Source organism: Colobus angolensis, unplaced genomic scaffold (assembly GCF_000951035.1).
Source record: "Colobus angolensis palliatus isolate OR3802 unplaced genomic scaffold, Cang.pa_1.0 Scaffold80, whole genome shotgun sequence".
Classification (NCBI taxonomy): Eukaryota; Metazoa; Chordata; class Mammalia; order Primates; family Cercopithecidae; genus Colobus; species Colobus angolensis.
Genome location: NW_012121821.1, coordinates 8,256,061 through 8,326,499, shown reverse-complemented (window position 1 = coordinate 8,326,499; position 70,439 = coordinate 8,256,061). Strand labels below are relative to the sequence as shown.

General features: G+C 37.8%; 1 protein-coding gene across 1 annotated transcript; it reads right to left on the bottom strand.

Annotated features, from left to right (window-relative positions):
* Nucleotides 1-23,768: 23,768 nt before the first annotated feature.
* On the bottom strand, nt 23,769-54,317 carry RAB21 (RAB21, member RAS oncogene family). The gene is made up of 7 exons (XM_011929342.1): nt 53,889-54,317; nt 39,384-39,443; nt 38,544-38,651; nt 35,251-35,314; nt 27,543-27,597; nt 26,974-27,062; nt 23,769-24,120 (listed from the first exon to the last, which is right to left on the bottom strand). Exons 1-7 carry the CDS (start codon nt 54,039-54,041, stop codon nt 23,978-23,980), a joined length of 672 nt encoding a protein of 223 aa, XP_011784732.1. The 5' UTR covers nt 54,042-54,317; the 3' UTR covers nt 23,769-23,977.
* Between the last annotated feature and the right edge of the window lie 16,122 nt (nt 54,318-70,439).

The following is a 70,439-nucleotide window of genomic DNA, read 5'->3' as shown; positions in this document are numbered from 1 at the left end:
TGTGTCTTTGTAGCAGCATGATTTATAATCCTTTGGGTATATACCCAGTAGTGGGATGGCTGGGTCATATGGTACATCTAGTTCTAGATCCTTAAGCCTAACCATTACTTTACTTAAAACTAGGAAAGGAAAAAATGCTGCCAATTAATAACTTAATGCCTTAATGATAATTATGCATGATGAATAAATCAGTTACACGACCCTTACGTTATTTTGACATTTCCCTCATCTACTCCAGGGAATTTGTTAATTTCTCCCACTTTTAGTTGTATGACTTGGCATGTGATAGGCAATTGTGCATATATTTCAGCACACAGCTTCATCCACTTGTGGGTATCTTGATCTCTGAGATCTCTGTAAAGTCCCTAGTTGTTGCTTTGTGGAAAAATATGGAATTATGATTGATCCTCTAAGTAAATATTCAATGATATTGATTTGTTTGAGCCTTTCTAAATAGCAAATGAATTTTAGTTTCACTGATAAATCATACTGTACTTTTAAAAAGCTACTTAGTGGCAATTAATATCAACACGTGTAATATCAATAATATACACAATTCAGTTGAAATGATGACAATATAGCAACTATGATCAATTTATAAATAGTCAATGAAATTACATCACTATCTCAATGATTAGATTATAAATCACCATCATTCGTAAGATGCCTCCTAACTGCTAAGAACATAAGTATGTCTTTGAATTGATGAAATAAGGTTTATTTTCAGAACTAACATTCAGTTGCTCAGGCCAAAAACCTTGTAGTCATCCTAAATTTCTGTTTCTCTCATGTTCTAATCAGAAAATCTCATCTCTACTACCAAATATATTCGGAATCACCACTTCTATCACCACCATCCTAATCCAAGGCACCATGATCTCTCACCTGTACTATAGCTGTTGCTGCTTTGTTTTCAGGTTTGCCTACCTAAAGTCTGTTTTCCACATATGGCCAGAGTGGTCCTTTAAGATGTTTGACAAATATTGTAATTCCTTTGCTCAAAAATCTCCAAAGACTTCCCATTGCACTTAAATAAAGCCCTAAATTCTTACTATGGCCTTAAATGATCTCTCTCTCCAAATTCATCTCCTATCACTCTTCCTCTCGTTTTCTAGTTGAGAACCACATTGTGCCTCAAATATGTCAAGTATGGTCCCAACTCTTGCCTTGAAACTTGCTGTTCCTTCTGCCTATAAGCTTCTTCCCTCAGATAGAATAGCTAATTCTCTTACTGTATTCAGGGGAAACTTTACCACTTGGAATTGCCTTTAATCTGGTTGATTTTTCTTCCTACCATTTATCTGACATATTGTATTTCTATTTGCTTACAGTTTGTCACTTCAATAAAATTAAAGACTACATATGGACAGAGGTTTTGTCTGTTTGTTTTCTGTAATTGCTGTGTCCCCAGCATCTAAATCAGTGCCTGGCAGACAGTAGTAAGCACAATAAATGATTTGAATGAATGGATATACAGTTGAAATACACATAACCAACAAAGAATTTGTACCTAGAATGTATAACAGACTGTCACTAATTAAAAAGATAAACAATTTAACAGAAAAAATGGAAAAAATATAAATAAGCAATTCACAGGAGATCCAAATGGCCAATACATGTATAAAAATATGTTCATACTCATTAGTAACTAGGCAAAAAAAACCCCCAAAATTAGATGTCATTTGCATCCATCAAATAGGCAAAATTTTTTAATCCGACTAAAGCAATGATGTAGAGAAGTGAATTGTACTTCTGATTGAAGTGTTAGCCGTGGAAGAGATCCGAGAGACCTCCAGTTACTGGTGCCATATACCTACCGGTCCATAGCAACTTCGGTCCTTCCCTCCTCAGAAGAAAGAATTCAACTGAAGGACATAAAGCAGAAAAAGAGACCCAGGCAAGTTTCAGAGCAGGAGTGGAAGTTTATTTTAAAAGGCTTTAGAACAGGAAAGAAAGGAAAATTTTCTTGGAAGAGACCCACGCGGGTGCCTGAAGGTTCAAGAGAGAGGAGAAGACGCAGGAAAAAAGGGCCTTTAACTTTGACCCTAGGACTTTCTAGGCTTGCCTCTTTCCCAAAATTCTTCCCCTCCGGTGGGCTTCCCACATGCAGTACTTTCCTTACCCTTTGGAATTGAGCATGCTGCAATGTGTTTAGGGAGTTATACGCATGCCCATCTGAGGCTTTTTTCCTTTTTCAGGTGGCAGGTGTCCCTGGAACGTCATACTTTACGATTTTGTCTCTTAACTCTCATGCCCAAGAAGCTGTTTCTTCCTGGGACCTGCATTCAATTAACAATTTTAATGTTAACAGGTGTGGACCATCAGAGGATTGTCTCTCCCTGGCTGCCGAATTATCATTTTTAGAGAGGCAATATGATAATTGCCAAACCATCACCCAGCATTTCTAGTGAGTGGGGGGCGAGCCCTCTCCTGCTCTGCTCATGCCTATCTATAGCAGAAGTATACATTGGTATAACAATTTTGAGGATCCAATTGGCAACACCAAGTAAAACAGAGGATGTGCATACTCTACAACCCAGAATTACCACTTCTAAGTATATTCCCTAGTGAATCTTCTATATGCATGAAGAGCAATGTACAAGAATATCCACTGAAGCATTACTGGTAATAGTAAAATCTTATAAACAATCTGAATGACCATCAAGCAAAGAATGGAACTAAATAAGCTGCAGAATATTACATGGCTGTCAAATGAATGAACTAGAGCAATTTGTATGAGTATGAATAGATTTCAAAAATAGTTAATTTTAAAAATAGTTTTGTAATATTTTGTTTTAAAATGTTTTCAGAAAATCCATGGCTTATGTTTATGCATTGCTCAAAAATTGAAATCTTTTTGTATCTTTTTCATTTTTAAATGAATTCTCTTTACTGTCTTATCATTGCCTTCTCTTTTCATTTGTTAAGAAATAATTCTATTGCCATTATAATAGGAAGAAAGAACAATACTTGTTTCCTGGCTTGTTACAAGATTGTATTTCCATTCACAAATTCGTCATGGTATATTAAAACACAAATGAGGTAGCTATAATCAATGGCAGTAGAACTCTAAAATACAATTACAGTGTTTCACAATTTGACTGGAAATGACAGATTGTAATTTGGATTACAGCGTATTACAATTCATGCTAAATTGCCAGCAGCAAATACATTTAACCCTCCTTCACACTTGTAATCAGTCAAGCATGAGATAAAGCATATCAGGGAACATAAATCATTACAAAATAAAACGTACAGGCACTTGCAGAAGAAATAATGCAACATCCATTTCTGTTAAAGTCAACTTGTGTTTAATGCTTTTGTTTTGGAATTTAAAAGACAGTTCTTGTATAAACCATTTCATCATATTTGCTCACCAAAACCAGTTAATTTGAAGGAAAAAAAAATACTTCCAGTATATCCCATGAAAATAGCCTTACTCTTTACAAAGAATTGGATTATAACATGTTCTTTTTATATGAAGAGTTTTTGCAATTGAAATGTATTCTTCATAAAGAGAATATTAACAAAACAAGGTGCCTGTGACCAAAATTATATAACCTTTGATTAACCATACTTATCTTCAAATGGGTCAAATGTGGCTAAGTTGTTTGCATGCCTGAGGTAGTGCCAGTAGAATATACTTATCCTGAGGCTATATTGAATCACAGAATATTGGAAATTTCCCTTAGGAATAATAATGCTATACCATGAAACTCATATACTCTCTTTCTAAGATATTAAGTTTTGCTTTATGAATTTTAAATTGCATTCCAAGAACAAATTTTTCTTTGTATTGAATTGTGCCTGTTATAAAGGTTATCATTCTACACGCAATTATCCAGAATTGCTCAATATCCAAGCTCAGAATAAGGATTAAGTTAGCCTCTTTGTGGTGAAAAATGAACGACAGGATACCGTTTAATAAGAAGAATTAATCTACAGTGGTACCACAATCTCCTAATAGAATTCATGCCCCTCTTTCCAATTTACTCTCAAAAAGTAATTTAAGGGTTGAAAGAACTTGTTGATAATTAACCTTTTAGAAAGCTTCAAGGAAGAATTTTTTTTTTACTTTTTTAGTTGTTATTAGTGTCCCATAAACTAACCATTAAGTACTTGGTCTCGCTCTTATGTCCCCTCAAGTGTCTGGATCCAATTACTGGTCACGACTACAAAATAACAATAACAGGGACTGTCTATGGTCCTGTATTACTAAAGAGGACCTTAAGCAATTGTTGGGGACAGTCTGCCTCTCACTGCATTTGCTTTCATTTTCCCTTGTAGCCCGTCCTGTTCCTCAAGGATTACCTATTCCAGTGGTTCTCAACCCTGGTTGCACATTAAAATCATCTAAAGAGTTAAATATATGTATATTGTGTGTATATATATATGTCCATGCTCAGCCCCTAGCCCTAAATAATATTGGGGGAATGCAGTCCTGATATCAGTATAGAAACTCCCCTAAATGATTCTAATATGCACTCAGTGTTGAGAACTATGCCTTCTGTTCTTTCTTTGTACTTCTTTCTTCCCCTGTCTTTAATTTAAACCTATAATTTCAAACTTACTTTAGCATAGAATTATTTCAAAGAAATCTCAATAAATAACAGAATTTAAAGGGATAAACAGTTTATTTAGGCAACTTAAATCACCATTGTTTGCAAAATCCTAATATCACCTCTTTGGAGATCTACAAAGTAGAGTAGAATTTAAAAACGACTTTCTCAGGCCTTTGAGTATCATCCAGAAGCATTTACAAAAATGCTGGTACCAAGTGAAGTAACTCAGGAGTGAAAAGCCAAATACTGTATGTTCTCATTTATAAGTGTGAGCTAAACTATGAGGATGCAAACACATACACAGTGATATGATAGACTTTGAGGACTCCAGGTGGGAGGTTGGAAGAGGGGTGAGGGATAAAGACTACATATTGAGTACAGTGTACACTGCTCAGGTGACAGGTGCACTAAAATCTCAGAATTCACCACAAAGAACTTATCCCTGTATCCAAAAACCACCTGTACCCCAAAGACTATTGAAATAAAAAATATTGGTACCATAATGACTCCCCATGCACTCATCACAGTCACATTCACCTGTAGCCAGGCACTGAGCCAACAGGACTAATAAAGAGATAAGAACAATGGTTCCAGTCTTCAAAGGAGTTCCTGCTCTAATTTAGAAGACAAGAAAACAGATCATCACAATTCAATATTTATTCAGCAAATATTTTGTGACAGTCTAGGACGTGCCAGACATTATTCTAGATGCTTAGGACATAGCAGTGAACAACGTGGACAAAATCACTGTCCTTCTGAAACAGAAGAGTTCCCTGGCCCCCTTCACAGGATGTGCGACAGGGATGTGTGGCTTGTCCTGCTCAAACCCCTTGCAAGAAGGGGGAGCATGTAGATGAGCAGATGCAGGAGCCAATGCGAGTGCTTTTGGCCCCATGGTAGCATCTAGGGGTGAGTGCCCGCAATTCCCGAAGCCTCAGTGGGCATGTTAAGGTGCTCTTTTAGCTCTGCTCTCCACAGACAGCTTAAGTGTTAACCAGCTCAGTGCCCTCTTGATACATGGGTTCTTGTCCAGCATCCAGGAAGAATCAGGTCATACAGACAAATGGAAGGATGGTAAATGCAGGGGATTTTATTGCTGGATGGTGGCTCTCAGCAGGATAAATGGGGAGCTGGAAAGGCAATGGAGTGGGAAGATGATCTTCCCCTAGAGTTTGAGCATCCGGTCACCAATCTCTCCAACCATCCCCAGCCAAACTCCTCTCAATGTTCAGACACTCCTTCTTATCTCTCCTTCTTTGCTGCACTGTTCTTCTAACTCCTCTGTTCTTCTGCTCACGGAGCCTGGGGTTTAGGGTTTATTTGGATACAGGAGAGGGGGTTGTGGCAGACCAAAAGGAAATATTTGGGCCTGAAAACAGAAATCCCTGTTTCCATTCAGGGTCATGGGTTTCCAGACTTGAGGGTGGGGTCTTTGCCCCCTTCTACCCAGTATCTCCCTGACTCCTGTACATATCACTTCCTGATTTTATCTTCCAACCAGGGAAGACAGACATAAAAGAATGACTAAAAAGTACACTATGTTACAGGGAATAGGAAGTGTTGAAGAAATTATAATTTTAAGAAGGGTGAACAGGAAGTTATGGGGTTCAATGGGATGACACAAGAGTTATGTAGAACGTTGTAATCGACCTAGGTTAAAGCAATTTGGTAGAGTTATGGGATCAAGTCAAAAATTGTGATAGGTTGAGAAGAGAACAGGAGAACATGGAAACAACAGTGTGAACTTTTGCAGGAAAGAAAAAGAGAGGTTCACAAGGATGAATTTTGTGGGAGGAACTTGATCATGTTTATAATTCTATAAAAAGGGCCAGTAAAGAGACTGTTTGTTCAATATACTGTGCGGAAAATGGGATAATCTATAAAAAGACCACCAGGTAGAAAGGGGTGGGATACATGTAGTGGAGAGTGTTAGCCCTAGAGGGAAATAATGATATAAGCAAGATCTTCTGCTAATAGCAATAATTGCTAATATTTATTTAAAAATTTACCATGTGTCAGAGTATTCTAAGCACTTTATGTGTAATAACTCATTTATTATTCTCAGAAATCTTATGAGGTACATTATTATCCCCATTTTATAAGTGAAGAAACAGACACAGCAAGTTAATTGTTCACATCACACAGAAAAATACCATATTTCAGACTCAGGCATCTGGCCTCTAAGTCCGCAGTCTCAATCCCCACTGTATATTGATAAGAGAGAAAGGTGAGGAAGAGGGAGCTCAAAGAGTTTAAAGAATACATTGAATTTTACATAGATGAAGGTAAGAATAGACAAAGGGTTAGGGATTTTCAGAGAATGTCAGACTGAATATACAGCCAGAATTTTGGAACAAAAAGGAACATAAATGTTGCTCATTTTCCTGAGGCCCAGAAATGCCCACTAGACTAAAAGCTCTATTAGAACAGGGATCATGACCATTTGGTTTACCACTGTAACACATGCAGCACCTAGCACTCGTCCTGATGAATAACAGGCACTTATTAAATATCTGTTGGCCAAATCAAGAAAGTTGAAGGTAAATATGTGCCTGAGGTATTGGGTTGAACCATATGAAATTGCCATTTAGGTTAGTCTTGATTCTCCTGCAAGGCACCCACTCATCTTTCCTTTTTATTTCCCTTACCAAGCCCAGTGCCCCAGCCAAATTAATTTGCTAGTTAAAATTTGCTGTTTCCCATTTCTATGTCTTTGCATATATCCTCCTCTTAAAATATTACTCCTCTTAAAATGTTACCCTTGATCCATGTCTCTCTTCTTTCAGAGTCCATTGCAAGTACCAAATATTATTAAATGATTAAATTTATCTTTGTTAATTTATTACTTTATTTCCTTTGTCCCATTTTTCTTTTCTTTGCAAAAATACTCAGTTTTTCAGTATACGCTGTTTACACCTAATCTTTCTTTAAGTTTTACTTTTATTTATTTATTTTTGTGGAATAGGCAATAGGCATGGCTTCTACTTAAAAAAAATACAAACAGGGCCAGGCATGGTGGCTCATGCCTGTAATCCCAGTACTTTGGGATCAAGGTGGGCGATCATGAGGTCAGGAGTTCGAGACCAGCCTGACCAACATGGTGAAACTCCATCTCTACTAATAAATACAAAAATTAGCCATGCATGGTGGTGGGTGCCTGTAATCTCAGCTACTCAGGAGACTGAGGCAAGAGTATCATTTGAATCTGGGAGTTCAAGTGAGTTGCAGTGAACCGAGATTGCATCACTGCACTCCAGCCTGGGCAACAGAGTGAGACTCCATCTCAAAAAAAAAAAAAAAAGAAAAAAATACAAACAGGTATCCAGTTGTCAACAGAAGTTTGCTTCCCATCATACCTGGCATTTTTATTATTTTATAAAAATTAACAAGCTGAGTCTAAAATTCATAGGAAAATGCAAAGAACCTACAATAATAATAAAAAAAATTTAGAAAAGAACAAAGGTGGAGGGTTAACACAATTTGATGTTAAGACTATAAAAAGCTACAAGAATCAGCACAGTGTGGTATTGGCATCAAAACAGACAAATCATTGGAACAGAATAGTGTTCAAAATATAATCACTCAAAGATAAACAAATCATTGTTTTTAAAGGTGTAAAAGCAGGCCTGGCACAGTGGTTCACACCCATAATACCACTGCTTTGGAAGGTTGAGGCAGGTGCACCACTTGAACCCAGGAGTTTGAGACCAGTCTGGACAACCTAGAGAGACCTTGTCTCTACAAAAAAATAAAAAAATTAGCCAGGCCTGGTGGTGCAGGCCTGTAGTCCCAGCTACTCAGGAGGCTGAGGAGGCAGGATCGCTTGAATCCGGGAGGCAGAGGTAGGCTGCAGTGAGCCAAGATCCCACGATTGCATTCCAACCTGGGCGACAGAGCAAGCCTCTGTCTCAAAAAAAAAAAAAAAAAAAAAAAAAAAAAAAAAAAAAAAAAAACAAGTGCAAAGCAACACAGTGGAGAAAGGATAGTTTTTTCAACAAATAGTGCTGGAACAAAAAAAATGCACTGCAATTCTTACCTTGTACCATATACAAAAAGTAATTCCAAATGAATCATAAACCTAAACCTAAAACCTAAAACAATAAAACTTTTAGAATACATAGGAGAAAATCTTTGTGACCATGAGCTAAGCAGAAATTTCTTAGAAACACTACCAAAACACAATTCAGAAAGAAAAAGATTTATTTGGACTTCAACTAAATTAAAAACTTTTGTTCTTCAAAAGACACTTGAGAGCCAGTTGCTGTGGCTCACACCTGTAATCCCAACACTTTAGGAGGCCAAGGTGGGTGGATTATTTGAGCCTGGGAGTTCAAGACCAGCCTGGCCAATATGGTGAAACCCCATCTTTAGTAAAAATACATAAATTAGTTGGGCGTAGTGGCAGGTGCCTGTAATCCCAGCTACTCAGGAGGCTGAGGCAGGAGAATCCCTTGAAGCCAGGAGGCGGAAGTTCCAGTGAGCCGAGATAGTGGCCACTGCACTCCATGGGCAAAACTCTGTCTCACAAAATGAAAGAAAGACACGAAGAGAGTAAAAAGACAAGTCGGACAAGAAAGAACTATTTGCAAATCGTATATGTGATAAAGGATTTATACCTAAAATATACAAAGAACTCTCAAAACTAAATTTTAAAAAGCCTTAAAAATGCACAAATATTTGAACAGACATGTCACTGAGAAGATATATACAAGTCAAAGAAGCACATTAAAAAAATGCTTAATGTAATATATCGTTACGAAAATGCAAATTAAAACCACAATGATAAACGCACCTATTAGAATGATTGTAATTGAAAATATTGATCAAGTGCTGATGAGAATGTGGAGGAACTGAAACACTCATATACTGCTGGTGGAAATGTAAAATGGTACAACTAGTTTGGAAAACAGTCTGGCTGTTTGTCAAAAAGTTAAACATATACCTACCAAATAATCCAGCCATTCGCCTGATTAATAAAGAGAAATAAAAGCATCTGTCTTATAAAGATGTGGGCACACAAAAGTTTACAGTAGCTTTAATTGTAATAGCCCCAAATGGGAAACAATACAAATGTCTATCAACAAGTGAATAAACACACAAAATGTAGTTAATGTATACAAAGGCATATTACTTGCCAGTGAAAAGGAATGAACTATCGATACAAACAACATGGGTGAAACTTAATGTAGTCATGCAGAATGAAAGATGTCAGACTCAAAAGTATATATATGATTTTATTTATACAAAATTATAGAAAATTCAAACTAATCTATAGTTTAAAGAAAGCAGGAATGGGAGGGAGAAAGTATTACAAGAAAGTGTAAGGAAATTTTGTGGGATGATAGATGTGTTAATTATCTTCACTGGGAAGGTGGTTTCACAGATCAAACTTGTACATCTTATGTGCAATTAATTTTTTTTTTTGACACAGAGTCTCACTCTGTTGCTCAGGCTGGAGTACAGGGGCACGATCTCAGCTTGCTGCAACCTCTGCCTCCCGGGTTCAAGCAATTCTCCTGCCTCAGCCTCCCAAGTAGTTGGGATTACAGTTGCTTGCCACCATGCCTGGCTAATTTTTGTATTTTTAGTAGAGATGGGATCTCACCATGTTTGCCAGGCTGGTCTTGAACTCCTGACCTCAAATGATTCGCCCATCTTGGCCTCCCAAAGTGCAGGGATTACAGGTGTGAACCACTGTGCCCAGCCTGTGCAGTTAATTTTATCTTTACTATACTTCAATTAATTTTTGTCTACTATACTTATTAAATTTTAAAATATACAGTATACAGACTGTTCTGCCCTTTTTTTAAAACTTAATATTCCTGTTGATGGTTTCTTTTAAATATACAAAGCTTTCTCATTCTCTTTTTTATAGCTACCTAAAATTCTATTACATACAGGCATAATAATTGATTTTACTATTCCCCTACTGATGTCAACTTACAAACAATACTGCACTGAAAAATGTTGTACAAACTCATTTCCTTCATACATAAGCATATTTACAGGATATATTCCAAGAAGTGAAACTGCTAAGTCAAAAGAAAAGACAATTTTGATTGCTGTTGCCAAATTGCCCTCCAGATTAGTGAGTTTTCAATGCAGGAAACAGAGGCCATTATAGATATTTTAAACAGGAAGGCACTTTTTAAATGGAATTTGGTGCTTATAAAGTTACTGGAAGGGTTGAAGGAGCAGGGTTTAAGAATCTAAGTTGAGCCTATGGGAATGAATCCCACAGTGACACAAACATGATTCACTGGGGGAACTACAACCTCTGGGGTCACCATGAGCCCTGCTGGGAGCCAGAGGCCAGCCACTACAACCTCTCACTCCTGGGAAGCTGGAGAAAGAAGATGTTAACACCACAATCTAGGGGTTAGAATGTCAGATTAAGAAGCTGCTGCCAGGCCGGGCGCGGGGGCTCACGCCTGTAATCCCAGCACTTTGGGAGGCCGAGACGGGCAGATCATGAGGTCAGGAGATCGAGACCATCCTGGCTAACACGGTGAAACCCCGTCTCTACTACAAATATACAAAAAACTAGCCGGGCGAGGTGGCGGACGCCTGTGGTCCCAGCTACTCGGGAGGCTGAGGCAGGAGAATGGTGTAAACCCGGGAGGCGGAGCTTGCAGTGAGCTGAGATCCAGCCACTGCACTCCAGCCTGGGCGACAGAGCGAGACTGCGTCCCCCCCCCCCAAAAAAAAAATGAAGCTGCTGCCACCACCACAGCCTCTCCATAGTCAGGAAGCTGAACGATAGACACTTGGTCACTGCTGCGTGGAAACTTTTTTCACTATCTGTAACATTCAAGAACTTCAAAACTTGGTCTCTGCCTCACTTTTGCCTTTCAAATCATGAGGAGAGAGTATATAGCTGGGAAAACTTAATTACCATTCAGACTGCCCCCCATCTGCATAAAATCTTCGGGGTAACAGTTTAATAATTTCTCAGCCTCTACAACTTGAAGAGTACATTGGGTAAATAAATCCAGAATTCACTGTCATCCTTAGTGGTTGTTCCAGTTTACCCCTCTATCAGCAAAAATACTTGTTCCCTCCATTCTTACCAATAATATCTAGAATATTACAATGTTTTATAAAACTAAAAAATCTTTCTTAATAGGTTAAAAAGCTGGTATCTCATTATAGTTTTATACTTCTCTTAACAGTAAAGTTGAACTTTTTTTCTGGCTTGAATCATTTTATACTTTTCTGTGAAAACTGTTTACAATTTTGCACCTTTTTCTTTTTGGATTGTCAGACTTTTTCATTTCTAGGTGTTCTTTATAAATTAAACAATGTATGATATGATTTGAAAATATTTTCCAAATTTGTCATTTTTCTTTAGACTATGCTTATGGTGGTTTTTTGCCGTGAGGATTTTATATAGTGACATAATTTATTTTTATATGTTGGGCATGGTGCCTCACACCTATAATCCCAGCACTTTGGCAGGCTGAGGTGGGCAGATCACTTGAGGTCAGGAGTTCGAGACCAGTCTGGCCAACATTGTGAAACCCTGTCTCTACTAAAAATACAAAAATTAGCCAGGTGTGGTGGTGTGCACCTGTAGTCCCAGCTATTTGGGAGGCTAAGGTAGGAATAATTGCTTGAACCTGGGAGGCAGAGGTTGCAGTGAGCCGAGATCGTGCCACTGCCCTCCAGTCTGGGCAATAGAGTGAGACTTCATCTCAATAATAATAATAATAATAATAATTTGTTACAAATTTATAGTGAAAATATTATCATTTCTTATTGTAAATTTTATTCCAAATTTTATATCAAATTCAGGAAAGCCTTTACCACACTAAAATCTTTAAAAATTCTCTGACAACCTCTTCGGGTACTTTCAACATTTCAGTTGTCATATTTAAACTGGAATTCATTTTGGTGTACGAGGTATGAATCCAGCTTTGTTCTCTATAGCTACCCAGGTGTCCTATTACCTTTAACGAATAAACCAAATTTTCCCCACTGAGTTGAAATGTCAACTTTCTCCTCCACTAAATTCCCATATCTGGGTTCATTTTCCTTTTCTTTGAAGGAAATGATCTGTCTAGTCATATGCCAGTTCCAAACTGTTTTAATTATTGGAGCTTTCTTGTTTAAATATTTCATAAAGCCAGTCTTTCCTCATTGATTTTCAGTTTTCCTGGCTAGCCTTGCTTTTTTTTTTTTTTTTCAAAGAAAATTTGGAATCAGTTATCTAATTTTTTTTTAATCCTTATATCTTTATCTGGATTGCGTTCAATTTAGAGAACTGGAATGTGTATGTTGTCTTCCTATCCAAGAATATGATATGCATCTCCATGTGTTTGGATTTCTTTTCCGGTGAAATAAAAAGTTTTGTTTTTGTGGTCTCGCATATCACTTGTTTATGCCTAGGTATCTTCTCTCCTTTGGTCTTACTTTACATAGGGCCTTTTCTTCTATTATATCTTCCAACTGGCTGTTGTTTTTATAAATGAAAACTTTTTATTTCTGTGATGAATTTTATACCCAGTGACTGTATTAGTTTTAAGAGACTTTCAGTTGACTCTTTTAAGTTTGCATTATCATCTACAAATATTAACTTTACCTTTTCCTCCATTTTTAATGGATCTAAATTTCTCACCTCTGTTAAATAAATCTTCCCTAGGTTTTTAAGTTCCTTGAGGACATTAATTATAGTAGTACATTTTGTATACCTTTCAGAGCCCCTGTGAAATGGTTTATGACTAACCTCCATTATGAAAATGGAAACACGAAGTGCCTATTAAATTCTGAATCTGTTTAATTTATTTATACCACTTTTGTCAATACCACCGGCAAATGAAACCAAAACTAATTTACTTCTAAAAAGAGATTAATCGATTCTATCCCATCTAATACCTTTTCCCTCTCACAAATCTTTAAAATGTTACGTACTTTTTTTCCAAACAAAATAGGCCTTTTACCTTACAAGTCTTTCTTCTTGGATTTACATATGAAATTGTAAGCCAAACTAAGTTTTTAGTCAACAGGTTTGCTTAAATGTTCTTGGTAATACTCATACATTGTCTCTAGCAGTTTCCTTGAAATTATGTATGCCTTCACTTAAAAACTATACACATATTAGGTACAACATGAGGGGGACAAATGACCAGGAAAGCTTAAAATTAAATAGATCCAAACCAACCACTGAAATAGAAGACTAAATGCTACAAACTATGTAAGATAGTAAGTCTTACTTTATAGTCAGGGATCTTATGTGAACCTATTTCCAAATGACACCAGTTTCCTAGTTAGGAAGGATAAGCCAGTCACACGTCCATCTTAATATTACAGAAAATCAGAAGTTCCACTTTGATAAAGCATATGTTTATTCCTCAGGCTATTTGCAAGTGTAAGCATTCTAACCTCTAAGTTAATCTTCCATAAGATGAAGTAAAAGCTAGAAATAAGATGAAAATTAAGGAAGTACAGACAAAAAGTAGCTCTTAAAACTGCCCAGCAAAATGGATAAAATTTGTAGACTTCCCTCACAGGGCCATGAGACACTATCCCAAGAGTAACTCTAAAGCTATTCTCAAATCTTATGATGAGGTTCTTTCTCTACTTCGATAACCAATTCTTCCTTGGACCTTATATTTCTTGGATTTTATATTGTCTGTGTGTATACCACACAGGCTATTCTATGCTTTGCCTCTTTTCCTGTCCATTTCCTGTTTAATTCTCAGAGCGCCCCATCAGGCATTTGCAGAGAGGCTCCTTGTAGCATTTCTTGGTAAGTATGTACATTAAAATGTCCTAAAATTTCATTTGAGTTTATATGGTAGTTGTAATGGTTTGCTTTGAATCTCCCATTAGATGTATTAAATTAAGTAACTGGCACATGCAATTTCTAGTTGCAAAGAAATAAAAAGCAAAAATAGCAAAATTATCTTGAAAAACGGAAGAAGTAAAAAAACTTCACATATACTTTAAAAAATTCCATCACAGACTAAGGATTTTTGGACACGAAATTCTACTCAGTTTCCAACAGTGTAGCAAAAAATGGTGAACAGCTTCAGTTCTCTAGTTCCAGTGTTTCCAAGAGATAACAGGCATCATCCTAATGAGCTTCAAAAAACCAGAGCAGAGATGTAAGTGAATTCAAGGACAGCATTACTAAAAATTATGGCATATAAAAAATTTAGAATTCTTCATGCAAATACCAGGTAGCTGGAAGCGTCTGTGTAATTTATAATTTACTGATCACAAATAAAGGGTTTTTTTTTTCTTTTGGCCAACTCTGAAAGAGGTATTAACCTTAAATTAGTTAAATTAGTGACTAGAGGTCATAGAAAAAAGAAACAGTCTTAGTCTTCCCTAATGATGTTTAAGCTGACTTTAAATAATGTCAGTAGAAGGCATTATTACGCTAGGGACATCCTCAAATTTCTCCATTTTATTAAATATAAGGTTTTGTTTTGTTTTGAAGCAGTGCTTGGCTTAGAAGAGCTGTTGCTGCTTCTTTTTTAAGCAACACTACAAATACCATGATGCTTTGACAATATTTTTAAGTGGCTATTTATGGATTCTTAACTTTTAATATTCTGAATCACAAATCTTGCCCATTTTTATTTCTCTAATGAAATCCATCCATATTCCTAGAATTCATTATCAGTAGAAAACGACAAATAAAAGTCACTTGCCAGATTAGTGGTCTCAATCAACACTGAACTCTTAAGCTTTAGCTCTTAGTTACATATTTAAGAAAATTCCCAATTTTTAATAATCTTATCCCTGTCAAACATTCCACAGATGAGAATTGCTTACACATGGTGATTACTATGCAAATAATTCTGCATCCAGTTAACAACTTTTTTCTTTTTTTTTTGAGACGGAGTCTCACTCTTGTCACCCAGGCTGGAGTCCAGTGGCACCATGTGCACTCACTGCAACCTCCCTCTCCTGGGCTCAAGCAATTCTCCTGCCTCAGCCTTCCAAGTAGCTGGGATTACAGGCGCTCACCACCATGCCCAGCTAAATGTATATGGATTTTTTTTTTTTTTTTTTTTAGTAGACGGGGTTTCACCATGTTGGCCAGGCTGGTCTCGAACTCCTGACCTCAGGTGATCCACCCGCGTCAGCCTCCCAAAGTGCTGGGATTACAGGTGTGAGCCCCCATGCCCAGTCACAACTTTTAACTTTTTTTTCTATTTTTTGAGACAGGGCCTCACTCTGTCGTCCAGGCTGTAGTGCAGTGGTGCGACCTCAGCTCATTGCATCTTCTAACTCCCAGGCTACAGCAATCCTCCCATCTCAGCCTCCTGAGCAGTTGAGACTACAGGCACACACCACCACATCTGGCTAATTTTTGTATATTTTCAGATAGAGATGGGGTTTTGCCATGTTGTCCACATTGTTCTTGAATTCCTGGGTTTAAGGGATCCATCCACCCATCTCAGCCTCCCAAAGTGCTGGGATTACAGGCATGAGCCATGGCTCCTGGCCAGCTTTTAACATTTTTGATTGGAAAGAGCCAGCTTCAGTCTTAGCAGAGCAGCAAACCAAATGTTGAAGAATAGGTACTGTCAAATGTCAGCCTCAAGGCAACATACCAAAGGTAAGTATTTAGTAAATTATTAGCCTAGAACCTAGAACCCAAAATCTACCATCTCCTTAACAATGCCCTGACCATCTTCAAGAAAGTTCACCCAAAATTATGTCTTTCACATAAATAAATTTATTATGCCACTACTATTGGCTAAAATCTTTTGATGGGGAGGAATTACTCCTGATAAACCCTCTAGCTTTTCCTTTACAGGACTTTTATGTTTTGAAGAACTCATTAAATCACTAAATTTACTCAACTTTTGTGAACCAGTAAGAATGCAAAGTTACTTGTCTATAACCAACTAATGGGATAGTTTGTGTGTGTGTGTGTGTGTGTGTGTGTGTGTGTGTGTGTGTGTGTGTCTGTGTCTGTGTGTGTTTTAACAGATAATTTCGCTCTATTTTCTCCCCAGAAAGGGCCAGGAAGAATAGATGATTTAACTTTTTATATTATAATATCAAAAACATCCTTAAAAGACACTGAAAAGATGTTTAGAAAATTCATATTCATTAAACTATCTTTCTGACTTATATCTTCAACTTCAGATAGGAAAAAAGGGACCCACACTCTCAAACTGGAGAGTGCATTTAGAATTACACAAACTATCCCACTATGACTCAGGGATGGATTGTGTTCTGGCTTACTGTGTGGTGACAAGGCCACATCTGTCAAAAGCAAAGCAAACAATATGATTGCTTTTTAAATTGTATTTTTTCTAGGTTAAAAAAACATTACCACAAAACCAAACTAAACCAAACAAAAATGGCAGCTGTCTAAATAAGCAGAAGGCATCAGTTTATTCACTGCTACCACAAAATTTGGAAAAGCAATTTGGGTTAGAGGATCACTTACTTACATCCTTGAAGCTACAAAGTAAGTTATTCAATTTTAATCTGGCTTGAAAAAATGTATTATTTACAAAATCCAAAAACATTCTTTCCAGCTTTACCTCAAATTCACTGTAAACTTCAACGACTGTCATTCTAATTACCTCACTCCAAAAGTTTGGCAGGTACGTATCTGATCAAATTCAGAATGTGAACATGTGTGCATGGGTGACCTTATATCCCCATATAACTTACTTATATCTCGGACGATGGGCAACAGGTATCAGCTCCTCATCTCTAGGTTCCAACGATAAAGGAAGGCACTTTGGCCATCTGGTTCTCCCATGTACATACACTGAGCACACAGCAGTTTGTGCACTGTGCATATACAGAAGGCACTCAACAAATGAGTGAAACTGACCAAAGTCATAAAAAGCTGATTGTTTTAAATTTTTAAAAAGACAATAATTATTAAACTCACATATGTGCTTAACCTGCTTTCTGAATTTTCATTTAGTCAAACATGAATAAATGCATTTGTTCTGGGGCACACGTTTTACCTTGTGTCATAGCACACATATGCTAAACTATAGTCTTGACAGTGCAGAGAAGATCCTATAAATTGTTGGACACTGCAATGCTCCCCAAGTAGGAAAATACACCAAGAGGATGAGCCTAACTCAGAGTTATATGTGTATTAAGGAGCCTGGACTTGCACATTGCTCTTTCCCAACCCTATTTCCACAGAGGATAGCATTCAAGAGTTTGGCTTACTTTCCCAGAACGCTACAGTTTTTAAGCTTGATGTATGATAAACTTACATCTTAGAAGTCCAGTAAGTAGTTAACTTCTAGTTCCAGAACTATCATTGCTGATTTAACTTGCTTTAAAAATGTATGATTCTAGGGTGGGCATGATAGCTCATGACTGTAATCCTAGCACTTTGAGAGGCCAAGGCAGGAGGATCGCTTTGTAACTAGTCAAAAACCAGCCTGGGCAACAAAGCGAGAGCATCTCCACAAAAAACAAGAGTTGGCCAGGTGTGGGTGGTGGTGGTATGCACCTGTAATCCCAGCTACTTCGAAGTCTGAGGCGAGAGGATTGGTTAAGCCCAGGAGTTTGAGACTGCAATGAGCTATGATCATGCTACTGCATTCTAGTCTATGTGGCAAAGCAAGACCCTGTCTCAAAAAAAACTTCTAGAAAAAGAAGTACGATTCTAGCTTGCCTTGGTAAATTGGTCAGTTGAGGGTGGAATTTGATATAGGGTAGAAGTTCCATTCAGGGAACGGAAAATTTACAAAGGCCAAATATAAATGTAAAACTGCATAATAAAGACACAAACCAAACTGTTAACACTGGTTACCTCTAAAAAGGGATGTGGGATGATGAGGCAAGGGAGATCTAAAAAGGGACTTTTGTTTTTACTCTGTATTAAAGGCACAGATCAAACACAAGCTTGAATTTTTGGTAGCATCACGTCCTGTGTTATGGGAGTTGCTGTCAGAGTTGTATAAAGACTTGTTTTAGTTTATCTTGTACTTTTCCCCATCAATTATACCTTTCCTCTTTTGTCTTCTTCCCTCCAATAAAAACGTATTCTGAGAAAAGAATCTGCTAAAGTTAACTGCTAGACTTTATATACTAAGCAGTCAACTGTCAGCCAAAAGTAATGAACTTCAAATGAATTATAAGATGCCTTCTAGTTTCCTGATTCACAAGCTTAAAGCAGACCCTGAGTCTAAGCATTGGCTTGCATTTGAATTCTATGATACTGACTGGGCATGGTGGCTCACATCTGTAATCTCAATACTTTGGGAGGTTGAAGTGGGAGGACTGGTGAGGCCAGGAGTTCAAGACCAGCCTGGGCAACATAGCAAGACTTCCCATCTCTACAAAAATTAAAAATACAAAAATTAGCCAGGCATGGTGGCTTACACATGTAGTCCCAGCTACTCAGAAGGCTGAGGCAAGAGGATCACTTGAGGCCACTTCAAGGATGCAGTGAACTATCATTGAGCCACCACACTCCAGCCTGAGTGACAGAGCGAGACTGTCTCAAACAAATGAAATAAATAAATAAATAAATAAATTTGGATACTAATGAAATCCACCTAACAGACCAGATTCCTTTTCAGGTTTCATGGAGTCAGAGGCTATTAAAAAAAAAAAAAAAAAAAAAACCCAAGACACATCCATAGAAATGCAGGAGGAAATAAAATGAAAAAGTCTGTATTTACCAAAGAGCTCCTAGACATGTCGGCAAGAGAAAAGGCAAACGGCAAAACATATGGATAAGACACAATTTATGTGAAAACTTAAAACCCACAATACTATGTATTTCTATATGTAAACATATAGATATATTAATACATAGCAAAAAGATACTTGAGGAGTATATACTAAAGACCAACAGTTACTACCATTTGGGAGCACTACCAAAGGGCACTTTGACGATATATATTTTTTATTCTTTTCCTAGAACAGTTTCTTACATAATTAAATACAAAATGAGGAAATTTTACATTTCTAGGAAGTACTACATATGATGATTTCCTTAAAATAGCTTGTTACTATAAGCTAGAGTTTAGCAGATACCACTGCTTTCTACTTTTCAACATACTTTATCCTTGCTATCCCTCACCTTTCTCTCATTGATCTACACATGTTCAAATTTAAGGAAATCACCTTAATTTTTTCTAAAATACTTAATAGTGAAGAGATGACACATTTGCCAAGAAGTATCAAAATCAAGAGTGAGATCTAGTATAGTGAGAATAAAGGCCATTGAAGTAGGCAACCCCACCTCCTCTTGACTTGTGGCTTTAATGTGATGCATTTGAAAATATGTGCAGACTTCTAAAGAGAGTTAGAAGAAGAGTCCTAACTGGGTATGCTGTGTAATATTAACGCATCTCATTTACTCACGTTATCTACTGAAGAGAAAATGTTGCAGTAGAAGGGTTAACACACAAAAGCAGTTTTCCAGAAAAGCAAAAATGTATAAACCCTAGATAGCACAAGAACTGCTAAAGGTCTATCAATTAAGTGGCATTTATTTAGAAGAGAAGCATTTCTGCTTGAAATTGAAAACTCTCTTAGGAGTATATTTCTAAATTTTTTCCATTACATGACACTATTAAAATATTACAACTACGAAAATTTTGCTCAAAATTGCAACTGTTTTCTTGAAAAGATAAAGGCCATCAAAGTCAGACATATGTGTAGCACGAATTTTGGTCCAGAATACCAGATAAATTACTGTTATAGTTGATTACAGATAACAGAACAGCAACATACTAAAATCAATGCATATGATGAAATCAAGTAGATGCGGTTCAATGAATCCCAGCTTGTAACTATTAAAGCCTAGGTAATGCATTTTGTAATTTAGAGAAGAGTGCTTAGGGATCTACTCAGTCTTTATACCTTCAGACATTATCATGAGGCTCCTGCTGGTCACTACTATCTATATCCTTTTCCAGAAAATCTCACCATCTTAAATGGTCACAAATTATGTATTCCCTCTTTGTCACGCTGAATCTACAGAGAAAACTGAAAACTCTACAATGGCAAACAAGTCAAAAGATAAATTCTACAAGTTCAAGGCACAGATCAAACTACTTTTAGAGATAATATAAGAGTAAACTGTATTATCTGAATATGTAAGGTCAACGATCTAGAATCCTGATAGCACTTACAACATAGAAAACTGCAAAAATTATATAATAAAAGAAATAAACAGTATCACAATCCATTTTCAAAATGTTCTTAGTATTTGGCATACTGCATAGTTTGCCTTAATTATTAACTCTTTGATAAAAGTAATGTACTTTTCAAAGTGATTTTAAAAACTGTCAGGTTGTAGTTTTTTATTTACTTGACTTCCATTCTACTACTCCCTACGCTCTTTCCCTATTTTTTAAATTTTATCTTTCATTACTAAAAATCTAAAAGTGAAGTACTACTCTTCTTCCTTTAATGTCAAATATAAAGTACTCCACTAATAACATATGGCTACTATTAAAAAAAACAAACAAAAAAAGATTTCAATGCAGTAACAGCCATAGCTTTAGGGTATTCTTAGGCAACACCCCTAAATTTGAACACTTATATTTCATACAATAACATAATGCTTTTTTCTTTTCATATTTTTTCTTTTCATATTACTGCTTACCCCAAAAGCACGGCAATATACATTTTTAAAAACAATCTTCCCCTGTAATTACAATGAAAAACAAGAAGCAGAATACCCACCATCATTACAGAAACAATGACTGTATACTTTTAACATTATATTCAGGTAATTTTCATCACTATCTTAAACCAATTTTTAATTATATAATTTAACTGTATATGCTTACCAGTTGAAAAACTACTGGCTCAACCTACCTACTGCTTTTAATACACAATGTGGTAACTTGTATCTTCCTCCTAATAGTACAATTATCAGAAAAAGAATGCAAAAGATACATTGGAGAAATGAAGAAAGCATCAGAAAAATTTCCTCAGCCTTGGTTTATCATCTGTCTTTCCTTTGTATATATATTGAAGTTGACTGGTCCTCTTTCATTACTCTGTTCCTACCCAAAGACCTTTCAGGTTTTAAAGTGACAGCAGCCATATCATGTTGTGTATTGTTGCTGTTGAATTAGCCTGAATTACAGGCCCCCACTAAAAAGGATAAAGAAATGCAGGAAGTTAAGAAAGATAACACAGAAACCAAAGGAGAGAAAAGAAAAAAATATATATGGAGAATAGTTATAACCCACCAATAATTATCTGGCAGTTCTGGAGCAGAGGTTCCCATCTGGCTGTTTCATTAAAGAAGGATGAAAAGCCGAAGCATAGCTCTCCAATTATCAGGCTTTAGAACGTTTTTTAAAATAAAGCTCAATTTCATCTCTAACTAGTTTTTGTGTCTTTTAGAGATGGAGGTCTCAGTGTTACCTAGGCTAGATTTGAAATCCTGGGCTCAAGTGACCCTCCTGCCTCACTCTCCCAAGTAGCTGGCCCTAAAAGTGCATGCCTCTGCACCTAGCAACTCTCGTTTTTAAAACGTATTTCACTGCAATGAGAAAAGCTTATTTCCCATCTACATCTACAACAGTAAGAATGGAAAAGCTTTCTTTACTCTGTCTGAAAGAGCCAGGAGGGCAAAAACAAGTGATACTCATGATTCTTGCTGCCTTCCCCTACCCCTACATAAACAGTAACTTCACAGGAAACCAAGAGTACAATTACCCCATAAAAGAAGACAATTTTAGCTTATCTCCGACTCTTCCCACCCCAACTTCCTCAAAAACACATAACAGAAAAGTCTGTGTTGAGTTTAGCAAGGACAATAATTAAAGAAGGTAAAGTGAAGGCTCACAGAAAGCCTTCTAGTTTAAGTTAAAATTCTAACATCGTAACATCAGGGTGTCAATTCATTCAACTTTTAGCCCAATGGAGAAGGCTTAAGTCATTAACTTAAAAATATGGCAGTATTTCTTTTGTAACTATAATCTCTTTATAGCCTCCTAATTGCTCATGTTAACAGCTTTATTACATACTACTGCTTCTTATAAGAAGTAAATCCAGGGGCCATTCCATTTTATCTTAGACATAATATTTACTAGTTTTCCAAGCATAACAGAAATGAAAAAATATATATATTAGAACAAGAACAATTTATGTTAATTTCTACAATCTGTGTTCCTTCTGTGAGCAGTGCCTGATTCTACTAAAATTAACACATTTAAGTTCAGTCTTATGCTTAAGAAAAAAAATCTAATGAGGGACTAATTTATAAAGTATACACAAATATAATTCTTTAATAAATCTTTCCAGTGTTCACTATAACTGCATTGCATGTAATGTTTCCATCCACAGAAACTCAGGATAGTTCTTATAAAATGAAACAGAACATTCTGTGTTCATCTCTGGCAAGCAATGAACAAATAGAACTTGCTCACAAAGGATCTAAAAGTGCTGCCCCAGGCATGCTGTATGAATGAGTCTTGGTAACTGGCTACTATCTGGGTACTTCCTCTGCTCATACCACTTAATCTATCTCTTATAAAGCCTATGAGAAAACTAAAGATTTTGCAAAAGTGAAATTCAACATGAGCCACCCAAATTCTTCTAAGGTAACCATTCTAAAGCAAAATCAGCAGAAGTCATCTCTTCTATAATAACAAACAAAGAAACCAAAAGGCAAATGATACTGCTCAATCATCAGATGAACTCACAGAGGCAAAAATAAGTGACAACAGCAATAATTCAAGTAAAGTATGTATGAAAATTTAAACACGCCATGTTCAAGTTAAGACAGAAGTGAAGGGGAGTTATGATCTTTATATTAGTCAAAAAAGCTTAGGCATAATCACCAAATGTTAATTCACTTTACAGTCATCAATGAGACTATTGTATATATTTTTGCACCTTGCGCTTGTAAAAGCAGATAAAATATTTAATATGTAATTTACAATGTATTTTACCAGCTCAGCATACAGGATGTATACAGATTATATCAAAGTAGTAGACAGTTATGGGCCTGTGCAAACCCTGCAAAAATAGTACTTCAGATATCTGCTAATTAAAAACAAAAACAGAAACAAAAACTGTTTGCTGTTTAGAAGTGATACAATTCAAACTACCACAAAATACAAAGGGCTGCAAAAATGTAACCATTCCAACAACATATATAAGTTATTAAATAAAGATTTGATTTGAAAGAATATAAATGAAGCCTTTAAGTAGGTCTTTTCTACATGCATATTATTCTTCATTAAAGAAAAAAAATGTAAAAAGGCCATTGGTAATTGCTTTGTTAACATTTGTAGAAAATGCCAATTCTCTGGTCACAAACTCCACTAAGTTTAGCACTTTAAGGTCTCTGCAGTGTTATAAACGTAATTTAAAATACTGTTAATTCTATAATTCCATTGGTAAAATAATGTGACTTGGAATATGGCAGTCTTCATGTTGAGGGCAATGATCCACAGTTTTGTTCTGTCTTTTAATTTCTTAGGCGTGAACAGTTATCCAGAAGAACAGCACCCTCCACCACTGGTCTGGGCTTGAGGTTCATCATCAATAATCTGTACACCTCGCCTTGCAGTTCCTGGCTGACTAGAGCCATTACCTTTTGCTCTCTCATCCACTTGTGCTGTTTCTATCATCCCTAAGAGAGAGAGAAAGCAAACATTATTAGGATCACAATCTTTGTGTTTTCTCTTTCTAAAATTTCAGTGTAACACTATGATAGCTATTTCTGACTTTCAACCAACAAAGAAACTAAATATAATGAACATTGTGTCAGCTCGCTAAAACAGCTTCACCTGCATGTTTTAAAAAACTAGTATCAAGTAGTAAGCTTATTTATCCAATGGTATAATGGCCACAGTGACATCAATAAAGAAAAATTTTTTTTTGCTTTGAACAAATGTCTGTGTACAAGTACAATCCTTACGATTTTCCAAACATACTTAGAAATATGTCAAAGAAGTTCAAATTATTCCAAGTAATATTTAGGGTGCAGAATTTATTCTTCGACTAGAAATGTAGTACTTTTAAGTAAATGATTTTTTTTTATTTTTAGTTTTGAGAGACAGGGTCTCACTTTGATACCCAGGTTGGATGGGCAGTGGTGTGATCATCACTCGTTCATTGCAGCCCCTAACTCCTGGGCTCAACTGATCCTCCTGCCTCAGTCTGCTGAGTAGCTGGAATTACAGGTATGCACCACCATGCCTGGCTGATTTTTTTTTTTTTTGCTAAAGTTGGGGGTCTCACTATGTTGCTCAGGCTGGTCTCAAACTCCTGGGCTCAAGCGATCCTATGGCCTTGGCCTCATAAAGCACTGGGCTTATAGGTGCAAGCCACTGTCCCTGACCAGATATTTGAAGAATAATGGAGTTTAAGAGGAGGGAACTTCAAAGAACACATGTGAAAGACTCACATTATCTGATTTCAAGAACTAGTGTAAAGCTACACTAATCAAAACAGTGAGACGATGACAGAAGAAATAGAGAGATCAGTGGAACAAAAAAACACAGTCCAGAAACGGACCCCCATAGATATGGTCTCTTGATTTTTGACATGGTTGCCAAGGTTATTCAATGAAGAAAGAATAATATTTTCAAGAAACAGTACTATTAATAGAACTGGACATCTATTGTAAAAATAAATAAATAAATAAATAAATAAATAAATAGACAAATAAACCTTAATCCATACCTTACCACCTTATGCAAAAAACAACAAAAAATGAATTATACACTTAAATGTAAAACATGAAACAAAATTTCCAGAAGAAAACACAGGAGAAAAATCTTCATAGGAGAAAATTTTTGTGACTTTGGTTTACATAAAGAGTTCTCATGTAAGTAAGACACAAAACATGAATCATGAAAGAAAAATGGAAAAACTGGACCTCACTGAAACTTAAAACTGCTCTTTAAGAGACACAGGTAAGAAAAATGGAATACATGATGCAGACTGGGAGAAAATATTTACAAAACATGTATTTGACAAGATGAAGGAAGAAAAGAGGGTGTCCTTAAAATAGAAAAGGGCTCTTAGAGACTGCTCTTGATTAATGGTTTACAAGTTGAGGTATACGGGACAATCCAACAAGATGAAATAAGAAAACATTACAAATTCTATATCTACTTATTTTTAACTTTTCAAAATTTCTATTTTTTAGTTATGTTTTAAAATGTACATAATATATTAGGACTTGTACATGTTATATAATTTCTAAATAAACATGTGGAGCATGCAAAAATTGTTTTGAAGATGTGACATTTATAACATTTGTAAGCCACTGACTTAGAACACTGCTATTTAAAAGCATTATTGGAAGGAAAGAAGGAAGAAAGGAAGAAACGAAAGGAAGGAGGTTATCCTGAGGACTAGCATCACCACCACTTGGGTGCTGGTAGAAATGAGGACCTCAATCAATCCCACACCTACTAAATCAAAATATGCATTTAATAAGACCCCCAAGTTGTTACGTACAGCATTGGTTCTTGTATTTTAGTGTGCATTGGAATCATATGAAGAGTTTGTTAAAACACAGATTCTGGGCACCATCCCCAGAAATTCTGATTCGGTAGGCTTGGAGAGCCCAAGAATTTGCATTTCTGACATATTCTCAAGTGATATTGATGCTGCTGATCAGGGGACATCACTTAGATAATCACTATTCTAGAAGAATTATGAATGACTTGAGGGTTTTATAAAACTAATTTATTCCAAAATGTATGTGTGTGTGTGTGTACATGATTTCATCAAATTCTTAAAAGAGTCTAAAGTCCATAAACTCAGATATGCATTTTATTGGTAATACGAGAAATGACTTTCAGAGTATATATAAATTTATTTTCCTTTTTCTTTAAAACTATACACTTTTTAATATGGAAAATTTCAAACATAAAGTAGAAAATACAGCATAATGAAAATCCATCACCCAATTTCATCTATAACCCTAAGCATCCTACCATTATTTTGAATCAAATCTCAGACCCATAATTTTATTCCTAAATTATTTTAATGTGTCTTTAAAAGACAAGAACTCCTTTTATAAAGCATAACCACAATAGCATAATCACACCTAAAAAATTAATAGTATCTTAATATAATCAAATATCTTGTTTCACAAACACTCTTTTTCACTAGTTTGACAAATCAGTGTCCAAATAAGGTCCATTCATTACAGTAGGTCATTATAGGTCTTAAATCTGTTTTAATATGTAAATTCCCCTTCCACTTTTAACACTTATGCATATAATACACATTTAGCCCATATCATACATATGATTTCATAACCATTAATTACTGCTTGAAACAGAGCTAAAGTAGGTATTTAACCACTAAAAAAAAAAGTTACAGCACTTTAGAAATATTACCAATAGTCAATAGTTTAAAAGAACCAATTCTTTGAAAAGTAACACTGGTGTAAAACAGACTATTATTTTTTAAAAAGTAAAAACCAAAAACCATTTCTAAACAAACTAAATCTGAATATACCTACTTTTACAAAGGTCAAGAAAGAGTTCCTCAATTCCTTTGTTCTGTTTGGCTGACGTATGATAATGTTTTGCTCCCACAGATTCTGCATACCTTAAAAAAAAGTAACATCAGTGATTGATGTAAAATATTATTCATGATTTTGCCTTAACTGCTTTTTTATAGTAACAGTTTTAGTGACATATTAATTTATTCAAGTTTAGTGAAATTAAGTTTATATAGCTGTTTTAACTTCTCTATACATTAAATTAAATTTTAAATAATACAAATATAATAAGCCTTGAAATTTTTATAGATTAATTTGGGACTCAAATACTTTAAAAGTTTTGTAGCTTACTGCCTATTTGATCATGATAGTTTTGTTTTATGTCACTCGTATTTTTTACTGAAGTCAAAAAGGGAAGGGCTTTATTGCCACAAGCCCAGAAACTACCACGTAAACATGCTTCACTGAATCCAATACCTCAATCTATGTTAAGAGATTTGAGTAATACCCAAATGGTAAAGCAAAATGTATAAAGAGGAAGACTTCTACTAGGGAGTGATGGGGAATGGGAGGGTCACAGTACTTACGACTCTGCTTCTTGAATGGAAACATGTCGTTCCTTTTCCAAGTCTATTTTATTACCTATTTTGAAAAAAGTAAATATTTATCTTTATACTGATTTATTTTCGTAACAAAATTAAGCCAATTCTAAATATAAAATTGCCATTTTAATTACTGGCAAAAACAATGCAAATCCCCACCAGACTTCTAAATGTTTTGAAATTATAAAGTTAAGCCTTGTTATCTGAGGGCTGATCATGCCCCATCCTCCTTGAAATGACTCAATTCATACCTTTCCTGAATCTGCAGCCTCTGACAAAGAAAACAACTTTTCCAAAGAGATGGGCACTCTTTTTTGATTTTGGGGGATACCAGAGACCTAGAGACAAACCTATGACTCTTAGCCAAGTGTAAATGATCGAAAGTAAGAGCAAAATTTTCTACAGTTCCCATTAACTTAAACCCAGTCAACAATCAAGTATGGCTATCTTAGTGTTTACTAAAATATATTAAGCTAGTTTCTTGGATCCTATGAGTATTCAAGTTTCCTGGATGATACAAGCCGGTTAAAGTAAAAATTAAAGTGTACAGATTTTTAAGTACTCCACAATCATAAGGGGAAAAACTGCACTCTTTGTTTAAAAAACAATTTTAGTGAGTTATTAAAACTTAATATATGTGTACCATGCAGATTTAAATTATAAGCTCAGCTCTCCTTAAACAATGGAACCAAGCTGAGATTATATTTTAAAAAAAGCCACCAGAACAAAAATGAAGAAACTGCAAAATACTGATTCCTTGAACTTAAGATGACTTGACTGGACACACAGAGTGCTAAAAGTAATAAAAACAGTATATAACGATAAGGAAAAATACCTTACGGAAGGACACGTCAAACAAACATTTTTATTCTTCTATTATGGCTTTTAGGGATAAGAGAAATCTTATAAATAAAATTACTTTTTTTCTTGGAACCATATAGATTCTAGGAGACAATTTCAGATAAATTTCAGATAAGGCATTGAAATAAGCACCCAATAAAAGATAAAATGTTTAGCACTGAGGTGGACAAGTCCAAAGGTTCGAATAATCTGTTAACCTAGTTGCTGGCAACTGCTAGAAACTATGGTGGCAGATAGTTTCTAGCAGTTGCCAGCAACTAGGTTATCAGATTATTCGAACCTTTGGACTTGTCCACCTCAGTGCTAAACATTTTACCATAGCAAGAAGTTTCATATTAGTTCTAACTTCCCACATTATATTTGTCATTGGAAATTTTAATGATCTAAATATGACAAAGTCTGACAGTAACCAGAGGAAAAACTGTCGTGTTATTCTGTAAAGAATGCAAAAAGCACCACCTGGTGGCCAGTGGCTCCAACAAACAGGAACACGATTCTCCCTCATAAAGGTAAAATAAGATAAGTCTCCTACTAAAGGTAGCAGTATTACTTTTGCTTCAATTATCTAAAACCCTATGAAATTTTTTTTCTGGGTACTTAATGCCTCATTTTCCAAATTCCACCAATCTCATCAATACCTATAAAAAGAGTGAAGACAGGAAAAGTAGGCAATCACCTTACTGCCTCAAATGAACATTTAGGAGAAATTATTCAGACACTGCTTTGTCATTTAATAATATTTTCAATGACTAATTTTAATAAATCAGGCCATTAATAAATAGCTATCTATCTTTAATAACCTATTATTTTAAACTTAAAACATTTTAAATCTAAACAACTATATTTCTTTGAATAATCAGCATTCACAATGGATTGATAGCACAGAATACACTGCAGAAACCTGACTGACTAGTGACTGACCTCTTTCCAAAGCTCAAAAACCTTTTTAGTTTCTATATTTTTTCAAAAGCAAGACAGCTAAGGATTAAGGCTTTGAGACTCATATCTGCTTCAATACTACTGTGCAGCTACATACGGAACTTTCTGATAGGCTTAAAACATCTGAAAACAAGGACAACAACCAAAGTAAGCACCTACTTAAAGGTATAGTACTATAAAGAATTTAAAAAATAAATAGGGTGAGACTATTGGAAAGGGAGGGGAAAAGCTACCCTCTAAGTTAAGCAGATCTTCCTTAAAAATACATATTTGAATTAAGAATATAGAAGGGATATGCCCACTGCTAAAGGCAAAGGGCCTAACAATGATATAGAATTAGAATCATATTATGCTTAGACTGGATGGTTGTGGGGCACAGTGGAAAAAAGCTTTCAAAAAGCTTTTAAATAAATAATAAAACTTGTTTTTAAGTCCTTGCTTACTCCATAAATGTAATTTTTTTTGTTTTACTTTTTTTTGAGACAGGGTCTTGCTCTGTCACTCAGGCTGGAATGCAGTGGCATGAACACGGCTCTCTGCAGCCTCCACCTCCCAGGCTCAAGCAATCCTCCTGCCTCAGCCCCCTGAACAGCTGGGACTACAGGCACACGCCACCACACCTGGCTAATTTTTGTATTTTTTTGTAGAGATGGGGTTTTGCCATGTTGCCCAGACTGGTCTCAAACTCCTGGACTCAAGCAATCTGCCCACCTTGGCCTCCCAAAATGCTGGGATTAAAGGCGAGAGTCAACACTCCTGGCCATAATTGTAATATTTTGGACAAATTAGTTAACCTGTTAGTCTCACTCTGTGCATGTGTGGCTAACAAACCTTGCAGGGTTGATGAGAAAATAAGATATATGTAAAAGGCCTAGCATATACTATATGCTCAATAAAGAACAGTTATTAACGACATTCATCACAGTCAATGATCAAATGGAAAGTCAACATTGTTATGAGAGAATTAAAGTCCATGATAGGTAACACAAACTTACCCCTGACCTCAAATGATCCGCCTGCCTCAGCCTCCCGAAGTGCTGGGATTACAGGGATGAGCCACCGTGCCTTGGAGGTAACACACTCTACCATTATCCTACTGGCTTCATCTAGCTAACTTAGTTTATACAACACTTGCTCTAGGAAATTTTCCCTTATCTCCCCCTTGCACCTCAAATCTAGCTGGTTTGCTTTTGTGCTCTCATAGCACTCCATTCTGCATTTCCCTTCCATAGCATTTATTACAATATATAATAAGTAGCTTGTTTTTGTCTCTTTTTCTACACAAGAAACTCTGGGAGACAAGAACCGTATCTATTTTGTTTACTTATTCACTACACTATTCCCAAATCCTGGTACACAGTAAGCAATGAAGTGTTTATTAAGGATATGGGCTTGAAGTGGCAGGCAGATCTGAGTTAAAAACCCAGGGCTACTTCTAACAAGCTATGTGACTTTGGGAAGTTTCAAGCTCTCTAAGCACATTTTTTCATCTGTAAAATGAAATGGTCTTCCTGCAGCATTGTCAGGAGGCTTAAATGAAATAAAAAATGTGTAGTTCTTAAAACAGTGCCTGGCACTCAATGGTGACTATGATTAATAATAAATACTTGTTCAAGAAAATACAAATGTTAAGGACAGACTAGATGCAGAATACTATCAACCACAGCCAAGGGTGCCTATCAATGGATTAATGACAACCTAGAGGAAAAAGTCTCTGCTACTGAAACATGTGGTTCTCTATTACTGGTTAGCACATGGAGATCAGTGGCTTAGATAAGGACCTAGGAGGTTAAGTATTTAATTTATACATGAAAATGCTAGTAGACTGTATATCAAACATAAAGTTTCAAAAACATGACAAACTGAAATTTCCACTTAGCTTTAAATAGTTACATGAGAACAAGCTAGGAAAACCCAGACTGAATAGCAATACTTACAAAAAAGGACTTTGGATAACTATCATCTATGTAAAAGCGACTAGTTGACATGTCTGCTAAAAAGTTTAAGCAGGCAATCCTGATAGAAGGCCAGTGTGAGCAGAGAGACAGGGCTTATAAGTACATACTAGCTCAACAACATTTAGATTCTATTGTTGATTTCCAAGTCTGGGTGACATACTGATACAGTAAAATAAACCTAGGACAGAAAATGATCAGGATGATCAGAATGTCTAGAAGGTAGGCCACATAAAAAAACAGCTGATCTAGAGAATTTAAGACTTAAAGTGAGCTGTTTAAGTAGTCTTCAAATGCCTGAAGGGTTATCTTATGTAAACAGAATAAATTCTTGTCAAATGTCTACCGCTATGCCAAGTATTTTTCTAATCATTATGTAATCCTCATCATAACCCTGAGAAGTAGTATTATTTCAAAGTTACTAAAAAACAGAAGAGAGAATAAACACTGAACGACTACAACAGAGAATAAAAATCAAGAAGTGGGAAAAACAAGGCAAATGTCCATCAACAGCAAAACGGATAAACTGTGGAGTATTCATAAAGTATCAGACAGCAATCAGAATAAAATGAACTACAACTATATACAACATAGAGGAATCGTAGGAACACAAAGTAAAGTCAAAAAAGCCAGACACAAGAAGAGTTAATATTATATGACTCCATTTGTATAAAATTCAAAACAAAACTAATTCATGCAGTAAAAAGGACAGTAACGGGGGGTGGGGAATGGCGAGGGGAAAACAACTGGGAGTGTTGGGATGAAAAAGTAACACAACTCAGGGTCCTCAGGTACTGCTTACACTGTGCGATTTTCATTTTGTGAAAATTATGTTATTGAAGATTTGTACACTTTTCTGTACATACAATGAAAAATTCACTTTAAAAATCAGTTCAAAGTGAAGGATACAGGGAGTATGATTTTAGCTAAACGTGAAGACAAATTCGTTTCTTGCACTTGTCAGAAAAAGTAAGTTGTTCTCCAACACCTGCGTGTATGTACACTAAATCAGAATTAACAGCACACAGTGCCTGGTACAAAGAAGCCACTCAAAAATACTTATAGAAGGAAGAAAGGTGGAGTGAAAACAGGGAATTAATTTTTAGTCTCATCCACAGAGATTTTGATTTAGTGTATCTATAATGAGGCCCAAAAATCTTTTTTTTTTTTTAATTCTCTAAATTATCCTAATAAGTTTGGGAAAAGTGGTAAATAAGCTCTCAGAATTCTTTTTTTTTTTTTTTTAACGGGAGACCGGAGTTTTATTATTACTCAAATCAGTCTCTGAGCTCTCAGAATTCTCCCAACTCTGAATTCCAAATAAAATTCCATGTCATACTTGTCAACAGAAGTAAGAGCTTTCTATACTTCACACTAATAATAAATATTCTTTAATATTAAATGGAGTATTTGACCCTACTGGAGGCTGTAGGTTACCAGATCCAATAGTCCTAAAACTTCTTATAATATGAACATTAAAAATGTACACTTTATATAGAAATATTTTTAAAGAAACCAGTTCACTATCTGGCAACCACTCTCTCTGATGCTCCAGTGAAAGTATCTTCCTTAAGGTTCAATTTAATGTTATGCCTTCAACTTTTAGAGACTGGCAACATAAAAGGTACTTCGTTGAACATTAAAACAAACACACACACACTTTAAACTATTCATGAGCTTATTTAACTTAGATGATTTTTTTTAATGTTACTTTGTGACCTTGGTCAAGTAACAAGCTTTTGGAATTTCCTTGACTTTATGTATACGTTAGTAATTTAGTAATTTCTATCTTCAGAAAGATGATCAGAATCCCAAAATATTAAATCTTCAGTCATTCATCTACTGTGGCCACTTCCACTCCTAGTAAGTCCATATACCACACAAAGTTACACAAAACTCAGTAATGATTAGCTGTAGCTCTGGTTCCAAACCTCCAAGTAGCCTACTACTTCAGTGTTCCAGTCTGAAATATTCCTGCCTAGCCTGACATCTAGCATCTAGATCAAAACGCAGGGGAAATCATCTTGCTCTTTTCCCCCAAGACTTGCCCCTGATCTGGGACTATAAAGCTAACCAATGTAATGGTGACAAGAGATAAGAAATGTAAACTCAAGTTAAAATTCTTGGCCAGGCGTGGTGGCTCATGCCTGTAATCCTAGTACTTTGGGAGGCTGAGGCGGGTGGATTATGAGGTCAGGAGTTTGAGAACAGCCTGGCCAATATGGTTGAAACCCCGTCTCTACTAAAAATACAAAAATTAGCTGGGCGTGGTGGTGCGTGCCTGTAGTCCCAGCTGCTTGGGAGGCTGAGGCAGGAGAATCGCTTGAACCTGGGAGGTAGAGTGAGCTGAGATCACGCCACTGCATTCCAGCCTGGGCAACAGAGCGAGACTGCGTCTCAAGAAAAAAAAAAAAAAAAATTCTTAAGGCTAAAAGCAGAATTTCCCCACACTGACCATTCCATTCTTTCATTTCCCCAGATACTACCTTTGTCTTCCACTGAAATGATCCTATCCTGGCTTCTCCCATATTGTTTTTAATATTATCAGGTATGTAGAAAAAAGAGAGAAAACAGCATGAGGCTATACATCGTAAGGTTTAGTAACATAAGAGTCAGAATGACTTCATTTCAAATCCAATCTCCGAAAGCTACCTGACACTGGGCAAGTTATTATCTCCAGGACTCAGTTTCCTCTATAAAACCCTCATAGGATTATGAGGATTACATGAGATAATGTCTGTGAGTACACAGCACAGTGTCTAGTACACTTTTATTGTTCAATAATTGTGATATTATAGAAATAACAATCTAAAGAAAAAAAGAACCAAAGAGAAATTTCAGAAGTCCAAAAGTGAGTTGCAGAGCTCCTTTATACCCATTAGGAATATTCTTCCACCATGGGATCATGATCTACTTGTATCCTTGTGGTCAAATTTGACCATTACTCAAAAATGTGTAGTCAAATATACAGAACAAGAACACAGGACTAAGTAATCTCCTTAATTTTATTATAAAGTAGTTACTAACCTTTTTCTAAGCAAAACCATAGAGTGAAAAACTAAAGATCAAACTGAAGCAAGGCTAGGAAACTCAAAGCCCCAGGTGTTTAGTTTTCAATTTGCTCCCCAAGGCATTCCTTAGAGTTTAAATCTCCCGGAAAATCACTTCTAAATCCAAAATTCTTTTTTTTTTTTTTAAGACAGAGTCTCGCTCTGTCACCCAAGCTGGAGTGCAATGGCGTGATCTTGGTTCACTGCAACCTCCACCTCCTGGGTTCAAGCGATTCTCCTGCCTCCGCCTCCTGAGTAGCTGGGACTATAGGTGCCCGCTACCACGCCTGGCTAATTTTTGTATTTTTAGTAGAGACGGGGTTTCACCATGTTGGCCGGGCTGTTTTCGAACTCCTGACCTCAGATGATCTGCCTGCCTCAGCCTCCCAAAGGGCTGGGATCACAGGTGTGAGCCACTGCATCCAGCTTTTTTTTTTTTTTTTTTTTGAGATGGAATCTCACTGTATCACCCAGGCTGGAGTGCAATGGTGTGACCTTGGCTCACTGCACCCTCTGCCTCCTGGATTCAAGCGATTCTCCCACCTCAGCCTCCCAAGTGCTGGGATTACAGGCATGCACCACCATGTCCAGCTATTTTTTTTTTTTTTTTTTGTATTTTTATAGAGACAGCGTTTCACCATGTTGACCAGGCCGGTCTTGAACTCCTGACCTCAGGTGATCCAACAACTTTGGCCTCCCAAGGTGCTGGGATTACAGGCATGAGCCACCGCACCAGGCTAAATCCTAAATTATTCTAAAATATTTATATTAATATGTCATTCTTCCTTTCTTATATAACTTTAAAACAAAAATTACTTGTTTATAATGTCCTCAATAAAACATTAAGGAAACAAAGGACTTCTTTTAAAAAAAAGTAATGATGCTTACCAACTATACATAAACAGATTTCATTTCCCAACATTTTCCGTAATTCTTTGACCCAGTTTTTTACCTGTATATACAAAAAAGCACATATTAAAACAAATCCTGTTAGAATTACTACTATCACAACATCCAAAAAACTCAACACTGTCAAAATACCTCAGAATTTTAAGAGTCTATATTATTTACTTATTACCAGAAATGATTCACTGAAGAATCATTTATTGCCAGATAGTACTGCAAACCATATACACATAAATACAACAATGGAAAAATACACAGAAGCAACTCTTATTATAAACTTGCAACAGTCTTCCACAGATCCAAGCAAAGCTATTCACTAGAGCAAAAGCATATCAACTCCAGCTTCTGATAATAGATGCTTTACAATACAGATTACCAGTGTCACTTTGGACTTAGGAACACGTGGGTTTAAAACAGTCTTTTATACCCTAACTGATTCCTAAATAGAGGGCATAGGGACTTCATTGTCACATAATAAAAGACAATAAATAAATAATTTATATAAGCACTAAAAAAAACTAAGAGTGCTAAAATAATTTCATCATTTAGTGTATGACAGGGTTTTGCAACCTTGGCAATACTGACATCTTAGTACAGATAATTCTTTGTTGTGAGGCACTGTCCTGTGCAATGTATGATGTTTAGTAACATCCCTGACTTCCTACCCACTAGATGCCAAGAGCATCCGCCAGTTGTGACAACCAAAGATGTCTCCAGGCATTGTCATTCCCTGTAGAGAACCAATGATATACAATAACTCCAGTTATGAACTGATTCTCCGGTATGAATGAAGCATAGTAGTAGACACAGTTGGCAGTAAACTGGAATTAAGTAGATTACTCTTTTGAACTCATGATTTTAAATGCTGATTATAATAACAGAATAAAAGGCAAACTTGGACACCTGCCTTCATTCTTTGCAATGAAATTTAATATGGATGTAATCAAATCACACTGAACTTATATACCCTCCTGAAAAAATACACATATATCTGTAAATTCCAAAAATTACATTAGCTATGTGGTAACCACTTACTGTGCATCTGGTCTTATGGCGTACAAATGTAACACTTCCACATTCCTATTCTCTACAGAATGCAGAGGAACTACCTTTGGCAAACCCAAAATCCTTACAAAAGCAAAGGTAGTTATCATCACATTATCTTTATAGCAGCACTGAATGACAGTTTTCTCAGTATAGCCCTACCTTTTTGTTTCATTCACATATATGTATAAAGTTTTCAAAGCATTTAACTTCCACTCTTTAGTGATTTCACATAAGAAAAATTTGACCATATTGGCATAAAATATACATCTTCATCACCTCAAAAGAAACATAGCAGAATCTAATTATGTATTCCTCTCTTCCATGTGCATATAGTATCACAACCTACTAATCTAATCATTTTTTTTTAAAAAAATTTGTCATTTCAAATTAGATACCCCTCCACAAGCATTCTATCTATTCTTTACCCCAAACATCTTTGGTGAGTTAGAGATGGTCACACTTTGTCAATCCTCCCATCAAATATGGCAGAGTTAAATTCCCCACCCTCTGAATTTGGGCTGGCTTTGTAACCTGCTTTGACAAGACAATGTGGCAGAAGTAATGCTGTGCCAATCCCAGACTTAAGCCTTAAGAAGGCCTGGTAGCTTCTGCATTTAACTCTTGGGATCCAGTTGTCATATAAAAAGCTTAAGGTAGAACACAGAATAATGAGAGAGCACATAGAGTACTGGACGATAAGACACCAGATATTATGAGAGGCCAGATGGAGAAGTAGGCCTTCTTGGATATTCCAGCCCCAGCCAAACTCCCAGTTCAGTGCAGCTCTATGAGTGACTCCAGTGACATCACAAACAGCAGTGAACCTGCCTGGTCAACCCACAGAATCATGAGAAATAATAAGTTACTGTTTTAAGTCAAAAATTTTGGGAGTTTTGTTACATAGCAGTAGAGAACTGGTCACTTTTCAACCTAAATGACTCGATTTTTTTTTTTTTTTGAGATGGCATCTCGCTCTGTCACCCAGGCTGGAGTTCAGTGGCGCGATCTAGGCTCACTGCAATCTCTGCCTCCCCGGTTTAAGCAATTCTCCTGCCTCAGCCTCCCAAGTAGCTAAGATTGTAGGCATGTGCCACCACACCCAGCTAATATTTTTAGTATAGATGGGATTTCACCATGTTGGCTGGGCTGGTCTCGAACTCCTGACCTCAAGTGATCTGCCCTCCTCGACCTCCCAAAGTGCTGGGATTACAGTGTGAGCCACTGTGCCTGGCCTCAATCTTCTCTTAATAAATACTTAAACTATGTCTTTTCATGCAAAAAGTCAGAGGGAGATAACAAACAGCAGCACCAAAATAACTTTTAAAAATCATTAAATCTACAAGGTACCTATTGTTTCATTTTCTACTTCTTGGGTTAAGCTTTTCCATATATCGTTAATAACCCAAGGGCTAACTTGTATATCTGCTCTACCGGATTTAACTGGGAAAAAAAATAAAGAGAAAAAACAAACAAGGTAAGTAATTTTACCAAGAACAAGCCTGTAAGTCAAGGCAAGACAAGCTTCTTCCTTGGCATTACTCCCTGTGGTTACACATTGTTGACATATTCCAAGAACGACTTTAGGAGGAAAGGTCAAATAAGTAACCCATCTGACTGTGATGAAATAAATTACAGTCAGAAGTAAATTAAATGGTAACTCATTTTTGGTCTCAAACAACTTTAAGAGTTATACATATGTGGTGTGTATTGAAGGGAAGTAAACTAATGAGATAATTTTAAGACTGTCCTTTTAAAACTTTTATTATATTTGGCAAGGAAAAAGCTTAAATGTGATTTTGCTCCTCCTTTTTTCTCTTCACAATAAAGGAACTTGTCCAGCCACACCAAGTTTAAGAGCCCAATGCCTATGGAATTAAGGAAATAAGTGTGATTTTTCCATAAGAGGGAGAAACAAAAGCCCCCATATTTTTCTGAAGCCCACCTTCAAGTATTTTCCTCCCCTAATATTTGAGAAAGCCATGTAATAAGCCATTAATTATTCTAACATAAATTAATTCATATGAATTAAATATTTCATTAAACATAGGAGTATACCTCCATGTTGTAGGTGAAAAGAAAAATAAAATGTAAGTTGTCACCAGTTACGCACAAATTATATACTTTATTTTTAAAAACAAAACTAATCACATTAGTGAACAAAAGTATATTAATGGATACTTGAAAAATTACTATTGTCCTTCTAAGACATCTACCCATAAATAGAATACCTTCTGAAAAGAATCTTCATCTGTTATGTCATAAACTAAAATAGCTCCATTTGAATCTCTGTAGTAAATTGGACCCAATGCATGGAATCTCTCTTGACCTGCCGTATCCTAAAGAAAGCAACAAATGCTTATTAGATCAGAAGAAAAATACAAATCTGCAATTGCAACTGTGGTGAACTTTTGATTAACTGGAAAATATAGCATAAAGTCACAGACAACCACAAAACCCTACTAACAGAAACAAAACAGCAAAACAGGTCACACAAAAAAATTTTAAGTTATGACCAATATGTAATGTTTTAGTGATATATGACAGTTACTTTTTCCCTCCCAACCTTCCTCAGCAACTTCCCCAACCCCATTAAAAAACCAGTTCAGTTGCCAGAGGGCCAAAACAGCCAACACAGTATTATAAGCCAGGAATAGGCTCTGCCCTAAGTTTAAGTTCCCACACTGGGAGGGACAGGGAAACAGCACATGCATCAAGATCACTGGTCAACAAGTACCCTGCTCCATTATCCTCACCCCACTCTCCATCAGTCATTCCCTTGGAAGGTTGGAATATGGAGACACAGGGTGGGGAAAAAAGGCCAGGCAAGCTGTCCACCCACCCTGTCCTCTCTCTGAAGTGGAACCCTTCTGAGTTGACCCTTCTCCAGCTGAAAAGTTATGACAGCAATATTCAAATATTCAATTATATTCCAGATATAATTCTCAACCAGATTTTAAGATTATTTTTAATTAAAAAAAAAAAAGTTGTGGCTAAGCTCCAATAAACTTAAAAAAAAAAAGAAAAAAGGAAGAAGCCTCCATGCATAACAGTTGAAAAAGTTCACTTACCCATATGGCAAGGTTTACTCTTTTCCCACCAATATTTAACTTCTTTGTTAAGAATGATGCCTAAAAAGAGAAATATACATTAAATAACATTTCATATAAAATAAGGTTCTTTATCCTAACAACTACAGATGAATGAATCATCTCAATGTAAAAGTTATCTGGGAGAAAAAGTAATCACTGAATTTCAAATTAATGATCGAAATTGTTTCATTAAAGAGGAGACATTATTTACATTTTTACCTAAAAAAAAAATCTTGTTTTCTGAACATAGGTTATTAAAAATACACAGAAAATAAGTACTTTTTTCTTAATATTTTTCCTTATCTATGTGGAACAAAATTTTCCCTAGAGCATTTAATTTGATGCTACCTTATCTACTCACAGAAAGAGTTTAAGAGATTTCTAAGATAAAATAAGTGTTTACTGGTGGTTTACTTAATGTACAAATATCAATATTATTCAAAATGGTTCCACAATTACTTCATAACTCAATTGTTTAACATATATTCAATAATTATCCTAAGCATTAAAGTGAGAGAAATGATAGGACATGGTTCTAGCTTTTATACTCTATTAGATAAATAAAAATAAAGAGAATTACAATTCCATGTGATAACTGCTAAAATGGAGGGTCTTGCCAAATACACTGTAAAGATAGTACTGAGAAAGGAAGTGTAACAGTTGTCTGAATGAGTCAAAGAAGGCTTCAGAGAGAAGGTAATGATCTCCCCTTTAGGAGCAGTACGGGTTTTTCCTGATAGATGAGTGATGCCACTGAAGCCTCAAACACATGACTCCATCCCACAGGGAACTCCAAGTGGGTATATGGTCAATACCAGAGATGAGACTACATAGATGGACTTTACCTTATAGTCTCAATAAAACCTGTTCTAAGATACCAGACATGTATTTAGACACACACATACACACACACACGTCAGGTATACTTTGGAAATGCTATTTATTGATTTTTATACACTAACAATGCACATTAACACATTAGGATGCTGCTAAACAGAAGGCTAGCTGACTGTATTTATACAAGCATTTCCCAAATTCATTTGAACTCTTTTTGCCTGATTTTCTTCTGTATAGCACTGAACCTTTTTTTCCTAGAAAAATACCTAATTCACCCTAAAGAACAACTGTTTGAACACACAGGACTACTGACAATGGAGAATCACTGAATGGTTTCAAGCAATGGGGAAACAGATCTATATTTTAAGAGAATGACCCTGGGATAGGAAGGGAGGTTGGACTAGAAAGGTAGAAAGAACACTATTACAAAATTAGGGAAAAATATAAAAAAGGAGGTCTGAACTAAGACCATGAAGATAGGAAAGGAAGAACAGAATCAAGAGTTACTGAAGACAAAATATATCCAGAATCCAGAGTCAGCCGACACGTTTAAAAAAAGGAATAGAGAGGTGAGTTAAGACCTGTGTAGAGGCCGGGCGCGGTGGCTCAAGCCTGTAATCCCAGTACTTTGGGAGGTCGAGATGGGCGGATCACGAGGTCAGGAGATCGAGACCATCCTGGCTAACATGGTGAAACCCCGTCAATACTAAAAAATACCAAAAATGCTAGCCAGGCGAGGTGGCGGGCGCCTGTAGTCCCAGCTACTTGGGAGGCTGAGGCAGGAGAATGGCGTAAACCCGAGAGGCGGAGCTTGTAGTGAGCTGAGATCCCCGCCACTGCACTCCAGCTTGGGCCACAGAGCGAGACTCCGTCTCAAAAAAAAAAAAAAAAAAAAAAAGACCTGTGTAGAGACAGTCACATTTGGTATATTTATCTAGAAGAAAGTGCACAAAAGGTGAAACAGATAAAAAGTCAGGATGGTGAATTACTGAAGGAAAGAAATGCAAGAAATCTCAATTTCAGGAAGGTCTTTTTGCTATGGGCACACCACAGAAAATTAGAACTAAGGCAAGGCCACTGGATGTAGTGATTAACTAAGGAATCTACAGATAAATATAAATTGCAGATCTGGGTTCAAACACATGTATGTCTGCCCTCAAGGCCCAAGCTATCCTCAAGATATTTTAGTAAATAAAATAAAAATTATACAGAAAAGGAGAAAAATAAATTAAATGCCAAAACAGCAAAGTAACCTGAAAAATGCAAAGACCAAATACATGTTATGACAATAAATGACTTCTCCCATTTATGCTAGCATAGGGGCTAAGAATATGAACTTTGGAGCAGAACCTATGGATTTGAATCTCAGCTTTGCTACATACTAGCTGTGTAATTTATCTGAACTCAATCATTTTCATGGTTTCAGTATTAATGCCATATGGAAAAAAAAACAATATCTGAATCCTATCTGAATATTTAATGGATAGGTCAATTTAAATGCCTCTTTTTCAAACACATGTAAGATTGAACCAATCTTCTCCCCAAAATTGGATTTTCATTCTGATTTTAGTATTTTGATCACATTTGCCTTCTCATTGAAGTTTAGAACCTTAAAAATATCTTCTTAAGCCCTTGTCAGTCTATATGCTTCCAAAATCTACCAAGCCTTGTCTTCATATTTCCTCTGGGGTCTATGATCACAAGTCTCTTATTATGTCATAACATAAATACCTCTGGTTCACCTCACACCCTACTCTGCATGCCATATTATCTTCCCAAAGCTTCCCCGGTTAAAAAAAAAAAAAAAAACAACTTACAACTCATCGAAGGGTTCCCTAATAGGTTATCATTTTTAATAAGTATGCTTCAATATCCCTGCTGACAGCTAATATCATAAACTTTTGGTCATGAGTGTTGTAGAGATTTCTCAGAAGAAGAGAGTGCATCAGAGTTGGTAAAGCTCCCTCATTTCTTTTCTACTGTCCCCTCCAAAATTTCCCACTACTCTCCCATGGTAAATTTCAAGGACAGTATTAAGTCTCCCCTAAGGAACTATGGATACCCAAAACACTTTTACGGAAAAGGTACATATCACAACATTGATTATACAGAAAAACAAAAACAATGAAATTATCTGTGTTCAATTAATAGGTAAGTAGTTAAAAATTCACAAAAATAGCCCATCTATGTAGTAAAAACACTAGACAGTCATTTCTACTACTGCTGCTAATACGCGCTAACATTTATTAAATGTTCATTTTCTGCCAAGTACTGTGCTATGCACTTTTCACAAAATCATTAATAAGCTGCTTCTTTATAAAAGTTGGGGAGCCTGCATTTACAATTAAAAGTATCAAAGCCTTATCTTTATATCCAAAGACTTCCACAATGTGTCCACATCTATTTTCTTATGATAGCTTCCAATATTTCTTTACTTATTCTCCAACTTGTATGGCTTTTTTGCATCTTCTTCAATTCTTCTGCCCATAAAATTCCCCACTAATTTGGGCCTGTTCTCTATCTAAATTCCACTTATCCAAATATGGCTCTTTTTCCTTGAAATTTCATGTTCTCTTATACTCATGCATGCAATGCATGCTAAATTTTCCTATCCTAAAGAATTTTAGGGAATCAACTCTACATTTACTGCAGCTTATACTATCTTATACTACAAATTATATTTTCATGGGTGTAAGTATTCTGTTAACTAGATCACATATTTTTATTTAACGTTTTTACACACTTACAATGAAATGGGCAGTGTTCTAAGAGCTTCTCAAATATTAATTCATTTAATTCTCAGGTGCCAATAATGCCCTGTGAGTCAGAGATAATTGTTATCCATGTATTACAGACGTGGAAAATGAGGCATAAGGAGAGTAAATATCTTGCTCATCACACAGTAAGTGACACAGTGCCATGTGAAATCCCAGGCAGTTTGGCTCCAGATATTAATTGTAACTACTATGCTACGATACTTCCCAGACTAAGATCTGAGCTCTCTAACACTTCCTCTCTTGTGAAGAAGTAGGGGAAGTCACAGTACCCTGCCTATAATAGACAGTCAAATACTGTTATTATAGATAAGCACATCTACAATATGCCCTGGTAAATCGATGCAGGTATAATTCAATTTAGTAGGAGATACGCTCCTAAGTTTCCTTACTAATCAAATTATTTTAACTCAGATATATGATGCACTAGTAAAGCGTATTATCAAAGGATCCCTAGTAAATTTTTTTTTCCTTCATAATGAAAAACTTAAGCCCTGCTCTAAAATTATGAATATATTTACGAAGAAAGCTGAAACATCAAGATAGCAGCAAACAGGTATAAAAATAGGCACGCAGACCAATGGAACAATAGAGAACCCAGAAATAAAGCCAAATACACCCACCTGATCTTCGACAAAGCATATAAAAACAGAAATTTGGGAAAAGATAGCCTATTTAACAAATGGCGCTGGGAAAACTGGCAAGTCACATGTAGAAGAATGAAACTGGATCCTCATCTCTCACCTTATATAAAAATCAACTCAAGATGGATCAAAGACTTAAATCTAAGACCTGAAACCATAAAAATTCTAGAGGATAACATTGGAAAAACTCTTCTAGACATTGGCTTAGACAAAGAATTCATGACTAACACCCCAAAAGCAAATGCAACAAAACAAAAATGAATAAATGGGATCTAATTGAACTAAAATGCTTCTGCACAGCAAAATAAATAACCAGCAGAGTAAACAGACAATCCAGAGTGGGAGAAAATGTTCGTAAACTAAGCATCCAACAAAAGACTAATATCCAGAATCTACAAGGAACTCAAACATATCAGCAAGAAAAAAACAAATAATCCCATCAAAAAGTGGGCAAAGGACATGAAAAGACAATTCTTAAAAGAAGATATACAAATAGCCAACCTGAAAATTTTACCTGAAAAAATACTCAACATGACTAATTATCAGGGAAATGCAAATTAAAATCACAATGAGACACCCCTTACTCCTGCAAGAATGGCCATAATTAAGTCAAAATAACAATAGATGCTAGTGTAGATGTGACGAAAGGGGAACACTTTTACACTGCTGGTGGGAATGTAAACTAGAACCACCACTACGGAAAACAGGATGGAGATTTAAAGTATTATAAAACTATCATTTGATCCAGCAATCCCACTACTGAGCATCTACCCAAAGGAAAAGAAGTCATCATATGAAAAAGTCACATGCACAGTTTATTGCAGCACGATTCGCAATTCACAATTGCAAAGATATGGAACCAACCTGAGTGTCCATCAACTAATAAGTGAATAAAGAAAATGTGGTATATATATACCATAGAATACTACTCAGCCATAAAAAGGAATGAAATAATGTCTTTTATAGCAACTTGGATGGAGCTGGAGGCCATTATTCTAAGTGAAGTAGCTCAGGAATGGAAAACCAAATATTATATGTTCTCACTTACAAGTGAGAGCTAAGCTATGAGGATGCAAAGGTATAAGAATGATATCATGGACTTTGGGTACTCAAGGAGGAAGGTTTGGAGGAGGGTATGGGATAAAACACTACATACTGAATATGGTGTACACTGCTCAGGTGCACCAAAATCTCAGAAATCACCACTAAAGAACTTACCCATGTAACAAAAAACACCTATACCCCCAAAACTATTGAAATAAAAATAAAAATTAATTTATAAAAAAAGATAGCAGCAAACAATCAAAAGGCTGAAATTTGTCTTCTCTTTTTTAACCACCTCTACCAGGCACACTTAATTTGGCCAGACTACTGATACCACTGAAGTTATAATAATTACTCTGGAGCAGTGGTTCTTAATTCTTACATGGTAGTGAAGGTGGGAGAAGTAATTACAAACTTCTTTAAGAATATGAAGAAAGCCATGAACCTACTCACTCCCCACAACACCCCTCATATGCACATACTAAAAACAATTCCCATGTACTTCCAAGAGATTTACAAATGCCTGGCAACATCTCAGTAAAGAACCCCCAGTGTACAAAGGGAAGGAGGGAGAGTGACATTGAACAATAGCCAATTCAAAAGGTTCTAGGACTATAGGAAGGTGGGGGGGGGGGAACCATACTATGTGCCAAGCACTGTGCTTGGGCTTTTTCATTTAATTTTCAACAACTCTGTGAAGCAGATACTTAGTCTTACTTTACAGCTGTGAACCTGTATTTTTTTAATACAGTGACTCACGGAAGGTCAGACAACTCAGCTGTGTGCTGCAGTGGGTGGAAGCCTGTCTGACCCCACAATAGTTTTTCCATTGCACAAAGCTAACTATTCTAGAACATACACACATTTCCTAACCTGGCACTCCTCCACTTGGACAGTAAGTGTTCTTGGACCCTAACCTCCCCAAATATTCTCAGGATAGGCACAAAATATTACTAGCAAGGATCCAAGTAACTAATGGCACATTTTCCACCCTATCTCCTTCAAATCCTGAGTTATTTCACCAGTACATCTTCTAATCCCAATTATTTCATCTTCTATGCTTTAGTGAGATTAAAAAATTAACAATCTTATTAGCTCAGGTTGTCATCTGTAACTTGTATTAACACCTAATTCTTGTTTACCCAACTGCTTACCGGAAATCATAGTGGATGACAAAAAAAAAACAAAATGCTACTAAAAAAAAAAAAAAAAGACAGGTAATCACAGGGAGGAGGAAAAAAATTAAAAATTTAAAAACCTAAAAAGAAAAGGATTACTAAGAGAGAAATAATAGGGAAAAAATATATCTGCCAAATTAAAGTCTTTTCGTAACTTGTTTAATCAATTTTTTGGTTCTGTTAGCCAGACCATTTGCTGTGCTTGCTGACTACTGTTCTGGCAAAGCAAACCACCTAAAGTAGTATTTGACAATTATAAGGTATCTGTTGAAAGCAACATAGTTACTACACTGTGAACAAATACTTTCCTGGCTTTATCTAGTATCAACTAAATTCAACAGACATCATTAATTGGGGGCCTGGGGTAGGGGAGTGTATGACTAAGAGAGAGTGTGCGTGTGCAAAATAAATATTCTTGCTAGTTGCTAACACTGGTACAGACTTAAGTATTTAAAGAATGTACAGTTGTCAATTTTTAAAATAAAATAAAAAAATAAATGAATAAAGCATTACCACTTCCAGACTTAACACATGACAGAATTCAGGCAGGTTAATTTATAAAATTAGCCCTCTCTAGCAAGGCAATAAAAATTAGCTATCAAAAAAGTAAGCTAGGCCGGGCGCAGTGGCTCACGCCTGTAATCCCAACACTTTGGGAGGCCAAGGTGGGTGGATCACCTGAGGTCAGGAGTTCGAGACCTGCCTAACAATTTCTACTAAAAATACAAAATTAGCCGGGCACAATGGTGGGCGCCCGTAATCCCAGCTACTTGGGAGGTTGAGGCAGGAGAATTGCTTGAACCCAGGGGACAAAGGTTGTAGTGAGCCAAGATCATGCCACTCCACTACAGCCTGGGCGAAAGAGTGATACTCCATCTCAGGAAAAAAAAAAAAAAACTAAGCTAGGTGCTTGAATATTTCCACATTTCTTCTTAGTTCCTAAAAATAAGGATTATAATTAGTTTAAGAGTCCAAATAAAGACTTTCAAAAGGAAAGTCAAAGAATCACGTTTAAAGAGTAACTCAAAGCACAAAGCAGAAAATGGCAGTCAGATATAGAAATTTGTGGCCACATTCAGAAAAACTCATTTCTTAAGTAAAATCACCCAAACTTCCATAAAATACTAAGGGGAAAAAGATTTTAAAAAGAACTTCAATTATTATACTGTATGAAGATATAACAAATCACTTAAATCAACAGTAATGTGGCTTTCAATGATACTTAGAAGACACTTTGAACACTCAAAATATTATTTGTGCAAAGAAACCAAGATTCCTAGACTAAGACTATGATGCAAAACGTAAAACCACTGATTTACTTTAAAAAAGCAGTAGACTAGGCTTAAGAAAAAAAGCACACCATTTCTATTTTTAAAATTTATTGATTTTTTATTATTTTATTTTTATTTTTTTGAGATGGGAGTCTTGCTCTGTCACCCAGGCTGGAGTGCAACGGTGCAATCTTGGCTCACAGTAACCTCTGCCTCCCAGGTTCAAGTGACGCTCCTTCCTTAGTCTCCCGAGTAGCTGGGATTACAGGTACCCACCATCATGCCCGGCTAATTTTTGTATTTTTGTAGAGACGAGGTTTCACCATGTTGGCCAGGCTGGTCTTGAACTCCTGACCTCAGGTGATCCACCCACCTCAGCCTCCCAAAGTGCTGGGCTTACAGGCATGAGCCACCATGCCTGGCCCTTTTATTTTTATTTTTTAAAAACAGGGTCTCACTATGTTGCCCAGGTTGGTCTTAAACTCCTGGGCTCCAGCCATCTTCCTCCCTATGCCTCTCAAAGTGTTGGGATTACTGGGCCACTATGCTCAGCTGGTACACCATTTCCATTTGTGGGACCTTGGAAATTTAATTCAAGTATTTTTTATTTTTTAAGAGACAGAGTCTCACTCCGTGACCTAGCTGGAGTGCAGTGGCACAATCATAGCTCACTGCTGCCCCAACTTCTTAGGCGCAGGTGATCCACCAGCCTCAGCCTCCTGAGTATCCAGGAATATGAGTGTGCACCACCACGCCCAGCGGTTTTTTTTTTTTTTTTTTTTTGTTGTAACTGTAGATGGAGTCTCGCTATGTTACCCATGCGGGTCTTAAACTTGTGTCCTCAAGCAATTCTCCCACCTCATCCTCCCAAAGCATGGGATTACAGGTGCGAGCCACCGCACCCGGCTGAATCCAAGTCTTAGTTTCCTCATTTGCCAAACTGTCAGGATACTACCTGCCTAGCCAACCTTATAGCACTACTTTGCTAATCACCCAGGCACCTATCCTAGACTTCAGGAGACAGACAGAATTCTATAGTTGGGACTCTAAAAAGAAAGGGGACTGTTGATCTCGATTAATCTTCAATAAGCACCTTCAACAAGGGGGGGAAAAAAAAAAGGAGTACATAACCTAGAAGCACAGATATAAAGAGGGCATACCAAATTGAGGAAGTGGTTAAAACCAAAATGGCACAATCCTTTAAGAATAAAGTCAAGAAAAGTAACTGATATTTAAAGTACCTTGCTCATCTTTATATTCCCCAGCTAATACAATGTTTGACATATACCATATATGAAATAAATGTTTCTTGAATTTAACTGCATAGATTCAACAGTATTGCCTTCACAAATTCCAGAGAAACAGAAGTAACTCCCTCACTCTAATTGTCTTTCTTATTTCTGCCAAGTTTATCAAAGCCTCAAATCAGCGAGGAAAACACACAAGAGAGCTTGGGGACTGCATATAAGTTAAGAGAGCTTACCTACTAGATTACTCCATAACTACCAGTAACCTTGGAGCAGCTCTGGAAAAAGAGGGCCACACTAAAACACCAAAGTATGGCAAATGTCACAATCAAAAAAAAGAAAAGAAAGAAAGAAAGAAAGTGAATTCCGGAAATGTAGGTATCAGTGAAAACACCAGAATGGATTTGCTTTATTTTAAAAATATTTATCTAATCTATAAGCAATTTTAAAATGTAATGACCCCTCAGAGACAGCATGAGTTCTCAAAATAATTCACATGAAAATAATCCCATTACCTTTTTTGACTGAATTACCTTGAAAGAAAAACATAAATCCAGCATCATCTATTCATTTAACAGCAAACAGCAAACATTTATTAAACAAACATGTCCCAGGCTCTGTGCTAGGAGCTTTACATATGATGGCTGTCCATGTAATCCACATAAAGTCCTATAAGGAAGGTACTCCCATTTTACAGAAAAGGAGCTCGCTTACAGGCATTAGAATATCCTGTCAGGATAATGGCGGCTATGAAGTGAGAGTAAGAATTCAAACCCCAGTCTAACTTCAAAGTCCGTTCTCTTTTCACCACATTATATGGCCTCCTCATAGATCTGAGTACTGCAGAAACAGCATATCTTGTCTTCTGCAAGAATTTGACAAAGCATCTCATGATAACCTTGTGGGCAAGACAGATGTGGCTTGGGCAAAAAGGAGAACTGCAATGCTGGAGTAATTGTTAACATTTTATTAAGGGATTTGAGTCCACTAGGTAGTAGCCCATAGAGTCAGTCTTCCATTATTATTAATACATATAGCACTCCATTAATAACTGTTTCTTACTCAAGGGAAGGAGGAGGGGATGGCCTGTGACCCTCCCTAAGATTCTATATGTCTACAGAAAATAGAACTTCTGGTCATGCATCACTGGACTACAGTAAGACTTGCTACAGAGCTTTGTACTTGGCCCTCTCTCTCCCTGCTTTCTTTCAAAGTCTTTAATAATGACCTGTTGAGAACATTAAAGGCATTCTTACCTAACTTTCTCATGGCAAAGTTAAGAAGTAGCTAATCCAGACAGGAGATTCCACACCTTATTCTTTGCATGTCCAGGACCCAACCCAGCCTGGTCCACAGGAGCCCAGTCAGTGTTTTGTGAATTACAGAATCCAAATTAAAAAGGACATTAACAGGCTTACCTACTGGAGCAAATCTATCAAAGTCAACCTTAATGGGTCAAGCGTATTAGAAACAAAAGAAAAAGCTTAACTACAATACCAAAGAAAAGAGAATTTGAGAGATACAAATAATGCCCTTTTTTTTTTTTGAAGCAATTAAGACTAAGATGTTTCAGTTGACAGCAAATTCAGTGTTTACCAAAGTGAGAGCTTCCCCAAAAGCTCATAGAATCTACTTCAGTGTTGGAAAAGGATTCTCAACAGGTGAGGTGATAGCCTGCAATTCTCTGTTCAGTTCAAACCACCATGCCTGGAATTATTTCTACGGCTCAAGGAATCACACTTTAAGGAAAGAGGGACAACGATTAAATAGAGTCTAGAAGAGATATCAAGATAGTGAAAGGGCTATGCACAGTGGCTCATACCTGTAATTTCAGCATTTCAGGAGGCCAAAGCAGGAGGATTGCTTGAGCTCAGAGTTCTAGAACAGCGTGGGCAACATAGCAAAACCTCAACTCTACTAAAAATAAAGAAAAAAACTAGCCAGGCATTGTGGCGCACGCCTGTGGTCCCAGCTACTTGGAGGCTGAGGTGGAAGGATTACTTGAGCCCAGGAGTTGGAGGCTGCAGGCAGCTATGATAGCACCACTGCACTCCAGCCTGAGAAACAGAGCAAGACTCTGCCTCCAAAAACAAAAAAAAAAAGTGAAAGGATTTAAAACGATGTCACTGTCACTGGAAATCTAGTTAAGGGAACAAGAGTTGTTTACCCAAGAGAAAACTAGATAGTTGTCTTCAACTCTCAGAAGGAATGTCATATGAGATACCAAGATTCAGAAGGGAGATTTAGGACTGAAAAATACAGGGAAACAGATTTTGGCTTCCTATACAGAAAAACTTATTAGAAATTAGACCTGTCTAAAAATGAAATGGGACCAGGAGTGGTGGCTCACACCTGTAATCCCAGCACTTTGGGAGGCCAAGGCAGGTGGATCAACTGAGGTCAGCAGTTCGAGACCAGCCTGGCCAACATGGCAAAACTCCATCTCTACTAAACATACAAAAATTAGCCAGGCATGGAGGCACGCGCCTGTAGTCCCAGCTACTTGGAAGGCTGAGGCAGGAGAATCGCTTGAATCCAGGAGATGGAGGTTGCAGTGAGTTGAGATCGTACCCCTCCACTCTGGCCTGGGTGATAAGAGTGAGACTGTCTCAAAAACAAAACAAAACAAAAATCGTAAATGAAATGGACCACCTTAGGACATAGTGAGCTTTCCACTTTCCATACTACCAGTTCATTTCACCACCAAGATGTTAAAAAAAAAGGGGGGGGGGGACAACCACTTGACTAAACATTAAAAGACCAAAATAGTGATCCATACATAAACTATCTTAAATTTCTGTCAATCCTGCAATGCTTTCCACTTTCCATACTACCAGTTCATTTCACCACCAAGATGTTAAAAAAAAAGGGGGGGGGGGACAACCACTTGACTAAACATTAAAAGACCAAAATAGTGATCCATACATAAACTATCTTAAATTTCTGTCAATCCTGCAATTCTTTGAAATGTATGAGAATGTACTTTATAGAAATACAAAGTAGTTTGCAGAGATAGGTACTCTGTTGACAAGAAAAAAGGTGAACTCTTCCTCTCATATCTTCTGACACCATTTCCTCTCCATTTGGAAATTAAAAAGATACAAAGTTGTGTCTTACAAGTCACATAAATCAAATTCCTCTGAAAAATTCTTAAGAAAGATGAGGTGAGCTGGTATCTCTGAAAGGGATTAGACACATTGCTGTTTACATACATTGGTGTACAAAAAATCCTAAATTCTATAATATAATTCAGATATTAACACTGGATATCTACTATAACTTCGTCCTCCTCTGTGTAGGAGTGCAGTGGCTTTTCATAAATTTAAAAACCTTTACTCTGCTTTTAGCTTCAAGAATGTTTTAGAAATTTATGAAGAGGTATGGCCAGGTGCAGTGGCTCACGTCTGTAATCCCAGCACTTTGGAAGGCCAAGACAGGCAAATCACCCGAGGTAAGGAGTTCGAGACCTGCCTGGCCAACATGGTGAAACCCCGTCTCTACTAAAAATACAAAAAAATTAGCCAGGCATGGTGGCACGTGCCTGTAATCCCAGCTGCTTGGAAGGTTGACGCAGGAGAATCACTTGACCCAGGAGGTGGAGGTTGCAGTGAGTTAAGATTGCTGCACTTCAGCCTGGGTGAAAGGGCAAGATTCAAGTTATTCTTTGAAAAAAACGCGAAGACCTCAATTACAATAGTTTTCTTTTATCTTAGATCTTTGCATAAAGGAAAACACTAGATGGGTTATTTACCAATATCCAGAGGTAATGTGATTTAATTGCTCACAATCTGAAGTCAGACAGGGGTTCGAATTTGAGCTTGGACACTCCTGTACCACTGACTTGTGGTAATATTACTGTCAGCAAAATTACTCAACTTAACCTGTTTCCTCACCTGTAGGGCTATCCACTAAACTATCCACTTCATAGGGTGTTATAAGAATTAAATGACAGAAATCAAGCAAAATAATCAGCACAGTAAGAACTCACTAAATGTTAGCTATTGTTACCACTTTACCTCAGTAAATCTCTAAACTTCTAAATGATCCTGGGTATTTGTCCAGTGAATTTTCTTGATCCAAAACACAAGGCTCTCACTAATGGGACACTGGACAATAACAATTCATTATTACAATTTTGTTAGTGCTCTAGTACAAGGATTTTTTTTTAATGCAGTTTCCTGGCACTCACTTTTTCAGATATGCTTTACATACGAGTAAAAACAGAAGAGTAAAAATAGAACATGGAATCAGAGCCAGAGCGTCTTGTAAATCCTAGACTCAGTAGTTTAATAATAGCATCAAACATCCAATGTCACAACAATTAGGAGATTACGCACTCTATTAAGTAGTGTTGATGTTCTCACATACTACACATTTACTAATTAAGACCTATTGTGCAAGTTGGGGCAGTAAAGAGAGACAACTTACACTGGACCAGGTCATCAGGGCTTTTTCTGTATATTTATCCTGACAACCCTATGAGCTAGATACTACCATTATGGCCATTTTAACAGAAGAAACAGGCACAGACAGGTTAAGTAACTTACCCAATATGACACAGCTAGTTAAATGGATGGAGGTGAGACATGAACCTAGACAATCAGGCTCAAAAGTCCACTAGACTTCACTGCCTTTGACCAAATTGATAAGTCAAATTAGTAGGATAAATTTCTTCTAATACATGAAAACTGATTTCTCTGGGACAGTGGGGTGAGTACAACTCCCTTAAAGGCCTGGCTTCACTCTCAATCAATGATAACATGTTAACACCTTTCCAATGTACCTGTAGAAGCCGGCCTTTTATTACAGGTAAAGAAAATGAGTAACAGCAGCGGCGTTTAGTCTGGGGACCAATTGTTGGTCAGTATTCACTTGATGTTTCAGCGTGGGTCAATCGACCTCGCATAATATGAGTGACCCACAAGCCAGACCCACGCAGGCTGCAATGAAACTGCGTAACACGCCTGGGCAAGCGGTCATTTCAAAAAACCTCCAGAGATGGCTCTTTTGCCATTCCTGTTACTCAGGACAAAATGGAACTTGCATAAACACTTAGTCATCAGTAAGCGCTGAAGTTACAAATCACTAATTCGCAAAATCGAATCCGCAGCTAAGTTCCTAATTATGAAAGAAAGGAAAGGAGCTAATATTTGAAGACTGCAACGCTGAAGACACCTGGGGCCCAGGAAGTGCAGTAAATGGGAAAAAACAGCCCACGGACGGGGACCACAACGTGCGCAGCCACCACGGAGGACACTGGGTACTTTTCAGGGCCCTTCCACTTCCCTCCCAACCAGCCTGTCCTCGCGTCTACAGGCTGCCCCAACCTGGTGATTCCCCAGGACGAATTTGGAAAGGTAAACCGAAGGCGGAGATGACAGGCCTGAGATTTACCAGCCTAGATCCAGGGGACCGGGGCGGCAAAGTTTCCCCAGCCCCGGAGGGGTAGGGGCCCTGAGGCGCCCCCTCCCGCTCCCCGAGGTCCGCACCTGCAGAGTTGTGATGTGCTTGTCGTTAAACTTGTTCTCGCAGTAGCGCAGCACCAGCGACGTCTTCCCCACGCAGCCTTCCCCCAGCAGCACCACCTTGAACGAGTAGGCTCGGCCCGCCGCCGCCGCCCCGCCGCCGCCGGCCGCAGCCATCCCGTCGCTTCCCGGCCGCCCTAGCCCGAGTGTCGCGCCGCCCTCCCCACAGCCGCGGCAGCGCCTTCACAGCCACAGCCGGCTCAACCCCCACCACCCCGGCTCCGCCGACCCGGGCGCTGTCCCCACTCCCTCCTCGGGCGAGGCCTGGAAGGGCTGAGGGAAAGTCCGAGAACGAAGGGCCCCAGCCCACCACGTCAGGCACCGGAGGAAAGGCGAAGAACAAGCCCTCTGCCTCCCTCTAATGGCGTCTCCTTCCTCCTACGTCACACCTCGGGTCACGTGAGCGCCGCGGCCGGGGCGGCCCCTGCGACTAGCCCCAGAAGAACGTGCCTGGACGTGGGCGGGGCTTCTGGGGCATCTCCAGGGGTGGAGCTGGATATGAGTCAAGCGCCTACTGGCAATCTAGGGCAGAGCCCCGCCGCTTGTGAGCCACCTCTGCTCTGCAGTTGGTGGGAGCCTGCGGGAATAAGGAACCAGGAATTTGAGGGGAGCCCAGCTCTGGTGAAATGAAGTGCAGAACTTCATCGTTTTTGCCGAGGGGATGTTCACAAGGCTAATGATCTCTTATACCAGAGATCACTGTAAACCAAATCTGTCAAGGTGCCTTCGAATCTCTCTCTATGGGATCCCGAATCATAGCGCCTCCCAGTTCCTCTGACCGCCTGGTCAACTACTCCATCATCTTTCAAGTCTCAGCTTAAACCGCGTCTCTGTCCACCCGATCCTTCCCCGATCCTTCCATTCCCCCACCCCACAAAATTAGGTATTTCCTAACACCAGTATATCCCCTTTACCAGGGCTTTACACACGCCATGGAAATTATTTTATCGACTCTTATTAGGCTGTAGGTTCGTTGAGGGCGAGGTCTGTATAAGACCTGCCCACCTTTGATTTCCTAACCCCAAGGACTCTTCAGTTTTTCTGTCTTTCATGAAGCCTCTGACATTCCATGGTACTCCACCTTGAGGCGGCTTGTTTGGTGATTGCTCGTTTTTTCTCATCTGCATCCCCATTCTTTTTTATTTGTTTTTATTTTTAATTTTGAAACGGAGTCTCGCTCTATCGCCCAGGCTGGAGTGCAGTGGCGTGATGTCGACTTACTGCAATCTCTGCCTCTTGGTTCAAGTGATTCTCCTGCCTCAGGCTCCCGAGTAGCTGGGACCATAGGCGCCCACTACCACGCCCCGCTAATATTTGTATTTTTCATGGAGACAAGGTTTCACCATGTTGGCCAGGCTAGTCTTGAACTCTGACCTCAAGTGATCCACCTGTCTCGGCCTCCCAAAATGCTGGGATTACAGGTGTGAGCCACCACGCCCAGCCTGCCTCCAAGAAACCATACTCCTCCAAGAAATCATACTAGTATTTCTGAAAATTTGTAACTAGAAACCTGGTGTCAGGTAAACTTTTTTTAAAAAATCAAACTTCTTTCACACTTCAAACCAGGTTTAAAAAAAAAGTCGGTTAATTCATTCAACAAATATTGAAATGTGCCCACCATATGCCAGGCACTGTGCTCAACAAGATAAAATGTCTCTGTCTTCATAGAGCTTACATTTTATCAGGGGAGACATAGTCAATTATACAATAAATGCTTTCATCTTGATGAAATAGTTCAGAGTATCTTGCAAGCATGTATGGGAACACAACTGATTTAGCATGCTAGAGAAGCTTTCCCTGGAGAAAGTTATCTTTGGGTAAGAGTAACCTAGTCAGAAAGGACAGGAGAGCTTTGCAAACAGAGATAACAGTATGTTCGATGGCTTCAGATAGGAAGGAGCATCTAAAGTTGAGCAACTGTAAATGTGATTAGAATTTAGGGAGGAAAAAACTCCAGAAGAGACCATGAGGAAGTTGGGGATCAATACTGAAATGGTCTTTAAGCAAATGAAGGACTTTTGTAACAGGACTGACATAATCAAATTTGACCACTCTGGCTATAATCTGAAAAGTGAATTGGAGAAGGATAATATTTTAGATTTGTTTAGAACCAACCATTAAAGAGACTCTATGTTTTATAAAATATCCTCATGATTGTATCTAAAGATATATTTTCTACCTCTCTCCTCCACATTCCTCCCCTTAGGGCCTTTGCACATTTATAGACACTTCCAGAACTAGGAAAGAACTTGATTTTGAGAGAGCACCTTCCGTCGTTCTTTCTGAGCACTTCCTCATATTGGATTGAAATCTGCTTCTCTTCACCTGCAATTAATTATTTCTGTTTCTATTTATAGAGCACATGTCGAATCCCTATTCCCTATAAACATATGAAGAAAGCTGTATGTGCTTCCTTTAAGCCTTCTGTTTTCTTCTTTTCGATACTGCCAATCCGTTCAACCACTTTTCAAATCATGTGCATTTGATCATATAACAGCTTGGTCATCTAAGAACCTAAATGCATTACTTTGCATTTATCACTAAATCAAAGCAATTAAAAATTTTTTATTGTAAAATAAAGTAATTTTTTTGTGAGACAGAATCTCACTCTGTTGCCCAGGCTGGAGTGCGGTGCCACAGTCATGGCTCACTGCAAATTCAACTTCCTGGGCTCCAGCAATCCTCCCACCTCAGCCTCCCGACTAGCTGGCACTACAGGTGTGTGCCACCACACCTGGTTAATTTTTAAATTTTTTTTGTAGAGACGGTATCTTGCATGTCTTGCTATGTTGCCCAGGCTGGTCTTGAACTCATGGGCTCAAGCAATTCTCCAGCCTCAGCTTCCCAAAGTGCTGGAATTACAGGTATAAGTCACCACACTCAGCCAAAATAATTTTTGAAGTTAAAATAAGTTTTTACATTTAGCTTACATTGACATTTAAGAAGGTAGCGCAAGTTTTCATGGGTTACAATAAGTAGGTTGGCATACTTTTGAGCACAGAGTGGGTAAATACAGATGTAAATTGTGATAGGCTGATAACGGCCCCTAAAGATACCAGCTCCTAGATTCTGGAGCCTGTAAATGTTGCCTTATTTAGGAAACAGGTCTTTTTGATTTAAGTTACGGATCTTGAGATGGGGAGATTATCTGGGTGGGCACTAACTGCAATCACAAGTATCCTTATAAGAGAGAGGCAGAAAGAGATGCTTCACACTCAGAAGAGGAGAAGGCAGTGTGACCATAGAGGCAGATTATGGAGCAATGTAGCCATAAGCAAAGGAATGCACACAGCCACCAGAGCTGGAAAAGACAAGGAGGCCCTAGAGCCTCTGGAGAGAGTTCAGCCCTGCAGATATACTGATTTTAACCTAGTGAAACTAATTTTGACTCCTGACCTCCAGAACTAAAAGAGCATAAATGTGTGTTGTATTAAGCTACCAAGTTTGTGATCATTTGTTACAGCAGCCGTAAGAAACATACTTAAGTATATTGTGAGAAAACAAGTAGCCCGTAATAGTCCAAGCATTGAAAGAAATTCAGGCCAATTCTGGGACAGTCTATGCTCCAAAGAATTTAGGTCAGTCTTAGAGTCAACTATGATTGGTCTGTATAAACTTAACAGGGACTGCCACAAACAGAAAAAAACAAAAACAAAAAAAACTAGAACTCTAGTTCCTCCTTAGAGAAGAGCTGCAAAAATGTGAGGACACTTCAGTGAGTGTATAACTCAAAATATATTCCTGACTGGTGAGGACTGAGGCATGATAGGGTGCAAATTCATGTAGCTCCTCTTCCCCCAACAAAAAAACAGGAATAATCGTACAGGTGAAATCAAGTTAACAATGAACATGTAGCACAATATCAAATGGGGAAAAATTGTTGCACAGAGGTAAAATGCAGCTCTATTACTATAGGAGGGAAAGAACCGGTTTTGTGGTGTTATAAAGTTGAGTTTATGGACTACTTATAATGTGTATGAGATCTAGTTTTTGGAATGACTCTTCCTTTCTCCCCTCTTCTTGCATTACACTTGTGAATTAAGACCAATGTCCTGGGCTGGGCATGGTGGCTCATGCCTGTAATCTCAGCACTTTGGGAGGCTGAGGCAGGAGGATCGCTTGAAGCCAGGAGTTTGAGACCATCCTGGGCAATATAGCAAGATCCTGTCTCTACAATATATATATTTTTGAGACAGAGTCTCACTCTGTTGCCCAGGCTGGAGTGCAGCGGCACAATCTTGGCTCACTGCAGCCTCGACCTCCTGTGCTCAAGTGATCCTCCCACCTCAGCCTCCTGAATAGCTGGTACTACAGCTACACGCCAACATGCCTGGCTAATTTATTTGTATTTGTAGAGATGGGGTTTCACTATGTTGCCCAGACTGGTCTTGAACTCCTGGGCTCAAGTGATCCACCTGCATCAGCCTCCCAAAGTGCTGGAATTACAGGAGTGAGCCACTGTGCCTGGCCCTGCAATAAATTTTAGAAAATAAATTAAGTAGGCATGGTGGCATGCACCTATAGTCCCAGCTATATGGGAGGATCAATTGAGCCTAGAAGTTCAAAACTACAGTGAGCTATGTTCATACCACTGTACTCCAGCCTGGATGATACAGCAAGACTCCATCTGCAAGGGGGAAAAAAAAAGATCAATATGATCCCAGTATGATCATATAACCATGTAGAGACCTCAATTGTTGAATTTTGATGAAATAGCTAGAGTCGAGGAGTCAGATAATTCTTATTTTTCATTTGGGATGGAGGATTGTCAATGGTCTTTGTATAACTCTGGTTCATTCATCCTTCATTCATTCATTTATCATTGAAAAAATATATATTCAGGTTCTACTATATGCCAGACACTGTACTACAAATGTGATTCAGTCAGACATGGCTTCTGTCTTCATGGAACTTACAATCTAATGAGAGCCACAAGTAATTAAAACAGTTACAATTAAGTATGGCGGGTGATACTATAGAACATGTCCATGGAACTATGGAACCACATAGGAGCAGCAACTAACCCAGCTATTCCAGGAGAAGATAAGTCAGATCAAGACATACTTATCTTTCACTTTCTTAACATTTCAGCAGATTCGACTCAGCTGACCACTCTCTCTTTCATGGTACGTGCTCCTCTATTGTCTTCCAGCTCATTGCAATCTTCTCCTTTTCTTCTCCTTCATTGGGTACTTCTTTTCCATCTCTTTTCTGGGTCCTTTACCCATTCTTAACTTTTAATGTTAAGATGTTAACATCCAATGTTAGTTGGATGCCAGACTCAGGTCTCTCCAGAAAAATTATCTCCCTGGGTGAGCTCATCCACTCCCATGACTTGAAATATCCTCTGTATATTAATGTGCTTTAAATTTATATCTTTCACCTCTAATCTGTCTCCTGAGTACCACGTGTGTATAAGCAATTGCTCACTTACCATTTTCACTTAGGTGTCAAGTAGACATCTCAAATACAATATGCTTAAAATGGATCCTTCAAATTTCCTTCAAAAGCTGCTTCTCCCCTGGTTTTTCCCATCTCAGTAAATGGTCACATCATTCATCTATTTGCTGAAGTTAAGACCCAGTCAACATCTTTTTATTTTCTCTTATTCCTTACATCTGATCCGATTACCATGTCCCCACATCCAGTCAATTCTACTTTCAAAATAGACCTTGAATCCATCAACTCTCCATTTCTACCACCACTGTAGTCCAAACCACTGTCAAGGTTTTCCTGGGCTACTGCAATAGCCTTCCAACTTATCTCCCTGCCTCCAATTGTCCCCACCACCTACTGCAATATATTCTCCAAACAGTAGCCAGAGATTAGAAAAAACAAGTGAAAACAAAACTCAAATTCCTTACCATGACCTAGGAATTCCCCACATAATCAAGATGTTGCCTACTTTCCTCCTTCATCTCATACTGCTCTTCCCTTTCATCACTATGCTCCAGGCTTACATGCCTCCATTCTATTCCTCTTATGTGCCTCCTCTTATGTGGCTAGATTAATCTCAATATTCTTCACATATTACCTTGAATATCACTTCCTCAAGGAGATTGCCCTCAGCATCCTTTCTAAAGTGATCTAGATTTCTTCATACTTTTTATCATACTCCTAATATTTATTTGTTTCCATGTTTATGAGCTCTATTAGATGCTTTGATATGTGGTATGCTATTGTGTCTTCAGGGCCTAGCACTGTGCCCAACATACAGTGGTCACTCAATAAACATTTGTTATTGGCCAGGCATGGTGGCTTACACGTGTAATCACAGCACTTTGGGAGGCTGAGGCAGGAGGATTGCTTGAGCCCAGGAGTTTGAGACCAGCCTGGGCAACATAGTGAAAACTTGTCCCTGCAAAAATTTTTTTAAAAACTTTGTTGCATGAATTGTGGTGGGACAATATTTTTATATTTTAACTTGTGGGTATGTGCCCCTAATATTTCTATATACCATGAGGCATCCTATGTATCAAGGGAGATTGTAGCCAGGCATGGTGGCTCAAATCTATAATCCCAATGATTCAGGAGGCTGGGGTAGGAGGATTGCTTGAGCCCAGGAGTTTGAGGTTACAGTGAGCCATGATTGTACCAACTACACTCCAGCCTGGGCAACACAGTGAGACCCTGTCTCTAAATTAAAAGGAGAGGGGGAGATTCTGATAGGATATTAGCTGTTAATTTTTGAATTTTGATTTTCCAAAGCCCAAACCACCTGTTTTTTGGGTTTTTTTAAAACAAAAAAACATAAAGTATAAATACATAAGCCATCAGAGTCATTATTTGATTGATAAGTATTAGTGAAAGAGAATTATAATAGGAAAAGCAGTAGAGTTAGACATCGCTAATGTTCTTGTGGGAAGTACTATATGTTGCTCAAACATTCCAAACTCTTCTGCCTTACCTTTCTCTACTATAGAAATAAAAAAAGAAATACTTGCATTCATAACCTTGGAATTACAGCAGTTGTATTGCAACTATGAAATAAAAATCACACACTAAGGACAGCAGAGCAGATAGTCTTGGGTTGGCTTCTTAATCCTGCATTGCCTGTCACTAGATTTTGTATTGGAGAAGAACACCTAACTTATATAATAATTTACTATAGCAGAGTTGTCTATTATTTGCAGCCCAATATATTCATAATGATAACATCTCAAGTAATTGTGAGGAATCCAAGACCAAAGGAAGCATATTTCTCCCTTCCTCAATGAAATCCAAGAAGGTAACAAGCTTTGTGAAGCTCACTTGTGTCTAATATGGACCAGAAGGCATAGAGTAGAGAGAGCTGCATGGAGTGTCTAGACAGAAAGCCTGAAATAGGCTTACACAGTTTCCTCAATGCCAGCACTACACAGAGTCTTCAAATGTTTCTTACAAGCTGAACAACACTTTCCTGATTTAAACATTGAATTTCCTGCATCCTGGGAAACCCCTCATTCCTAGACAAACTAGGATGGTTGGTAACCCTACGTTAAAGGACTTTGCTGGTGGAACAAAAAGGATGGAGCAACACTTGAAGGCCAAGTGAGTATGAGACTGTGGATATATGGTGGATACCAGCATATATGGATGGTGATATATGGATGGAGATCCCCCTGCCTAGCATCTTGAAACTTCATAGGTCTCCTCAAAACACAGATAAAACCTGGGCAAGATGTGGAGGAGATAGAATTTATTAAGATTACTCACATTGAGATGTGGTTTATATTACCCAGTAGAATAGTAACCAAACAATAAAGTTTAATTTTAGAAAAGTATTTTTTTTTCTAAAAAAAACCCATCTACCTGAATTTCTAGAATATTAGGATTAAAAAATGACCTAAACATTGAAGGAGAAGGAGGAATCAGACAAGCAAAGTGATAGGTTTTCAAATTTCAGGGCGGACAAGCACCAGGTGTGAGATGAGAGAACTAAAAGTAGGTGAGGCTGGAATATAGATTGCAAGTCAGAGGAGTGGTGAGAGATGAATGTAAATAGGTAAATAAGATTCTATACAACCTTGAAAAGTCATGCTCGGGCCTTACTATAGGAACAATGAGAAGTCTTTTAGGACAGTGTGACATAAAATGCAGTCTTCAGGGCAACAGCAGCAGTTAGAAGCTTGTTAGAAATACAGTTCTGCCATCCCCCTACCCCCAATAAATCAGAATTTCTGGAACTGAATCCAAGAAGAACCCTTTCTTTCACAAGCCCTCCTTGTGATTCTTATTCATGGTAAAGTTTGTAAAGCACTGACTTGGAAGGTAGAGTTAACAAGACTTGGGGAGCAATGGTTACGAAAAGTGAGAAAGTGAGAGATAGGGAGGAATCAAAAACGAATCCTGCAGTTTTGGTTTGGGCAACTGGTAAATGGTGATGACGTTCAATGGAATAGAAAACACAGGAGGAAAATAAAACATTTTTTGATTGTACTCTTTTGGCTTTGTACATTTTGATTTTGAAGTGCCTGAGGGATTCTCAACTATAACTATCTAGTAGGCAATTGGTTTTATGAATCAACAACTTAGGAGAGAGATCTGGGCTTGAGAAAAGGACAAAGACATCATCAATGCACAGAGAGAAATAGCTTCCATGGGGTAGAGGAGATCACCCAGGGAGAGTGTATAAAGTGAGAGGGTCAGAGGGCCTAGGACAGAGCACTTGAGAACATGACTTTTAAGAGATGGGTAGAGGAACAGGAGCTGCAAAGGGATACACAAAGAAATTAGAGGAAAACTGGGGAAGTTAATGTCAAGGAGCAGAGAACATTTTAAGCAAAAGGGAATCATGAAATGTTTTTGAGAAGTGAAGTTAAGTATGGACTAGTCTTTATGTGTCTTAAGTATCTACTGGTTTAGCTACAAGAGAGCAATTGGAAATTTTGATTTGAACAGTTTCAACTGAGTGGTAGGAGCTGAAATAAACTTGCTCAGGAACTTAACTAAACATGGTCGATTTAGTCTACTAGTTCTTCACCGGGGTAATTATGCCCCTCAGGGAACATATGGTAATGTCTGGTGGTATTTTCCCTACTGGCATTTAGTGGGAAGAGGCTAGAGATGCATTTAAACATTTGACAATGCACAGGACAGTGCCCTACAACAAGTGCCCCAGCCCAAAATGTCAATGTTGCCAAGGTTAAGAAACCCTACTTTAGCCTAATGAAGTGTGTATATTTTTACAGCCCATCATTGTTATAAATCCACTGGTTATATTAAGTTATGTAGGCAAACAGAGAGTAGGGCTGAACAAGTAGTAAAAGAATAAGAAACTCAAAAGCTGGAAGAAACTATTTCCAACTTTGCCACTAAGTTATGTAGGCAAACAGAGAGTAGGGCTGAACAAGTAGTAAAAGAATAAGAAACTCAAAAGCTGGAAGAAACTATTTCCAACTTTGCCACTATTATCTATACATGTCTTTTACATCGTCATTTAAGTATTTTCTTAGCTTCATTTCTCCACATAGAATTATCTGTATCCCCAAGGCATTTTTAATCCTCCATTGAACATTGGTTCCTTTTAGCAACTGTTACAGAGAATACATTCTTGTTCTAATTAGATTTTTCCTCAGAGACAAAAGGAGAATTCAAAAACACTTTTATAACTACTTAGAGAAATTCTAGTACTTACAGATGCGCTGTTTCTGTATCACTTTTCTACAAGTACAAGACATTTCAAGGAATTGGGGTTAATATACTATAATATGCATCATTTGAAAAAAGAATAAATTGAGTATTAGGAGCTAAAGTGTAGAAAAACAGGAGTACAACAAGAGAGATAGAGGAACCTGAAGAAAAACAAAACAAAACACAATTTCTGCAGCCACCAGAGTGGTGGGAGCTGAAATTGGGGGTTTGCCAGCAAGGCAGGGATTTTTGTCTGATATGGGCTAGAACTGTGTCTGTCACATTTTTGTATCTCCAGTTCCTGGAATGCAGTGCTCAATTAATACGTGTTAACTGAAACAAAGGAATGAATGGAGCTAAGCCTATAAAATACTGTGTATCGAAAATGAGGTTTGAGAAATACTCCTGGGCATATGGAGCCTTGTTAAATAAAATTTACTCAAAGCAGGCGGGTGTGGTGGCTCATGCCTGTAATCCCAGCACTTTGGGAGGCCGAGGCAAGTAGATCTCATGAGGTCAGGAATTTCAGACCAGCCTGGCCAACATGGTGAAACCCTGTCTCTACTAAAAATACAAAAAACAGCCAGGCGTGGTTGCACGTGTCTGTAATCTCAGCTACTCGGGAGGCTGCGGCAGGAGAATCGCTTGAACCTGGAGGCAGAGGTTGCAGTGAGCCGAGGTCGCACTATGGCGCTCCAGCTTTGATGGTAGAGCAAGACTCCAGCTCAAAAAAAAAAAAAAAAATTTACTCAAAGGATTTTCCATTTTAAGCCTCTAATAAGGGTAATAGGATAGCAGCTATCAACTAATGTGTAATTTCTATGAATGAATCCCATTTATTCCTTATCATTCAACAACCTTTGTTGTTGAGTGCCTGGCAAGATGTCTCTGCCATCATGGAGGTCATATTCTAGTGTGGGAGGCAACACAGACACAATTACAATATGTGTAGTCATCATGTTCTAGTGTGGAAGGCAACATGGAAACAATACACAACAATATGTGTAGTGATCATGTTGTAGTGTGGGAGGCAACACAGAAAGAATACACAACAATATGTGCAGTGATCATGTTTGATATCTACCCAGCATGCACACCCCTTTCTCCTTTCAATCCGAATCCAGTCCCTGCTTAGGTATCTACCTTCCCCGGTGTAGCCCAGGTGTCCACAGCTTTGGGTCAGTTCTAATCTCATTCCCCTAGGTTCTTCGCAGCAGCTTTTTTCTTCTTCTTCTTCTTAACAGAGATGGAGGTCTCACTATGTTGTCCAGGCTGGTCTAGAACTCCTGGGCTCAAGTGATCCTCCTGCCTCAGCCTCCTGAGTAGCTGGGATTACAGGCGAATGCCACCATGCCTGGCCTCTGCAGCTTCCAAAGCCACTATTTCTACACCTTAAGCAACCTTTCAAGTGCTTCTCACTGGCAATAAACTGAGCTGTAATTGTAGTCACTGGCCACAGAGAGGCACTAGCCGCTCAATAAAATTTACCAGGTTGGCCAGCATACATTTAAAGCTGCCAATGTAATTCAAAATTTAGGTGTCCTTTTCAACATTAAAAAGAAGGAAACTATGGGGAGATTTTCTTCTGAGTTGTAGAAAACAAGAATATTCCAAAACCCTATGACTCTTGGGTGGAAGAGGGGAGAAGGTACAGTTCACAAGCCATTTTTCCCTAAGTTGTTAACTAAAAGTGTCCCAAGAAACTTTACATATGCTTGTCGAAGAAGGAATTTAAGTCCAATGTTCAGATTCTCAGATCTTTCCACCAGTTTCTACTAAAAATATACAATTATACAATCTCAAGTGTTAAAAGGGAGGGCAAGTAAAGAAACCAAAAATGTTGTTTAGTCGTAAATATGTAAAGTTGTTCCTCCGTATTCATGGGGGATTTGTTCCAGGGTTCCTCGTGGATACCAAAATCCATGAATGCTCAAGTCTGTTATATAAAATAGTGTAGTATTCGCATATGACCTATGCACATCCGAGTTTCACTCTTGTTGCACAGGCTGGAGTGCAAGGTTGCAATCTCGCCTCACTGCAACCTTTGCCTCCCAGGTTTGAGCCATTCTCCTGCCTCAGCCTCCCGAGTAGCTGGGATTACAGGTGCCCACCACCATGCCTGGCTAATTTTTGTATTTTTAGTAGAGACAGGGTTTCACCACGTTGGCTAGGCTGGTCTCAAACTCCTGACTTCAGGTGATCCACCCACCTACGCCTCCCAATCTCCTGTATACTTTAAATCATATGTAGATTACTTAAAATACCTAATACATTGTAAATGCTATGTAAATAGTTGTTATACTACATTGTTTAGGGAATAACGACAAGGAAAAAAGTCTGTACGTGTGGAGTGCAGACATTTTCTTTCTTGAATATTTTCTATCCTCAGTTGGTTGAATCCACAGGGGCAGAACCCACAAATGGTGGGTCAATTGTATTTTATTTTGCCTTTAGAAATTGTATTTTGAAATACCAATGGCATGAAGCTTACCTAATTATATCAGATGGAAGTGTATGTTTGAGATGATTGGTAATAGGACATATAACAGCAACTTTTTTTTGAGATGGATTTTTGCTCTTGTTCCCTGGGCTGGAGTGCAATGGTGCAATCTCAGCTCACCGCAACCTCTGCCTCCCAGGTACAAGCGATTCTCCTGCCTCAGCCTCCCAAGTAGCTGGAATTATGGGTATGTACCACCAAGCCCGGCTAACTTTGTATTTTTAGTAGAGATGGGGTTTGTCCATGTTGGTCAGGCTGGTCTCGAAATCCTAACCTCGGGTGATCCGCCCACCTCGGCCTCCCAAAGTGAACAGCAATTTTTTAATTACTAAAAACTTTCTGTTCAGAATGGTAACAGTCTCAATGAGTCAGTCTGCAGTATGTCTATTTTTAAAAACTAGATGCCAGTAGTCATATGAAACTGGAAATTCTAGAGATATTTGTCTATTTAAGATGGGCCCGAATGACTATACTTTCCCATCTTCTTGAGAAATCAGTCATTGTAGAGAATTTTAATAGCCTCTTTAATAAAGAAATTGCTTTGCCCTGGTGAAATAATTCGGCTGAGGATTCTTACAGATTTGTGATGTTGAGATTGGAGAGCTTTGGAACAGCTGTAGTCAGATGGGAAGTTTGTAAGTATTAATGCTAGCATATTCTGAGAATTATAGCATTCAGTACCACTTATTTGAGTGTTTTCTCCTATCAGTTACTCATTCCTACTTGGCAAAGGTTTTAATTAAAATTCAGCTGTTGTTAGGCCAGGTGCAGTAGCTTGCACTGTAATCCCAGCACTTTGGGAGGCCAAGGCAAGAGGATCACTTGAGGCCAGGAGTTTAAGACCAGTCTGGGCAACATAGTGAGGCCACCCCCATCTCTACCAAAAAATTTTTAAAAAATAAAATCAACTAGGCATGGTGGTGTGCATCTATAGTCCCAACTACCTGCAAGGCTTAGGTGGAAGGGCTCACTTGAGCTTAGCAGTTTGAGGCTACAGTGAGCAATGATCATGCCATTGCACTCCAGCCTGGGTGACAGCAAGACCTTGTCTCTAAAACAAAACAAAATCTTACCATTCTTCTATACCCCCTTCTAAGTACTTCCCAGCATGTATTATTGAGTATTATAATTACTTATTTATCAGTACTAAAGCTGTCAGTCCTGAACTAGTCGAGATCTGCCTGTTTTGCTTACCATTATATCCCATGTATAGAATAATGACAAAATAAATGAACTTCCAAGTGCAGCCTCCCTCCCTAGTCCATCCACCAGTCCTCTCTTGGTCTCTCTCCATCTTCCTGACTTCTAGCTGCCTCATATTCCTACGCTCCTCACAACCAGGTTCAGACTCTGCACTGAGTCTCTAAACTCTTATCAGCACATTTGATTTTCATGTATTCTTGTATTTCCACTGCATCATCACAAAACACCAACTTTAATGTGAACTTCTGGAACAATTTTCTAAGCTACCTGAATTTTGTGCATCAATACAAATTCATAGTTACTAACTTCATTCTCAAGGCTATCAGTCCCTGTATTCGTCTGGCTTCAGTTTCCTTTCTTATTCTCCTTTACCACTATTACAAACTTTCTTCAGTCTACTTCTGGTCCTAATTAGAGTTGTTTGTAGCATACCCTTATTATCCTTTAGTATCTGTAGGTCTGTAGAGATCTTCCCTCTTTTGTTCTTGATATTGGTTACTGAGTATTCTTAGTTTCTTGGTCAGTCAAGTTAGAGATTTATCAATTTTAATTATTTTTATGAGAGTCCACTTTGGTTTCATTGATTTTCTCCACTATTTTTCAATTCTCAATTTCATGGATTTCTGCTGTTTATTATTTCCTGCTTCCTGCTTGCTTTGGGTTTAATTCGCTCTTCTTCCTCCGGTTTCTTAACATGGAAAATTAGATGACTGACTTGAGATCTTTATTCTTTCCTATTATAAGTACTTAATGCTATATATTTCTAAGCACTGTTTTGGGTGCATCCATAAATTTCAACATGGCATATTTTCATTTTCATTCAGTTGAAAATACACATATTTAGCCAGGTGTCGTGGCTCACGCCTATAATCCCAGCATTTTGGGAGGCCGAGGTGGGCAGATCACCTGAGTTCCAGAGTTCAAGACCAGCCTAGCCAACATGGTCAAACCCGTCTCTACTAAAAATACAAAAATTAGCCAGGCATAGTGGCACAGGCCTGTAGTCCCAGATCCTCGGGTGGCTGAGGCAGGAGAATTGCTTGAACCCAGGAAACAGGTTGCAGTGAGCCGAGAGTGTGCCACTGTACTCCAGCCTGGGTGACAAAATATATGTAATTTTATATGTAAATACATACATTAAATTATTCATAAATATAAATATATATTTATATATCAATAATAGATAATTCAATATTTAAAAGACATTTATTAATATATTTGTTAATAAATATATCTATTAATAAAATATTTATTGATAGATATATTGAAATATTTAATAGCTATATAGCTATATTTATTAATAGATGTATTTATTGATATGATATTTAATAATAGATATTTATTGATATAAATTTATTAGTATATATTTGTTGACATAGTATTTATTAGTAAATATATAATTTAATATATTTAATATATTTTATATAATTTAATTTCCATTGAGACTTTCACTCTGATGGCTGGGTTGTAGAAAGCAGAATAATGCCCTCCCCCTACCCTGGCCACAAGATGTCTACATCCCAATTCCTGGAACCTGTGAATGTGTTAGGTTATGTGGCAAAGCGAGGAATTAAGGTTGCAGATAGAATTAAAGTTGTTCATCATCTGACCCTAAAATAGGGAGAGGATCTTGGATTACCCAGGTGTTTCCAGTAATTACAAGGTTCTTCAAAGTGGAAGCGAGAGTTAGAGATGTGATTACAAAAGCAAGAGCAGAGTGACGGGATCCACCATAGTGAGCTTTGAAGATGTAGGAAAAGAACTTATGAACTAAGCTATGTGGGTGGCCTCTGGGAGCTGAAAAAGGCAAAGAAAACGACTCACCCCTATATCCTCCAGACAGGAAAGCATCCTTTCCTATACTTTAATTTTATTTATTTTGATACAGTATCTCACTGTCACCCAGGCTGGAGTGCAGTGGCATGATCTCGGCTCACTGCAACCTCCATCTCCGGGGTTCAAGCGATTCTCATGCCTCAGCTTCCCGAGCAGCTGGGATTACAGTTGTGTCCCAACACACCCCATCAATTTTTGTATTTTTAGTAGAGACAGGGTTTTTCCATGTTGGCCAGGCTGGTCTCAAACTCCTAATCTTAAATGATTTGCACACCTCGGCCTCCCAAAGTGCTAGGATTACAGGGGTGAGCCACCGTGCCCAGCCCCTGTACCTTAATTTTAACCTAGTGAGACCCATGTTAGACTTCTTACCTACAAAACTGTAAGATAATAAATTTGTGGTTTTTTAAACCACTAAAAGAATGATAATTCCATTACAGCAGCAATAGCAAGCTGATACAATGATGTTAAAATGTGTCATTTAATTTCCAAATATTTGGAGATTTGCCATAATATCTCTTTCTGTTATTGATTTATAATTTGATTGTTATGGCTTGGGAACATACTTCATATGATTTTTATTCTTTGACTTGCAGTCTGACTTCTATATCCACTGGTTCCACGTCTGAGGATTCAACAAACCACAGACAAAAAATATTTTAAGAAATAAAAATAGGTCAGGTATGGTGGCTCATGCCTGTTATCTCAGGACTTTAGCAGGCCAAGGCAGGAGGTTTACTTGAGTTCAGGAGTTCAAGACCAGTCTGGTCTATGTAGTGAGACTTCATCTCTTAAAACAACAACAACAACAACAACAACCAGAAAAACAACTAGCCAAGGATGGTGGCATGCACCTGTAATCCCAGCTACTCAGGAGGCTGGGGTGGGAAGATTGCTTGAGCCTGGGAGGTTGAGGCTGCAATGAACTGACATTGTGCCCCTGTACTCTAGCCTGGGCAACAGAGCAATACATTGTCTCAAAAAAATTAAAATTAAAAATTAAAAATTACAATACAACAATAAAAAGTAATACAAATAAAAACCAATACAGTACAACTATTTACATAGCATTCACATTGTAGTAGGTATTATGAACTCTCATTTAAAGTATATGGGAGGATGGGCATAGGTTAGACACAAACGCTACTCAGATTTCGGTTTCCTCTCAGGTTCCTGGAACCAATCTCCTTTGGATACTGACAGATGATTGTAGTTTAAATGTCTCATTGCCAAGATTTTGATCTATCGGCCGGGCGCGGTGGCTCAAGCCTGTAATCCCAGACTTTGGGAGGCCGAGACGGGCGGATCACGAGGTCAGGAGATCGAGACCATCCTGGCTAACACGGTGAAACCCCGTCTCTACT

Bases quoted from the DNA above. Each gene is read 5' to 3' on its own strand.
- RAB21 (XM_011929342.1), bottom strand. From the start codon at position 54,041: ATGGCTGCGGCCGGCGGCGGCGGGGCGGCGGCGGCGGGCCGAGCCTAC. The intron at 35,315-38,543 runs GTATTCTATTTA...TTGTATATACAG, and splicing joins ATGAAGATTCTTTTCAGAAG to GTAAAAAACTGGGTCAAAGA. The intron at 27,598-35,250 runs GTAAGCATCATT...TTTTCAAAATAG, and splicing joins AATCTGTTTATGTATAGTTG to GTAATAAAATAGACTTGGAA.